This window comes from Rhinolophus ferrumequinum, chromosome 20, assembly GCF_004115265.2.
Source record: "Rhinolophus ferrumequinum isolate MPI-CBG mRhiFer1 chromosome 20, mRhiFer1_v1.p, whole genome shotgun sequence".
Classification (NCBI taxonomy): Eukaryota; Metazoa; Chordata; class Mammalia; order Chiroptera; family Rhinolophidae; genus Rhinolophus; species Rhinolophus ferrumequinum.
Window position 1 is genome coordinate 17,658,191 of NC_046303.1, and position 72,089 is coordinate 17,730,279.

Sequence of the window (72,089 nt, forward strand, 5' to 3'; positions counted from 1 at the left end):
CTGTTGTACACCTGAAACTAATATGTTCTATGTCAACTGTAATTGAAAAAAAAGCACAGTGTTGTCATTGCTGTCGTGGCTTTTCATTTGGCTTCTAGCTTGTAGTTCAAGTCAGTGCTTTGCCTTTGTTTTGCTTTTGGTAAGAGAGTTCCTCTGCCACTATTGTTGGCCTGTCCTAGGAGAGGCAGGAATTGATGTCACAGAGAAACACTGTTTTTGGACCCCATTATTCTTCAAAGGGCAGATAGAAGCCCAATGAGAAGCCACACAGATTAAGAATCCCACCTGCTAAAACATGGTAGCATCAGAGTACATATTATCTTAAGTCCTGTCTGGAACAAGCCTAGTCATAAATAAGTAAAAAAGAAAGGCTAGAAGACAGTATAAATTGGTCTTTTCCTGGCATGTTATGTGTGGGGAGACTGGGCCCCCAGGAGGCCGAGTGTAGAAAGCAGGTGGTGGAGAAGAGTCAGCGGAGCTGCACTGAAGGGTCAGGAGACAGGCTGGTGAAGCCATGAGGGTCCCGGAGAGCAGCAAGGGGCCGAATGGCTAAGCTGCTGGTCCTATACAACGGCAGCTGGTAGAGCAGGTTTGGCCTGCAGAGGTGAGGTTTCCACAGAGACGGCAGGGATGCAGTAGCAGTTGAAACGTAAGACTAGCTGGGTAAGCATGTGAAGGTGGACCAAGCTCAAAACTGTGGCTGGATTTAGCTCTGAGGTGGGGAGTGGGAAGTCTGGAGAGATGAACCAGGGCCTGACCTTAAACTTGTCACGGTAGGGGTGGGGAATACTTATGAAATACATATATGTATATTATGGGATATTTATGGAATGGCCAGTGTGTGGACAGAGGGAGCAGACACATACACGTAACAGTCCTATACATTATCTCATGAGGTATTTTGGGATAAGGAGTCATGCTTTATACCCCATCAGCTGTGCAGTGCTAAATACCGTATTTCCCCAAAAATAAGACCTAGCCGGACAGTCAGCTCTAATGTGTCTTTTGGAACAAAAATTAATATAAGACCAGGTCTTACATTATATAAGACCCGGTATTATATTATATTATGTTATATTATGTTATGTTATATTATGTTATATTACATTATATTACATTATATTATATTATAGACCCGGTCTTATATTACAGTATAATAAGATCGGGTCTTACTATATTACAGTATAATAAGAACCAGGTCTTACATTAATTTTTGCTCCAAAAGGTGCATTAGAGCTGATTGTCCAGCTAGGTCTTATTTTTCGGGGAAACACGGTATCCTGATTACTCAGAAGGCTGTCATATGAAGGAATGACATCCAAGGCACCTGGTGGCTACTTTGAATTGTCTCCCAGCAAGATCTGCCCTCTTTTTTGTTTTCCAGTCTTTGGCACATACTCCTATGCATTCTTTTCTTGATTTGTAGCAAGCTGAGGAGAAATGACAAAGTTCCTGTTTGTTCCATTCTTGATTGGAATTCAGGCATAGGTTAGAGCTTCTGTGATGACACGGGTTCCAGATATTTAGCAGAAGTGAAGCAACTGTTTCAACATGAGTTCCACAGGATTTAGTGGGGCATAGTGCCAAGAATTTATCTCCAAATAGCTGGTGAAACCAGTAAGCATTTTTGGTTACTGATGTTAAATTAGGAAACTCACATAAGCTAAGACTTATCACTATTGGCTTATCAAAATCATATTTTTAAAAATTCAAAGTATTGAAAAAATATTTTTATCAAAGCAAAGCTGAAGAAATATGTCTAAATGAATTTTTGTGATTCATGGTGTATTTCTAAACATATCATTTCTCTAATTTTAAAAGTGGTAGATGCTCATTGAAGAAAAAATTGGAAAACAAAAGTGCAAAAAGAATAAAGAAAATATCACCTGTAATCTAGTTAGAGATAACCACTCTTAACATTTTAGTGGCTTCTTTTTGGGTTTTAGTTTTTAATGCACATAGTGTATAATTTTTTATTTTTTAAAGATTTTATTGGGGCAGGGGAACAGGACTTTATTGGGGAACAGTGTGTACTTCCAGGACTTTTCCAAGTCAAGTTGTCCTTTCAATCCTAGTTGTGGAGGGCGCAGCTCAGCTCCAGGTCCAGTTGCCGTTGTTAGTTGCAGGGGGCGCTGCCCACCATCCCTTGCGGGAGTCGAACCGGCAACCTTGTGGTTGAGAGCCCACTGGCCCATGTGGGAATCGAACCGGCAGCCTTCGGTGTTAGGAGCACGGAGCTCCAACCGCCTGAGCCACTGGGCCGGCCCATGTAGTGTATAATTTTTAAAGTTGCATTTGTACTTTGTAATCAAATCCACAGCCTGGTTTTCGTTTTTACCAAAACTATATAGTGAGCATTTTCTAATGTCATTAAGATTATTTATCAGTATTTTTTTAATGGCTGCATAATCACTGTTTGAACGTATCAATATTTAATTTTTTATTTATCTCGAAATAACTTGTTTTACCAAAAGTTGCAAAAATAGTACCAAGATTTTCAATATATCTTTCCCCTAGCTTTTTCAAATGTTAGTATCTTACATAATAATATACAATGGTCAAACCGAGAGAATTATTATAAAGTACTCCTAACTAATCTCCAGACCTTATCCAAATTTCACCAATTGTTCTGCGAATGCCCAAATTTCACCAATTGTTCTGCGAAAGGATCATGCATTGCGTTTAGTTGTAGGGTCTCCTGGGTCTCTGCCAATTTGGGATAGTTCCTCCATCTTTCTTTGCCTTTCGTTACCCTGATTTACTTTATGGAATGTCCTTCCATTTGGGTTTGTCTGGTGTTTTCTCATGATTGAATTCAGGTGCTGCCTTTTTGGGCAGGAATACCCCAGAAGTGATGCTGTGTCCTCCTCAGCGCCTCAGTGCAGAAGGTGACGTACCATAGTTGATGAAGCTCTTCATCTGGAGTGGAACACTTCGGTAGTTTCTGATCTTCATACACAATTCTGCATCTCTGTATCTAATTATTTGCTAAATAGCATTTCTTAGAAACAGAACGATGAGTCAAAAAGCATAAGTATTTTTTTAGGACTTTGGATACCATATTATGAAATTGTTTTCCAGAAAGTCTTTATCCATTTATAATAACTGAATCCTTCCCTTTCTGTCCTTGCCAGGATTGAATGCTGTTAACAACAAAATAAAACAGAAAAAGCTGTTAATTTGAACATTGTTGAGGCTCAATTATACACACACACACACGCACACACACACACACACACCGGCAGTGCCAAAACAATGTATACAAGTGGACACTTTGGTCAACGTTGCTCAAGCAGTAGTTCTCCGTAATCAGAAGTGTCTGGATGCTGACGGACAGGTATGGGGCTTGGGTGTGATAGACCTTGGGTGTGATAGACCTCCCCTCACTGGAAGATTCTTTTCAGTTATAACAAACTTCATTCATCATGTCTTTTCATTTCAATGACATACTAAGGGGGTTACAAATGGACGGATGAATGTGCAAGAGGGCTAAGGTCTGACCATCTCAACCAGGCTTAAACAGGTCCTACCAGACAATTACACAAAGTCTTGTTAGTTTAACAGTTCTGATCTTCCTGAAAGCCAAATCTGAATAGAAGGAAACTGCTGTTTGTGATTAATGTTCTATTCTGGACTCTGTGTGTGTGTGTGTGTGTGTCCGTGTCCCCTCGTTCACATTCCATGTTGTCAGTAAGCCTGCCTATAGCAGCTCTTGTTCCCACTTCCAATTTAGTTGAATATTGGGGAACCAAATCAAATCCGAGAGATGTGTATAAAAAATAAGAGTAAGGAGTTCCAGAAGAACATAGGGGCTTTTCTTAGATCAAAGTGTATAAATGTCAGAACATAGACTTTGTGACATCTACTAGGTTAAACCATGTAAAATTGGCATTTGAAGGTCAAAAGGGTCAATGAGTGGCAGTTTTATCTGGTCAAACCTAATATTTTGATTTTCCACCCATGCGTGAGTGAGCTAGAGAGTGTTTCTCAAATTATTGGGGTGAAGGATTAGATTTTTAAAAAATTTCCAATCCATCATAGACTAATACTTTTGTAAAAGACGATAAAAATGGATTGCTAGAAAAATGAAATCAAGAGAAGACATACAAAATACAGGCCCATTTTTTAAATTAGGTTCACGGTCATAAAATTACATAAAAATAATCAGAATGACATCATACAAGAAAAAAGATACAATACTATACACAATGAGCTTGTACATATGCGTGATTAATATAGAAATTGCTGTACACTCAACCCTTTCGGCAAATATAACTAAAGTTATGAGGGAAATAATGGTTCCCTATATTAAATGCCTGTATGAGCACTTTGAATGTACACATGCTTATCATCATTAAAGTTTTTAATTGACAAGTCCAGGTTGGATTGCTAATAGTGTTACTTTCAGGAGATAACGTATATCTAAGTTGTGTCTATGTTTTGTTTTAATAGCATTCATAGTAGAGTATCTCAGAGGTATGTCGACCAAAAAGGTAGAAGAGATTTTAAAACAATTTTCACATACTCAGGATATTCCATTTTAACACAGTGAAGCAAGTGATACATTATTTTCAAAATGCATTTTAATTCTTTTATTGGTGATGTGTTCCAATAATTTACAGTGTAAAATTATTAAATATAAATCATATTTTGATGAAAGAAATAGTTTTGGGATCCATGAATTCTTATATATGAAATTTTTTGGATTGAAAATAATAAAGCTATCAAATTTATAAGGTGTTTGATAATATTTCACAGATGGAACACATCAAGATTATTACTCCCTTCATTGACAATTGTTAACTTGTAGAAACTCTGCTTTTTTTTTAGAACTTCCAACTTTCCTCTTGTCCTTTCATGCTGTGTGCCTTTGAAAAACATGTCACATTCCTTCTTTTCATAGAAGTGTTGAATGAAACTCATGAGCAATACTGAAGATGCCAGACAAAAAAGCAAATCTGGCTGTCTAACTCACAGCTGGAAAATGTGGCCAAATAGATTTTTCATCTTTCAGAAGCATTACGAATTTGTTCTTAGCTCAAACATTGTCCATGTTTTCCCTTCATAACTATTATACTTCTGTAGCAATAACAATTCTTTATAATCAGCTTTCATATTCTCACATAATAAAGGGATTAATATCGAGTTTAATGCATTAGGCTTTATACAATTCAAAATTTTCACTAGGTCACTAAGCACATTTAATTCTGCTGACGTTTTTCATAAGTTTTTTTTTTTTTTTTTTTTTTGGTAAAGGAAGCAATGCATTGTTACTCCTTAGCCTGAGTAACAACCCGGGAATACTTTTCCATCATTGCAGCTGCGCCATCAGAATATACTTCCCTGAAACTTAGACTCCAATCCACACTGTGGACACTGATCTTTCATAGTCTTATGTAGTTCACAGCTAGTTGTATTGGTTGGCAATGAAGCTGAGACAAATAATTCTTTTTTCATATCATATCATCATCATTACATTCAAATTGCTTGTGTATTAAAAGAGTTTAAGTGTTCTTATCACATGAAAATAAATACAGAGGGTGAGAGGACACTTTTGGAGGTGACGGGTACATTTATGGCATTGATTATGGTGATGGTTTCATGATGTAGACTTATGTTTAAACTCATCAAGTTATATAGTCCATTAAATGTGTTCCACTTAAAAAAAGACTTTACATGTTAGCTGCATCTGTGCATTCATCAATTTGCAACGAAGAATATTTTGCTAGCTTCATTTATTCATTAAGTTAATCTTTCATATCCTAAGTCATTTTCTGGAAACATCAATGTAGAGAAAGTGGTACCTGAGATACATTTTTTGCTGTACATTCATCAAGCAATTTGAAGCAAAAATCTTTGATTCAGTCTTTCATGTCCTTATTTAATGTCAATTGCGTATGGTTTGTTAGTTTCAGCAACATGAAGTGCTATTTTTTAAGAAGCTCTCAGAGCACAAATGTTTGTGTATGAAATATTAAACATTTGTCAACTTTTTAATCCAATATTTTTTCTTCCATATATTTTGTTTGTTTGTTTTGAACTTACTTTTTAATGCAAATACCATTTAAAATTAGGAATTTAGGTGGTTCCATTGTTTCACTAGCTATATGTTTCTACAAATAGCATGCTGTGGTTTTAGCACTTGACCATCACTTAGAGCTATAAAACCAAACAAACCTAGTATACGAGTAAGAGGTATCATATTCTGAGTAAAACTGGTACAAACTCTTTATCTTTCTTTTTTTAGAATCACTCCTGTTGTCATTATTTGATTAACTACTATTGCTACATTCAGAAAAACTATGTTTTTTTTGCAAAAATATCCTGTGAAGCTTGTTTAGCTACCAGAGTTTTTAAAAGGCTTGAGTAACATTTAAATAATTATAAAATAAGTTATGAACAATGCTTATTGTTTTCAGGGTTTTATACACTTTAGGGTTTTAATCGACAAACTAACCTGAAAATAAACAGTCCTGCTGCTCCCAAACTGTACGTAGCTCATGCTACAGGCTCCAAAGCTCGTGAGTTCGCAAATACTGACCGGTCTGTACCTTGCTCAAAGCAGCTACTCATCACGTGCTGGTTGAAGCAGCAATATCAAGTTGCTGTTTCCAAAGGTTTCCTCAGTCACCTTTGGTGTTTCTCTTACTGCAGCCCTGTAACCAGGACCTATGGCCGATCAGTTCAGAGACTCCCTGTGACTAGCACTGAGCCGATAGAAGCTCCAGACACGCAAGCAGACATGTACCAGCTCCCATCCGCCCGCTGCGTTGCAGCCTGCAGAGCGCTGCCGGATGCACTAGCTCATGGGCGGAACTCAAAATGGGTAAGGTTCTCATTCTGTGTCAAACCTCCCACAGTTAGGAAGTGGCAGTAGGGAATTGAAATCCCCAGTGCAATGTGCTCTCCCATCTACCATTCCCAAATACCTACATAAAGCCTAAGTGTATCCCTTACACGTTCTTGTTATTACTTCTTCCCAGTGATTTGCCGTGACAGCTCAGTTCTGGATGGGTAGGTAGTCTCTTTTGATTACTCGTTTTCTAAGTAGATTTGAGTGGATTTTGTGACCCTATAAAGTGTTCTAGCGTCCAATTTGTTCTCTAAATGTATTGTTACCCGAGGATACAATTACCCGAGGAAAGTAAATTCGCTGTCACTTTTGTAAAATGTCACTTTATAAAAAAATGAAATTTTAACTTTTTCTCAATGTACCTTAAATTAAATATATTCCACCCCCATCATTTGCATGAATGAAAAATGGGCCGTTAAAAACAAATATCCTAGGATGACAGTCTTTCCAGCTCCTTATAGATTCACTTGTTCATTTCTATGTTTGACCCCCACTAAAAGAGGTTGAAATCTAAAATGCCCACAGGGCCAGGCGGTAATGTAAGGAGGGAAGTAGGTGGGGTGGGACTGTGGTGAATTGCCCAGGGCCCTGTGGGAACCAGGGCAGCTGCGGGCTCTCGCCTTCAACCCCTCGGGCCCATGCACGACTGTGAGCCCAAGGCCACTAGATCTCTGATTTTCAAGAAAAATTGGAGATCAGGATTTTTAAAAAAATTTTAAAAGTTGGCAGCAAATTAAAATGTTTTGAAACACTGCAGCCCCGTGAAACCCAGCTGCGGGCAGACAGGGCTGCCTGCCAATCATTTGCTGCTGGCTCGTGCAGAGCTCACTGGTGTTCGCCTGAAGGTTCTCAGTTACTTGGGGTCATTACGAGGAAAGTGACATCATACGTTTAAGACAGATTTTCAATGCGAGGTGAAATAAAGTTTTCTGCTCAACTCTAACTTTGCCGTATAATGTAGTTAACAAAGCACCGTCATTCTGATCACTGTGGTTTCTCAGTGTGTGTAGTCTGTTACACATACATAACATAACATAAAAGTTACCACTTTAACCATTTTTAAATATACAGTTCCGTGGCGTTACGTATATATATATACGTATAACAATGTGCAGCCCTCCATTTTCTGGATCTTTTTCATAATCTCTAACAGAAACTTTGTACCCATTAAACAGTAGCTCTCCATTCTCTACCTCAGGCCCTGGTAAACTCTGTTCTGCTTTCTGTCTGTCCCAGTTTGTTATTCTAAGCACCTCGTATAAGTGGAATCATAACAATATTTGTCCTTTTTGTTTGGCTTATTTTACTCAGCGTGTTTTCAAGGTTTATCCATGTTGTAGCATGTGTCAGAACTTAATTTGTTTTCAAGGCTGAATAATATTTCATTGTGTGTGTGTGTGTGTGTGTACAGAGATAAACACCATATTTTGTTTATCAGTTCATCTGTTGGTGGACACTTGGGTTGTTTCCACCTTGTGGCTCTTGCGAATAATGCTGTGATGATCACGGCTGTACAAGTATCTCGACAAGAGTCCCTGCTTTCAATTATTTTGAGTGTATACCTAGGAGTGAAATTGCTGGATCATATGGTAATTCTATGTTTATCTTTTTGAAGAGCTGCCAAATTGTTTTCCACAGTGGCTGCACCATTTTACATTTCCACCAGCAATGCACAAGGGGTCCAGTTTCTCCACATCCTCACCAACACTGGTTATTTTCCTTTTCTTGGTAATAGCCCTCTTCGTGAATGTGACGTGGCATCTCATTGTGGTTTTGATTTGTATTTCCCTATTGGCTAGTGCTGTTGAGCATCTCTTCATGTGCTTGTAGGTCATTTGTACATCTTCTCTGGAGAAATGTCTAGTCCAGTCCTTTGCTCTTTTTTGAACTGAATTGCTTGTTTTGTTGCTGTTGAGTTTGTCGTCGTTTTTCGTGTTGTACCTTATTTGTGGTGCTGTAAGGTACATAGGTCCCTGAGGTACATAGGTGGCAGTTGGCAGCACCAAGATGCCTCTGGATCTTGGGGTGACTTGTGGAGGAGGAATGGGTGAGGGCTGTTTGAAAAGCTGGAGTCCCCTCCCCCTCCCTGCTGCTGAGCAACTGCCCTGCTACCCCAGCAGGAGTTGAAGGGTTAGAGGGCCGGTTTGCGGCAGGATCCTTCTATTGATGAGATCACAGTGACGATGATGTGTGGCTGAGACTGGCTAACGAGACAAGAGGTTTATTCCTAAGAAATGATTCCACTGAAGGCTGGTGCTGCACGCTCAGCACCTTAGCTTTCTGCTCCTCACACACTGACAAACAGAGAAGAGAAACCTGCCCGACTAAGGAGGAGTGAGTGCCCTGTCAATCCACACATGCTCCTGTGTGTGTGAAATATCTCTGGGAGGGTGTGTAAGAAGCTGGCAGCCGTGGATGGCTCTGGGTGGGGTGGATTCATGACGTGAGGCCTGATGAGGAGAGAGGTTCTTCATCCCTTACCCTTCTGTGCCTTGAATTTTGTACCTTATGCATCTGTTGCTTTTCAGAAAATGAATAAAAAAGAATATTTTCTTCCAGCCCTAAACTAATGCATACAGAAAAAATCTGATAATTTAGAACTATCACTTGTCGGGTGGCCCAATGTAAGCTTTCAATGCGTATTTTTTTGAATAAAAGAATAAAATAGAGAAAATATATCTACACCCACATGCCTCAGAGGTAACCATGGCAGGTGTTTAGCCATATACTTGGCGTATAGCCTCTTTTTGACTATTTTTTTTTCTCTACCTATAGGAGCATACACATTTTAAACAAAATAGCATCATGCAATGTACATTATTCTGCATTTTATTTCTTCACGTACTCTTATTTGGAACCTCTGGCCAAATGAGAATATAAAGGGCTATCCCACTCTGTAATGATAGCACAGGATTTCATTGAGTAGGTGGATTGCAGTTTATTTAATATTCCCTTAATTGGTAGCCATTTTTTGCTATTGTAAAGAATTTTACAATGAATGTCTTTCTCTATATCTTTCCAAGTGCTTGTAAATATTACTAGAGAATAACTTCATGGATTCATCAATCAAATGATGTGAGAGTTTAAATGTTGATAATTGCTACCAAATTGCTCTTTTAAAATGTTATATCATTTTTTTTGTTCTTGTTGCTGAAAAATGCCATTAAAGGCAAGTGAATTTCTTTCTGTTTTTAATTCCGTAAGTTTCTCTTTTTTTTCCCTTCCCCCCTTTTTTTCTTGAATGAATGTTGAATTTTGTCAAGTCTTTTCTAGAGTCTATCGAGATGATTATATAATGTTTCTTTAACCTATTAATGAAAGAAGAGTTATTGATGGGTTTCTTCTATTTCATTATCTTTGCATTCCTGGAGTAGATAGTACTTGTTTATAATGTGTTATTATTTTTAATAATCTAAATTCATTTTGCTAAGGTTTGATCTTTATTCTTATGTGAAAATGCCTTTTTCTTTTTTTAAATTTTAATTCCTAGCACTTGTAAATACTTGGTGGTATATTATATTCATTCGTTTACCTGTCTGAGCCTCTTTCCCCCAACATAATCTCCTTGGGGACAAGAACGTTTTGCATTTTTTTCTTTTTAATGTTGTCTTTGTCAGACTTTGCTATCAAGATTATTCTAGCTTCCATATTTGTCTGTTTTTTGAAATGACTTAGGAATTACTCATATGTGTTCTTTCAGTTTTAATAAAAGAATTTTGGCCTTAAAATTATCTATGTTTGCTGTTTTTAGAGACACATGTCTTTAATAACCATTCAAAGATTTTTGAGCTGTTCCTTTTCCTCCCTTCAAGTTATTTTTGGTAATATTTTATTTCCAGAACAGAATCCATTTTCTTGGTAAAAATATTATTGGCCTGAAGTTGTACATGACATGTTTTCTTACAGTTTTTAAATCTTTGAAACTAGAGTGATGTTCACTTTCTCAACATTAAGAGTGTGTGTGTGTGTGTGTGTGTGTGTGTGTGTGTGTGTGTTCTGTTTCTTGTTCTGTCTTGCCAGACACTTATTTACTCATTTATTGGTCGTTTTTACAGAACCAACCCTTGGAAGTATCAATCCTAGGGTTGTAGGGTTTAGAAAACCCTACAATTAATCATTTTTGATTAGTTAATTTATGATTTTAGAAAAATATTTTTTTCATATTATTTAAAATTTGTTTTTAGCTTCTTAAGTTGGATGTTTGTTTTTCATCTTTCTTTGAAATAAAGATATTCAGGTTGTGAATACTTCTTAGAATGCTCCCAAACCTCTCCACGGCTAAGTATTATTTCTCAGACCATGCCCTCTTAGCCCTTTTCAGTAGCTTCTGGCACAGCTGATAATGTCTTCCTTCTTGAAACATTTTCTTCTCTTGGCTTCTGAGAATATGGGCATCAGCATGTTTTCATACTGTCACACTGGCTGCTCCATCACAGTCACCTTTGCTGGTTCCTCCTTTTCTCCTCTCTAAGTATTAGAGAGCCCCAGGGAGCAGCCCTTGGTTCTTGTTGCTCATCTGTCTCTGTTGGTTATCTCTCTCAGCCTCATAGCTTTATTTATCATGTATGGGACTTACAATGCTCACATTTATTTCTTCAGTCTGGTCTTCTACACTGAACTACAGACTTACATATTAGTTAGATCCTCCACTGTCACCATGTGGCTATCTAAAGGGCATCTCAAATTTATCATGTTCAGAACTGAACTCATCTTTCCCCGAAAACTACTTCTCCTGTAGGCTTTCTATCTCATTCAATGGCAATGTCATCCTTCCAGTTGCTCCTGCCCAAAACTTTGGAGTCATCCTTGACTTCTCTGGTGATCCTACATCTTTTTGTCAGCAAATGCTGAAGGCTCTCCTCTAAGAATGTATCAAGAATCCAGCCACCTCTCTCCTTGTCCACGGCTATCACTATGGTTGAAGCCACCATCGTCATGTACTTGGTTTATTAGGTTATCCTCCACTCTGGTCTCCCTGCTTCCACCCTTCATACCCCTATCAATCCCCTCACAATTTATTCTTAACACAGGAGCTAGAGCTATCCTCTTAAAACATAAGTCAGATTTCTCTTCTTTGCTCAGAAACCTTGATGCTCTGTGACCCACCCCTGCTAAGGACCAGTTCTTGCCATGCATGTCTCTTGTGAATTAGAGAAAAGGCTCCCCTTTCTCCAGATGGATGCAACTCGCACTAGGACGCATGGCTTTGTGAGCAGATATGGGCTTGATTTTAGCATCTACTTAACTCCTTGGCCTGGTACCTTTGTATAGTGAACAACCTCTACAACCATATGTAGTGGTCATGCTCATCTCTCTTTCCTCCTCCCCATAAGACCTCATTTTGTACTATTCTCTTCCATTCTCTGCTCCAGCTCCTCTGGAATACTCTTCCCTCAGGTACCCGATTGCTTTTTCCTTTACCTCCTCCATGTTACTTTGTTGCTGATGCCTTCCTTGACCAGTCTCTTTAAAATTGTAGCCCTGCTCTGACTACTTCTACCTTTCTTTGCTGCTTTGTTTATTTCCATACCACTTACACCTTCTAAAATTCCATATAGTTTGCTCACTTATTTTATTTATGTTTAACTTTCCTTCCTTAAAGTTAAGCTCAATGAGGTTAGAGATTTTTGTCAAGTTTGCTCATTGTTTTGTCCTTAGCACCTGAAACAATGCCTAGCACATAGCAGGAACTCACTATATATATTTGTTACATGAATGTATGATTGACTCTGTCTGCATCTCATCAATTTTCATATATATTGTTACTTTTTAAATAGCCCCTAAATAAATTTCAAATTACAAGGGGCTAAAGATTAGTGAAATCAAACTGATATAAATAAAGAAACTGAATTAGAGACACCTGCTTACAAGGTGGCTAGAATGACATAGGCAGGGGTTTAGCTTGAGCTGAAGTATAAGTGGCCAGAGAAGACAAACCCATTGGATAAACTTAGGCACATGGGTGGAGAGACCAGGACTGACATTCCTGGATCTAAACAAAGGTGGTTCCTGGAGCTATTGTATGTACTTGTTATGCTCACGTATATTGCATTTCTGTGTTTTTAAGTTTCTGAGCCAGATGTAATGTAGCTTTGGAGATGAATGGTGCTGGGAGTGCAGGTAATCCTGGCTATTCTTGCTCCATTTCCTAGACACAGCAGCAGGAATGATTCAAGGCTTCCAGATGCTAGGTGACATTGAACATCCTGTGGCAAGTGCTCTTGCTGAGGTGGTTTCAGTTTGGGAAGATGCACTAAATTAATCTCTATATCTATCTAGATCTAGATTTTATAAAAATATAGTTTACATCATATGTTATAAAAATATAGTATATATATATATATCATTTATAATTTTATAAAATCACATAAAAGCTGTAGGATGGATTTGTGAGGTGAAAGGTGTGTCTTCACCTGAAATAAACAGAATGTTACGTCTTCACATCTGTTCACTGGATCTCCAGGTATTCTGAATGACAGAGCTATGAACCGGCTCACAGAAGACAGTTGTGAACATGTTGGTCCTGCTGAGCTGGCCACATAGGACATGGGGAGTTGGAAAAACTGGCAGAAACCTTTACATGTATAAACTTTGGTATCTTTTATAAGAGAACATAGGCCTTGCTAACGTTTTTTCTGAATAATAACATTGTTACAATTTTCTCATATCCAGAATGAAGATTTTGAATTTAAAGGACAAGAAAGGGATTTAGATGGGTTTTTAAGTGATAGGGAGGCATTTTCTCTGAAGGTAATTGTGATTCTTTCTCGGTCATCCTGGGGGCAGTTAATCCTATGGCAGGAAAAGATGTGACCGTGAAATTAGGACAGAGTCAGAATTGTAGCTTTGAGATTTACGAGAGAGAGAGAGAGAGAGAGAGAGAGAGAGAGAGAGAGACAGAGAGAGAGGTATGGATGTGGGCGGATTTATATACTCTAATCCCTTAATCCCTGGTCAGTGTACATTGGGGACTGCAGGATTTGGAGAGAACATTTCTTAAAACAAAAGATCTAAGTTTCTAAATGCTCAAATGCTGAATTACGGAGTATTACTCCATCAACTACTGAATTGCTATTAATACTTCTTATTTAGATAGGGTTAATTTGTGGGTTATGTGAATACATCAGTACAGTATAATATCTGAAAACTGAGTATTCAACTAGCTAATTAGGACCACTCCTTACTATATAGTATTTTATCTAGTCCACTCCTGTAATGAAAAGAAAATATTAACAGTAAAGATAGAATTGATATAAAGAAGCAAGTTGGATTGGGTGATTCACCTGGTTTCTGGGAATGTTTTCCCTGTGTAAATGAGAACATGGTCTGGACGCCAATGCCCACGTGCCTCTGAGTATTCAGGTGATCAGACACTAGTGCCGTTATCCAAGCTGTGTTATCAGGCCGTTACCCCTGAGGCCTGCTGTGCCGCTGACTTGCTTCTCTTCAGGGGAAAATGAGTTCATTATAAAGAGAACAGTATGTGTCATTACTGCTTCCAGGAATCTTAAGTGCTTGCCATGGCATCATTTTGAAAAAATAGACTAACTCAAGTATTCAGAAGTCAGATTCTGGGAGGCTTCTCCTGAAAATAGTTACAAGGCTGCATGAATTAAGATTCTTTAGGTTGTAAGTAACAAAACAGACTCTGGCAAGTTTAAGCAAAAAGGAAATGTATTGGACGGACACAGGATTATCTCATTCATCCAAGAAACTGAAGACCAGCCAAACGTGGGCAAGTAGAACCCTGCTACCAGTGTGTCTGCTGCAATAAACCCTTGTCTCAGTTTCATTTCTGGAGAACTGGGTCGGGCTGGCTTGAACCATGGTTTGAGTGTATCTTTGGACCAATCAGCTATAGCCAGGGGTACCGTCTTCTAGTCTAGACAATGCAGGTGAGCGCCCAACTCACTAGACCCTGGCAGCTCCTGGAGGTGAGGCAGGCAGGCCCCTACGAGGATCTAGCACAGGCTATTTTACCTTTATGCTATTTTCTTTTTCCTCTACCTTCAAAGACCTTGGTAAATTTTTTGTTCCAGTCTTTGCTCAGGGAAGTTCAATGAATCCTTGTCCCTACCCCTGGACACTTGGTCAATAATTTTCAACAAGTTTTGTCAGTATCAGCAATTCTACTTAGTCAATCCAGTAACAGCAGTCTTTGGGTAATTCCTCTTGTGATGTCTGTTCTTCATTATGTCTTTGCTGAAAAAATTTTTTTCCTTTCTTGCCATTTTATCAATTTTTATATATAGGTTCCACGTTGATTGCCATCTGATTATTACACATCTTTGAATGGGCTGACCACCGGATGAAGGGAATGGATGGGTTTGTGAACTGGGACAATCTGAACCCCGATTTGGGTTTATTGTCTCAAGCATCCTCTCATCAAATCTGTTATTGCCTTTGTCCTGGAGGAACATGGTCCCTCAGTTATCATCTCTCCCTCCTGACTATTTTCTTTCTTTTCTTTTTGAGAGGGACTGTTCAATAGGAAGGCATTCTTTTCTCTTTAAAAAAAAAATAATGAACTGTATAATTCATATAAAATAAATAAGATATATGGCTTATTAGTCTTTAAAGACTAATAACAAAAAGGACATCCATGTATCTATAGAATATTCCAGTATCTTAGAAATCCTCCATGTACCCTGTCCTGATCACACCGTTTTTCCTCTGGTGGTAACCATTTGCTGACTTCTGTGTTCATAATTTTCTCACACACAATTTAAAAAATCACCTATGTATAAATGCATGCATAAACATACATAAAAAATATGAGTGCAGTTCAAATCTAGCTGAATAAGGAAAGAGCTATATTGCCATTGTTAGAAGAAAGCTTCTGGGAGAAAATTCACTGGATGTTTTGTGGACATGGTTTACAGGATATCTTTCTGGAGAAGTCTGTGGGCAAAGCCTTGAATGAATCCTGGGAAAGTCAAAACATCAGCAGGTCAAGAATTTTGGCTAGGGATATCTCGAGGAAAACTAGGTGGAAGGATTCTGTGTTTTCTGTTCTCAGCTCACCATAACCAACCCCAGCACTCAAGGGTAGATAAAAAATAATGGTTCTCAGAGAATGGTTCCTTGGCCAGCAGCACCAGTATCTGGGAAATTGTAAGAAATTCCCAGGTCCCAGTCCAGATCTACTAAATAGGATCTCTGGGGTCGGGGCCCAACAGTCTGTGTTTAAACAAGCCCTACAGTGATTTTAATACATGCTAAAGACTGAGATACATTGGATAGAACCATACACTCTACATGTCTTCAGTTGATCCAGGATATAGGGCTAGAAGAAGAAAGAAGGAGCTTAATTAATAAGCATATGCTCAAGATAAACTAAGTGTAGATAATACTATGAGCCCGGCTCAGTAGGCATTCCGTCCTCCATTAAAAAGGCAGAGCATGGCAGCAGGTATCCAAAGGGTGACAGCTCTTCATCATGGCTGTTTTGGTGACACTTTCAATCTGCTTCAATCTGGACTATTGTCATCTGAACTCCGTGCACAGTTATCAACCCAAGATCTTCCTTCATCATTCCACCTTGAGTTTATCTTCAATCTGTCTTCTTTCTCCTCCATGTCTTTTCTTTTCTTGGTTTATGCTCTTATTTTGGTGAAGTTCAACATTCAGTAGTTTCTTTTAAAAGATTGTGTGGGATGTAAATTTTTGCAGTGCTGGAGTATCTAAAAATATCTTCATTCTTTCTTCATACTTGATTAATTGTTTGGCTGAATTTAGAGGAATGTTGAAGACATTGCTTCATTGCTTCTTGTTCTTCAATCTTACTTCTAGTGTTGTTTTTGAGAAAACTAAAGCCATCTGTTTCCTGTTTTATTGTATGTGACCTGTTTTTTCCTTTTTGAAGCATGCAGGATCTTCTCAGGATCTTCTGTTTGTCCCCAGAGTTCTGAAATTTCACAACGATATTGACATGATGTGGGTTTTTTTTTCTTTTATATGGGATTAAAAAACAAAATTCATTGTGCTATGCTTTCACTGGCCATTCCAAATTGGAAATGTGCATCTTTTCATTCTGGAAAATTTTCTTGAATTATTTTGTTGACTTTCATTTGGCCATTTTCTCTGTCTTCTCTTTCTATAATTCCTGTTTATTTGTTTGTTTTGGATGTTACATCTCCTAGGTTGGTTGTCTTTTAAAATTTTTATGTTTTGGCTCCTTTTATTTCATGGGGTGGTCTCTTTTTTATAGCCTTCCATTTTTGTTTCATGGATGCTATGTTCTCTCTTACCTCTCTGAGGATATTAATAATATTTTTGAAGTTTTCTTCACTGAATAGTATGTGTTTCCTCCAAACTGACTTTTTTTTTGTTTTGTTTTTTGTTTTTGGTTTCCTTAGATGTGTGACTTGGTTGTTTGCTCATATTAAAGAGTTAAGAACTAAAAAGCTTATTGGAAGCTTGAGCATGTGTATGCATGGTTTGTGACTCTTGAACTTCACAAAGTAATGGATGAACCATTTGGAGAGCTCCTGATATTAGTATTTTTGCATCTTTACTCTTATCAAGTTCTCCAGAGATGACTCTTCCATTATCCTGCCTGGCTCCCAGAAATCTGGAACCTGAGTGGAGGATAAGAGCTAAAGTAGTTAACATTCAGTTTCTCAGACTTTGTTCATCCACACTTCCTTATTGGCAACCCCCTACACCCCCAGTTTCCTAGGCCGGGTTGACAATGTGTATGGTTTCTCCTTCAGCCCTTTTTCTCTGCCATTAAGTGGACTTGAACTGGGCCTATCTGTAGCCTTAGGGGCATTTCTGCTATAACACCATTTATACATTACTGAAAAAACTCATATTCTGCAAAATCATGCTTCTGGGGAAAATAGGGTTAGGAGAACACTACTTAAAATTTTATAATTTTATAATCAGTGGAACACAATATCACTTCTAATAAAAAAACAAAAACCAATAGCACAATTAAATCTCATGTGCATTTGCATCCAGCATGAGATAGTAGATCCTTTGCAGCCTTAAACTGAGACGTAGATCCTTGAGAGTATTTACTTCTAACAGAGATTAGCATCAAAATAAAAACCTAATCTGACCCAGATGTAAGTATCTCTTTAGTAATTAAAAAAAACACACACACACACACAGGGGAAATGCTTTTGCAGTTCTGACATCTACACTCTCAGTTCCCTCAAATAATTAATGTAGTAGAAAACGTTGAGGTTGTTGAAGTCACTAAACCAGCCAATACTTATTGTAAAGGATTTTGGCCTTTTTTTCTTTTCCTTTTTTTAGAATTTTATATACTGTCAAGGTTTTCACTTTAATTGTGAGAATCTTGCCCATGGTGGCTTCAAAGTGCCTGGAAGAGATCATATATAAACCTATACAATTTCTTCATTATAACAGCCCTCCAATTACAAATTGTGTTAGAATTAGTTCTCAATAAAGAAACACATGACCTATCTGAACAGACTATATACCTCACTTCTGTGGGCCATTTCCACCCCCAGGACTTGTTACTCTAATCTAAAGATCCTGGATAGACCCCTCAGAAGCTGATGATTCCTTTATGAATGTTATTTGCATATATCCCTGTGGGGAAATGGAAAGCTGGCAACCGTGAGAGATGGCTGACTGTCATGGACTCTGCATAATGTAGATGTGGCCTTGCAAATCTGATTTGGGGTTAAGTACTTGATATTAGTACACATTCCCTTAAAAGGAAGCATATGTCCTCACAGGAAGATGCAACAGACATACTTTCCCCTATTCTTCCCAACTAACTATAACTAAAACCCTGGATATTGTATATAAAAGAAACATAAGACTCTAGAGAGAAGAGGCAGATCAGCTAGGAAACTCAGGACTTGAGGAATGACACGGTGGTGAGTTTTTTGGGTGTTCTTTTTCCTCATGTATTTAAGAAATGATACTAGAGAAGACAGCAACTCAGAAAATGCCAAAGGGTTCAGATAAAACTCCCAAGAAAATCCTGATCTCTCTAGCCAAAGGACAGTCTCACAATGCTGAAGGGACAGTCTCACAATGATGAAAACTTTTAGATAATAACCACTAGACTCCAGCTAAATATCACAGAAAAAAACCCATGGCCCCACTACCCCTCCTCCAGCTGAGACCAAGTAAAGAGCCTAGACTTCTACCCTCATGAAGCTATAATGAGGCACCCCAACACCCCCAGTGGGTGGTATCAAAGACGGTTAAGTGAAGAGGTGGAACTTTCAATCCTGCCAGGCAATAATGAACCACTACCTCACCACATGCCCAGCCCTTGTGGTGTCAGTGAGTTGCAAGCAGAGCCTGAACTTCTACTTCTGCCTGATGGCCCTTCCCCTCCCCACTAGGATGATGTCAGAGGGGCCTAGAGGAGAGGTAGAACTTTCACCAACGCTCAGTGGTAACAAGGCCACCTATTTCCTGCACCAAGTCAGTGGGGTCTCAATGGGGAGCAGTAATGAGGCGCCGCTCTCCAGCCAGCGTGGTATCAGTGGAGGCCTAGTGGGAGACTCCCATCCTCCCTAGTAGTAACAAGAAGCCTCTCCCACCCTGAGTGTCAACCGCGGACAAATGGAAGACCTGACTTCTTTTCCCATCTGAAAACTAAAGATAAAGGAAAATTCTTGAAAGCAGCTAAAGAGAAATGATACATTACCTCTTACCTATGGGGGAAAAAAACCAAAACTGAATATGAATGACAGATTTCTCATCAGAAACCACAGAGGCCAGAAGGGAGGGACACATTTTTCAAGTGCTAATGGAAATGAACTCTCAACCTAGAATTCTATATCCAGTGAAAATATCCTTCAGGAATGAAAAGGAAATCAAAACATTCTCAGATGATGGAAAACCAAGAAAATTTATTGCCAACAGAACTATCTTAAAAGAATGACTAAAGAAAGTTCTTTAAACAAAACAGGAATGGTAAAAGAAGGAAACTTGGAACATCAAGAAAAAAGAAAGAACACAGAAAGAGCAAAATAATGAGTGAATACAATAGACTGTCCTTCTACTCTTGAGTTTTTTAAATTATGTGTGATTACTGAAGCAAAAAAATTAATGGTCTAATATTTTCAGTGCATGGAGAGGAAATATGACAATGATATTATGAATGGGAGAGAGTAAAAGAATGTAAAAAGAGATAACGTTTTTATACTTTACTCGAACTGACTCCAGTGGACTCTGATAAGTTATATATATATATATATATATATATATATATATATATATATATATATATATATACACACACACACATATAATATGTATATATATGGTAATGAATGCCTAGAGAAAACACTCAAAGAGCTCTAAAACACTAAAAAACTACAAAAAGAAACACTTAAAAACATTATAGCAAAATCAAAATGGAATTCAAAAAAAAATGTTCAAGGAACCTACTGGAAGGCAGGAAAAAAAACAGAAGCAAAAGTACAGAGGGATCAAACATAAAAAAGCAAAATGGCAGATCTAAGGCTTATATCAACAATTACATTAAATATAAATTAATAAATAATATAATATAAATTAATAAATAAATAATATAAAACCAATTAACAGACAGAGATTGGCACAGTGGATTTTAAGAAGTGACCCAACTATATATTGTACAAGAAACTCAGTTCAAATAAAATGATATATGTGCATCTAAAGTAAAAGGATAGAAAAATATATACTATGCAAAGATTAAACAAAAGAAAGCAGAAGTGGCTGTATTAATAGATAAAGTAGACTTAGAGAAAAGAAAATTTGGGTAATTTTTTTTAGGAATTTTGGTAATTTGGGTAAAGGGACACTAGATAATGATCCCAAGGAAATATAGCAATCCTAAGTGTGTGTTTGTCATGTAACAAAACTTAAAATATACATGAAGCAAAAACTGATAGAATTGAAAAGGAAAATAAACAAGTCCACAGTTCTAGTTTTGACGGTTTCAACACCTCTCTCTCAACAATCAGTAGAAAAATTAGACAGAAAATCATCAGAAATATAGAAGAGCTCAACAGCACCTATTGATAACAACAGGGTCTAATGGACATGTAAACACTTGATCTAACAACAACAATATATATTCTTTTCAAGAACCCATGGTACATATACCAAGATAGACCATATCCAGGGCCATAAAAAAAATTTCAACAAGTTTGAAAGAATTGAAATCATATGGAGTATGTTCTCTGACCACAATAGAATCAAGCTAGAAATGGGTATCAGAAAGATAATAAAAATATCTCCAAAAACTGGGAAATTAAACAACAAACTTCTAAATAATCCATGGGGCAAAGAAGTTTGATGTGAAATTAAAAAAAAAAAAAACCACAAAAAAAAATACCATTGAACTGAAATGAAAATACAGCATTTGAAACTTTGTGAGATGAAGCTAAAGCAGTACCGAAAGGGAAATTTATAGCATTGAGTGTTTACATTAAAAGGAATTATACAGATTGTGTAAATTCTTCCTGAATGATGATACAAAAGGCATTAGTAGATCAAGCAATGAGCTTTTCTAGATCCTGGGAGACCCTACCCTGTATGGACAATGTTATCAACAGGCGTATGACTTGATTAAAGACCTGGACATCAAGGGAAGCTGTGCTCCTAGGATATTCTGCATCTGCTCCTGTCTTACATGACTATTTTGCTTTTGCATGATTCTTATCCTTGGTCAAAAATAAATTGGGAGGTACATTAGTTAGTTAGAACATAGGGTAAGCTGCTGTAACAAAGATATCCCCAAATATAGTTGCTTAAATAAGATAAAAGTACATTTCTTTATCATCTAAAAGTTACGTGATAGTTGTTGGTCCAGGTTGGTGAGTCTGTTCAGCTACATGAGATCATTTAGTGATTGAGATTCCTTTCATCTCTTTGCTCCATTAATCTCTAGGGTAGGGCTGTCCAGTATAAATTAATGCAGTGATGGAAATGTATCTGCACTGTCTAATACGATAGCCAGTAGCACATGTGAAATTGGGAGACTTAATTTTTAATTTTATATAATTTAATAAATTTAAATTTAAAATTAAACACACAAGTGGCCACTGTGTACCACATTAGACATTGCAGCTATGGATATTGCTCTAGTTTGCCTGATTGAAGCTGATTCACCACCACATTTTTATTCTAATCCACAGAAATATGAAAGACTAGAACTATAGGGCAAGTTATCTTTTAGGGCAAGTGAAAGTAAAATGACGTCCGTTTTACTCATGTCTCATTGGTGAAAACTTAGCCACTGTGTCAGGGGTCCCCAACACCACCCTCAGATTCAGTGATTTACTAGGAGGGCTCACAAGAAGAGGATATATGAGTCACAGTCTATGGTTTATTACAGCAAAAGGATACAGAACAAACTCAGCAAAGGGAAAGACATATGGGCTGAATTCGGGAGGAAATCATGCAGGAGCTTCCACAAGTCCTCCCCCGGTGAAGTCACACAGGATGCTCTTAATTCCTACAAGAATGAGTTGTGACAACTCATGTCTACCATGGAAGTTCAGTGGCAACTCAGTGCCCATAGTTTTTATTGGGGCACCCTCTACTTCCCACGTATTAAAATTTCAGGTTCTCAGAAGGAAAGCAGGTGGTTTGTATAAACCATATTGTCTGTACAAACAGTTTAGGCACTCTTAGCATTTGGGGAAAGTTCTATATTGGTATTGAGAACTGTTTACCGTGCAAGTTCTCAGGTGCCAGTCAAGGGACATGCTTGTAAGCAGGGTTTTTAAGGATAGTAGTCTTAGGCCTGCTATGTTCTTTGTTTTTTGTTTTTCTGTTTTTTTTTTTTTTTCCAGCACAGCCATACCTCCGTGCAAAAGAGAATGGTAAATACAGCCTTCAGATGGGTAGCCACAAGTCTAATTCAAACTCGAGTTATTGTGGAAGAAGTGGAGAATGGATTTGAAAGGATAACTAGCAGTCTGCTTTGGAATTTGCACACTTTATGACTTTCTCAAATTTCTTACACTCTGCTCCTTTGGTTAATAGATACGCCTCAGAAATAATATGTGCACTGAACTGTGCTTGGTACACAACAAGTGCTCAATAACAGTTATTATCATCATTATTATTATGAGTCTATTCTTAGACCAGGTGTGTTTGTTTATCTCTTTCTTCCCATTCTTAACTCACCAGAAACTCAGAATTTTTATCAGGAGTGGAATCTGGACTGCTGCCTCACTACAGCTTTCTCTCTTGCAGAGTTTTGGGTCATTTTCATAGTGTAACCGAAGTGCCCCCAAGTCCCTAGTCTTTGGAGGTAGCCCTTCCTTCCCTTTAGTATCCAAATATAATAACCAGTGTCTTTATTCCAAGCCGACTATAGGAAATTGTAACTTTTCCCGAATCTGCCTGAGTATTCTTGATTTTCTTGGGAGGGGTCTTACATGTCCTGATTGTTCCCGTCACTTCTCTCTTTGAACTCTTACCTTTGATTTCTTTTTGATCTCTTCCCTGAATCTTCCTGTGTTTTCAACCTTGCATTGCCCATTTTGCCCCAAAAGATGGACATGAGCCTCCCTTCATTCTTTACAGCTAGGTTAACACAAGGCTGCCCTATATCTGCTTTAGGTTGGTGAATAAAGCTCATGGAAGTTTTATGAGTAAGACAGAAGATAAATTAAAATTTGCTACTGGACATCACAGTGTCTGAAGTTCCTAAGTCACAGCAGCCTCAGGGGCTCCTTGTCGTCATCTTTCTTTTCTTGCCTCTTATCTCTCTGGCACTATCTACCCTTTCGCTGGAAATGGCTACAGAAAACTGGATCTCTTCTACAGACTTCCTCCTTACCCCATGCCACCAGAAGAAACTGAAAAGTCCCTGAACATTGAAAAAACAAAGGCCAGCAAACAATAAAAACCCAAATCAAAAACTCTTTCCAAGAAAGTTGCTCTTTATCTTTCTGTTATATTAATGATTTTATTTAATCCATCCTTAGGCTCTTTCGCTCCTTGGATCCTGCTGCTTCAGCTTCATTTCTACTGCTTCCCTCTTGGTGCTTCCGCAATTTAGGATTCTTCCAAGTCTTCCAGCATGTTCTCTCCTGCCTCTGAGCCTGTGCACATGCTGTGCTTACCGCTTGGAACACCTCCCCTGCCTCTCTTACTGGCTCAATCCTATACATTCTCTTGATATAAGCTTAAATGGCATTTCTGCTGGGAAGCCTTTCCTGAACCCTCAGCTTCGGATCAGGCTCTTCTACTGTGTGCTGCTGTAACAGTAGTAATACTTTCCTGTGGCTGCTATAAAAACATTACAACAAACCAGGGGGCTTGAAACAACAGAAATGTGTTCTCTTACAGTTCTGGAGGCCATATATCTGAAATCAAAGTGTGAGCAGGGCCGGGCTCTTTCTGAAGACTGTGTGGGAGAATCCTTCCTTGCCTCTTCCTGCTTTCTGGTGGTTGTCTGCAGTCATTGGTGTTCCCTGGTTTGTAAACACATGTCTCCACTCCCTGCCTTCCTCTTCACAGACTTCTCCCCTGTGTATCTCTTCTCTTCTTATAAGGACCACCCTGGCGACCGCATCTTATCTTGATTACATCTGCAAAGGTCACAGTCACAGGTACAGGGTGTTAGGACTTCCACATATCTTGTTAGGGGGTACAATTCAACTTGTAATATTAGTAGCACATGTATTTAGCATACAGCATAGTAGTTATTTCTTTAAAAATTTTTCCCACGATTGTAAGCTCCTTGTAAGACAGACAGAGCAGAGACCTGTCTGTCTTATTATATTATATATATCCCCAGGGCCCAGCAGAGAATCTGGCACATTGCAGATGTTCGGAGAATATTTGAATTAATGAATAAATGAATATTGTCAAATTCAAAATTTTCTGTGCTTTATTCCTCTGTCCAAGCCCTCCTTTTTCCCTCTCTCAAAGCCTCAGTACCCTCTGAAATTCCTGAATCACCTTGTCACCAATCACCAAATCCTATTTAACTAGCTCCAAGCTATCTTTCGTTGATGGCTACCAGCGCTTACTCTTCTCTAGCAATCACCACCATTCTCATTCAGAACGCTGTCATCTAGAATATAGTCAATAATGTTGCAACTACTATGGATGGCGCCAGGTGGGTACTAGACTAGTCAGGGGGATCACTGCATAAATTGTATAAATGTCTAACCACTATGCCATACACGTGAAACTAACATAAAATAATATTAGTGTCAACTATAACTGAAAAAATAAATAATTTTAAAAAGTGACCATCGGATATGCTGCCACGGATTAAAACAACAACAACACTGTCCTCTCGCCCCTGGGCTACAACGAAGGCCTCTGGAATGTTCCTCCAATGTTCTCTTCCAGCTCCTTTCCTATTCATTCTCCATACTGTAACTTGAGTGATCATATTAAAATGTAAATCTCATATGTCATTCTATTACTTAAAATCTGTCAATGCCTTCTCCCCACATATGGGATAAATCCCCACATTTTGAATATGGCTTCTGACGCTGTCCGTGGTCTGAGGGTCTCAGGTTCCCTCTCCACCTCGTTACGCACTGGACACAATGTAGCTTTCATTGTCTCAACCATAGCATGCCCTTCATTAATTCAGGCCTTTACACGTGCTGTTCCCTCTGTCTGCGACGCTCTCCCCACCCATCTTGGCCTGGCTAATTCCTTCATATCTTTCACATCTCAGCCAAAACCTCTCGTTTTCAATTAAGCCCCTTACACTACCCTCCTTGGGCTCAGTTAGGTCCCCAGTAGTACCCTTAGAATAGGTTCTCAGTGAACCGAACATTTGTCTTTTGTAAACCTTGTCACACTTACATTCTTTGTTCACTGTCTGTCTTCCATGTCACAGTGTAAACCACATGAGGGCAGGGGTTGTGTCTGGCTGCTTCACCTCTGCGTCCCCAGCCTTACCTGACCTATGAACTCTGACAATTAAGTTCACAAACTTGTTGCAACGATGTTGCTAACCTATTTTTGATCTCAGAGGGATTATTCATTATTAATTTGCACCAAGTGGACAAGCAGTTAACCAAGTTTACTATTCGGAAGTGCTGAAAGGCTGTGTGAAAAAGTTAGACGACCTGAACTTTTCACCAACAATTCATGGCTCTTGCATCACAACAATGCACCAGCTCACATGGCACTGTCTGTGAGGGAGTTTTTAGCCAGTAAACATATAACTGTACTGGAACACCTTCCCTACTCACCTGATCTGGTCCTCAATGACTTCTTACTTTAGCTGAAGATAAATGAAATATTGAAAGGAAGATATTTTGATGCCATTCAGGACATCAAGGGTAATAGAACAAGAGTTCTGATGGCCATTCCAGGAAAAGGATTACAAAACTGCTTTGAAGGGTGGACTAGGTGCTGGCGTTGGTGCATAGCTTCCTAAGGGGAGTACTTCAAAGGTGACCATAGTGATATTCAGCAATGAGGTATGTGGCACTTTTTCTAGGATGAGTTCACGCACTTAATTGTCGACTCGTATATGGTGCTCTACACATTTTTGTTTGGAGAATGAATGTACAGAGACTGCTATTTCTCTTTGCTCTTTGATTTGGCCCTAATTTTGGGAAGCCCACTGTGATGCATGGTCTCTAGAAATCAAAGCATGTGACTCTTTCTTTCTTCGCTCCTCTCAGTTTTTGACCTCTGTGGACTTTCCCATGCTTAGTAGAGCCTCTCCCCCGGAGGAAGCTCCCCTGGTGGTTAGGGTGGGGAAAGCTTTATCAGAAGACAGAACTTTTATGTTGCTGGGGTCGAAAAGGGGAAATCTTTACCAAATTCCCAATATTGTGTTTAGGTGGGATGGAGAGGCCCGGCCATGTGCAGTTCCGCAGATTGCTTCTCTCACCACCACTCTCGACAGGCGCAAGAGGGAGAGGGTGAATGTGTATTACTGGTGGGAAAAGAAATGGAGATAGATATGCACGCATCGACTATTCATTGCTTCCTCTAGGAGTTTTTAGAATGTTTCTATTGAACTCTTGCTATTTTTCCTTAAGATGAAGATTCACAGTATTTCTAATTCCCCACTCACAGACCAACACCATTTGTCCCCAAGAATTGAAGTATCTTATATCCTATCCTCTATGTGTGGTTTCTTCATTCAAAATATGTTTATCGAGACCTCGTGTGTTCAGTTTCTGGGCCATGGGCTTAGGATGCAAAGTAGGTACAATAGAGTTTGCTTTCTTGAGGAACACACAGGCTAGCTGGGGGAAAAAATCCATCAATTTGAAGATGCGACACAGTGTGGTAGGTGCTGTGACAGACAGCTCCGTGCAGGGTTTGAAAAACCCAGAGGAAGAAGGCAGAACTTCGAGTGATTATTTAGCAGCTGGCACATTGCTATCTTACACAAGTGGTTGTATCATCTTAAAGGCTTTTGGTTGCACCTTTAAATGTCTTCCCTGTATTAACATGTTCTGGGATTTTCTATATTACCTTTCAGTTTCCTGAGAGGCAATGGGACCTGAAGGTTAAAAGTGGGTCTGGAAGCAGGTGGACCTGGGTTTCAAATCTGGGCCTGGGCCTTATCTCCCACTGGGTGACTTAGGGAAATCACGCTCACATCCACTAAAGAGTGTGCAAGTGCTGGGGTAAAATAAGGCGGCTGTGACTCTTTAGCCTGGTGTCTGGCATGCCGGAGGTGCTCGGGGATATCTTTCTGCAGGTGATTGTAGCTTGATGTGCTGGTGGTAATGACACAACTTTTTATATTAAGCTTCACAGGACATACAGAGGCTTAGTTACTGATTTTTTTTTTAAAAAGGCATTTACTGGTATTTAAACATTATATAAATACAATATAAATATCTTTTAAGAATATGTATAAGTTAGCAATTTATTTGAGGTAAGCCTACACATTCCAAGAAATGACCTGGCTCTGAAATGAGGATATTTAAGCTGTAAAGCCATTTTATGTTTTTTTTTTTCCCCAAAACGAATACATAAAATATTTCAAGTGGCACTTCATAAAAATATAAATATCACTTATATAAATTAACTCAATATCACAAATTTAAATATCAATAAGTTAAAAATAATTAAAATAGTGTCCTAACGCTCATACTTCTAGTTCTTCATAGAGAACAATATAAGTCATGTGCCCAGTGGACAGGTTTCTGGCCAGAGGAAGGAATGTCCGTAAAACACAAGGCTCTTAGACGCCCAGGCTACATTATGCGCACAGCCCTCTGGGTGAACTGCAGGAAATCCTCAAGGCTTCGCAGGATGAGGTGAGTTGTGGTGTTTTCCAGCCACTCGCTCTGCGACCGCATCTTAGCCAGCAGGCTGGAGTTTGTGATTGGGTCAGGGGTGGTTACTTCATCTGGATTCTTTACCTGAAGGGAAAAGAAAGCGAAAAGAATTGTTTAAATATTGAACGAATCCTTTTCAGTGGAGGGATGCTCTGAGCCGTGGGAAGATGTTCAAGTTTGGGGTGATAGGAGACGAATTGGGGTCACCTGCCCTGAGTCACCCAGGTAGGGGGAGGGGCTTCTTCTCTGAGCCCACCCTGTGCGGAGCCCTTTCATTGCAACTGAGTTCGAAGCACCCCTTTGCTGCTCTCCTGCACACCATAAGCATCCAGAGGGCAGCCACAGTGTCCTGTTTGCCCTCTGTTGTCCTAAACAGTGCCTGGTTCACAGTTGGAATTCAACAGGTAAATGAAGAACCTATAGTTAAGTCATTTTCATGGGTTCTTGAGTGGCTTCTAACACTTCTCTGGTTTCGCTCTCAGCCATCCATTCAGCATGGGTTGAGAGCCCACTGATCTAGTGGTGCGGGAGGCCAGGGAAAAACCTTTCCATAGACCCGCTGACACGGGGCTAAGGAATTGTGGGCGGCCTTGCACCTCCAAGTGTGGTCCTGAGGCGGCAGCACTGGCACTGCCTGGAGCTTGTTAGAAATGAGTCTCAGGTCTCACCCCAGACCTGCTGACTTAGACGCTTCACCAGAACAAGCTCCCCTGGGGATTCGTGTGCACCGTCAAATGGGAGACCCCCTGGTTAAGGCAAATAGCTAACAAGGGAGAGGCAGGATGGGCACCCATGTGCTTCTCCACCCAGGGCCCTTCTCGTTGTGTTTGTTTGGCTCCTCCACATATTGTGCCATCAAGCCTCCAGTATGTGGCATTTGAATGGCCGGCTCGTAGTACCAAAGCCCTTGGTACCTGCTCTTCCAAGCTTTAGCCTTTTCTCTGCATTAACTCTTCTGGCAACAAGTCAGGAAAAAGAGTTGAAACTACCATAAAGACGAGAATGTCACTTGGCAATAATTTAACTACTTTTTGTGCTCTCTGTTCTTGTTATTATGGGTCACTGAACAGGGTTGGATGTACCCATCCACAGAATTTTTTTTTCTTATTTTTGAAGCTGTTAGAAGTTGAAGTTAAAATCCACCTCATTAAACATAGCTTTAAATATAATTATTGATGTCTTTTGCAGAAGAAAGCCAAAAAAAAAAAAAAAAGTTTTAACTATCAGGAACTATTTCTCAGATCCTTTCCTTTCCACATGGCCATCTCTTGAATTGGCTTTGCATTCCCGAGTTGTCTGGGCTGCTTTCTTGGAGCCTGTCTTCCCCACACAAGTGGGGGATGAGGAGACACTCACCCTTTGCTTCAGGATCAGGACCAGGGCTTTGGTTCTCATCTGCATTGCCTTGGCGTTCTCCTCAAACTTGTTCTGGAGGTACTCCAGGTATATCTGAAACTCCAGAAGACCGGTGGTGATTCTCATCAGGCAAGTCTCCTGAGAGGACAGACGGTGGGACAATTGGGTATTGTTAGGAAGACAGAATTGATCTGAAGAGTTAAAATCACTATAAGTCAATAACGTCTTCTTCCTCCTCCTTCGGAAGTTCAAGTTTCAGGCATCATATTTTGAGGCACCAGACAGCAGCATAGCTGCCCCATTTTAAGTATCTGGACAATCAGAGACACCACTTAATCAATTTTACCCAAAGCCCAACAGATGCTAGAATTTAGTAAGGGGGTCCTTCTCTGATTCTCCCTTTAATACTCTTCCCTCTGGCTGTACTCCTGCCCTTGTCAGTGTTGGGCTGAAACAACCAGAAGTCAGTGCAGGTTATCTCATTGTCTGGAAGGAGAAGGGTATAGAGAATGACCTCAGCAGGGAGGGCAGGCCTGGATCCTGCGAAAGGCAGCCAGGGTGGAGAAAGGTCCCTGGACTGGTTCATCCACCTCACGCAGGATGAACTAGCTAAACCTGCTGGGTTTCTAACATTTGTGAAAATCCCAACGCAGGTGGTCTATCTCTGACCATGCCATTCAAAAATAAGTTGTCTTTACAAAGATTTCAGCTGGACTCCCCATGAAAGTTACATGATGTTCTTTACCTTTATCCCCTTCTTTGGTGCCTGCCTGGTCTTGATGTGTATTGACAATGCACCCAAGACCCAGAACTCTTGACTAAGGAAGAGCTAAAAGTGGATGTGATGCTTTCATACCTGATTGAACCCAGACTGGAAGCATCCATCTTTTTCTGACATTTTTGGAAGGTTCAGGTTGTCTTCTGTCAGTGCCTCCCTGCTGTTTTTACATGTGTCATCGTTGCCACACATCTGGAAAGAAATAGCAGAACTGTTATTCTCTAAGTGCCTCTACAACAGACACCACTAGAGGGCCTACTCATGTTCTACCATGGCCAGGAAATTCTCTAAGCAACATGAAGTCATAACCCATCAGCATCCAGGCAAGCAAGGTCTAGTGGAGGTGGGCACCCTTGGGTTCAATTCCCGGCTCACCTGTGATTTCAGGCTTGTTACCTATCCCGAGCCTCAGTGTCCCTATGTCTCCAAATTGAGGATAATGAAACACCTCCCTTATAAGTTTGTTGTGAGGGTGAGATGTAATATTTATATAAAGTGCCCAGCACATAGTAGGTACTTAATAAATGACAGCAATGGTATTGATAGCTGGGTGAATATAAGTCGAGCCATGGAATTTTCCAGCTGGAAGGACCTGTGAGATCATCTAGTCCAATCCCATAATTTTACACATGGGGCCCAGATGTGGTAGGAAATTAGCCAAAGCTCCCAAAGCCTGTTCAGAAGAACCGGAACTAGATTCGGGGCTCCCAATCCCCTTCTATTCTTTCCTTTCTACTACCCAGAGCCAAACTACCTTACATTTAAAGCTCGGCAGCTGCTGTAACCTGCCTATAATTTTGCCACTTCGGTGGGCTATCGGGTTTGCAAACAGCTAAAAGAGGCAGAATATAAGCTGGAATGACTTTGAGGAATCCCTAACTACCAAGCTTGTCTAACCTAAAAGTACCGCGACTGTCCGGAGAAGCGCAACGTTCATTTCAGGAGGCACTTTTTTAATCCTCCCCAAATCCAAGGGACACACAAAAAGATTACTGGACCTTAGTTGCTGGTTAGGGAAAAGGGAGTCCCAGGAGAAAGTGACCCTCTGCTCCTGCCAAGTACAGAATTGGGAATGGGCCAGGGGCCGTGGATGCCAGCCTCATTCTGTGTTTTCCAGGAGGGAGAGGAGCTCCCTGAGACCAGCAGCAGAGGAGAAATACAGAACACAGTTTGTCTCTTTGACTTCAAATCTAAACTTGCCCCCAAACCCAATAAAGACATCCCAGTGCAAGAGCCCCTGTCCCCATTCAAAGGCAAGACGAGAAATGCCCACATGGGCCTTTCATCACCGTCCGTCGAGCTTACCCACCTTCTCTCTCACTTCAGAGATTTCGTAGAAGATGGACTTAATGAGGTTTTCACTTTGGTTTGTAGAGGTGAGTGGTGGTCTGTTTGAGGTGGTGTCATCTTTGGAATCTTCTCCCCGGGGAACTGGCGTAGGGAAAGCAGTAGCCGTCACCAGGAGTAGCCCCAGGGAGAAGGCAACTGGACTGAAGGTGCCTGTGCCGGAGGGAAGGGAGAGCAGCAGTGAGCAGACTGCACAGCTGGGGGAGCTGTGCTTCTGGCTGCTGGCCGCCCGCCAGCCTCACTGCGGGCCAGCACACACCCCCTCGCAGCCGGGCGCGGCAGCCAGGCCGGTCAGGGCTAGGGATTTCCGTCACTTACTTGTGGAGAGGGAGTTCATAGCTGGGTTCCTGGAGGGAGATGCAGCTCTCTTTCCTTCCTGGTGGGCTCGAGGGCAGAATGAGCCTCAGACATCTCCACTCTCATATTTATTGGGGGTTGACACTCTAATATTGAGACTCATGGGAAAATCCCACATTTGATAAATCTTTGTTGGAGGGTGGGGGTGGGGCCAGAGTGGGTAGGGCTGATTGGAAACCTTATTAAGATTGTGCAATGTGACGTCCTTGAGCATCACAGGAATCACAACCAGGGGGAAAAGTGCTGTTTAGGTCATTACTAAGGAGCCCTCAGAAGCAGGATCACGCTTCCTCTACTTTCTTTTTCTTTTCTGTTCTTTCCTTTTCTTTTTTTAGTGACTCAGCACTTTGGCATGTGTTGAGAAGGCAAGTAAAGCTGAAGTCATCCAGAAAGTTTTGTAAGGGTGGTAGGTAGGGTGGTAGAGAAGCTAAGGCTGACTATGATTTTTTAAAAATACTTTAATTACCAGATCAACAGCCTAGGATTTAGTTTTTTCCAGCTTATTCATATTTGTAAAATCCTAAGAGGTTCTCACCGAATAGTCCATCCGCCTGCGGTTACACAGAAGATAATACTCTGCGCCACCCACAGTGCTTTTCTTTCCTGGCTTTTGCCATGACCAGCTGTTGCAGAAATGCCGGCCTGCCCCCACACCTCATGCAGTTATCCCTAGGAGTCTCCAGGTGCAGTGTGTGGGGCCCACATGAATGAGCCCTTCTTGCCACCTCATGGCATTTGCCAATTTCATCCTCACCTGCTCCAGCTCACTGCAGCTGGGTCAGCTACAGCCTTGCTCTCTGTCTAGTGGCCTCTCGGGGACCCTGCTGGTGAAGACTTTGATCTCTGTGCCAAGGAGGTTGTCTTGGGCAACTGGGGCTATCCCCACTGCTGACAATGGGGTGATCCAGCTCTCCGAGGAGCCACCAAGGAGCCTGGGCGGGTGCTGAGGAGGCTTCAGTCACTGATGCTCGGTTGGTTGAGGGCAAAAGTGGGGAGGGAGCGTACTACTCACCTCTTTGATGGGATGTCAAAGGAGGAACTTGTGGCATTTTCTGGCGCTTGTGTTCATAGCTCCCTCCTGCTGTATGATTTGATCTGAGTCCACAGGCGGCTAGGAAGAAATCTACTAACACAGACGGCTGCTTTAGGTTCTGAATTACAGTTCCACTCCAGTGCCCCAGCCTTTCTTATTGGGTCAAGCTTGAACAGGCTCCCTCAGACCTTACAGTGACGTCTCTTGCAGGAAGGTCCTTGGTCTCATACAAATAGGCTCATGACAAGTCTGCCCCACCAGTCTTCAAAGACGCCCAGACAGCTCAGAAGACTGGCTCCAGGCTGATACGAGGACCTTTGTAGACTACCCAAAATTCCCAGAAAATTATTTACAAAACACAGCGTTATCACGAAAACGGCTTCTTTGCTTTGCAAAGAGGATCTCGTTAAGATTGCTATTCTGCTAGGGTATTTAAAATATGAATCGATTTACTCAAGTTTTGTTTTGCACACAACACTTTAGGACCCGCCTGTTGGAGAAAGTGAGGTCATCCATTCTTTCATTGGCTTTCTGAACAGAGGCAGGTCCTGCGGTGATGGCAGTGGGAGTTTTTTTAGTTCGAAAATGAAAATGGGAGAGGATGGTTGAATGGTTTCATTTTTTAGTGGTTTTAGGTCTTGAGCAACTCAGATACCTCCAGCCAAGTCACCTCTCTCTTGCACCCAATGAAGCCACCCATCCTGGCTCCCCTGTGGGCCTCTGTAGAGTGGGTTTGCTTTTTTTCACGTCTGTTCTTTAGAAAATTTCAAATACTTAGTGACTCGACGACAGCATACAGATTTTTCTTTTCAATGAAAAGTTTGGAAAATAGGAAGTGTGTGTACGTGGTAAAATGTTCAAACAGGACACCAGGGTATACAGGGAAAAGTAAAGGCTCCTTCCCTTCCTGCTTGTGTCTCCAGAGGTAGCGTCTGACCCACTATTCTCAACTAAATCCTCTGTCACCCTAATGTGGGTTAGGCTTTCTTGGCTACCCAGGTGCTCACCTCTGTATTTTCATTATTGTGTACACACACACACACACACACACACACACACACACACACACTGTCATTTCCCATTGTCTGGATGTCACCTAGGCAGTTCTCTATGGGAGGGCACAGGCTCTCGAGTCACACAGCTTGGGTTTAAAGCCCAGCTCTGCCACGTGCAGTTGGACCCTGGCTAAGTGACCCCAAGGATTTGTGCCCTTTTGTTCATCTATACAACTGGGGTAATAACAGTTCTTCCCAGGTCTCTGTTGTGCAGATTGAATGAGCCAACGTGTGAAAAGTCTCTGGTGCCTGGGGACCCCTCAGTGAACACTTGCCCTTTGTCACGTTCCTGGGCTCTGGGTCTGTGCCTTGGGAGGACTCCTCCAGTGGAGCTCCATAAGCCCACGTGGCGTCTTGCCTCTGAGGAAACTAGGAATGAACCAGACCATGAAGCTAGTGGTCAGCTGGTCTCCCAGTCATTCTTCCTCTGAAGAAATGAGATTCTATGCTTTGTTGAAAATGCTTTATGGCAAAAGTGGAAATGAAGGGGAAAAAAGTGACTTCCTTTCTGTTTCGAGAACATTAAGATCCCAAACCTGGTCTCTCAGTTTAAATAATGAGCCCAGCTTGTGTGTTGTCCCTGCACCATTTCCAAGACTTTCTGCAAAGTGTTTTTATAACAGAAACCTGCAGCCTTCCCGGTCCATGAGGGTCATCATTATTCAAAATCTTGAAAGTGGCCCTCGAGGTTGAGGAGACCTGACTCAATCCCAGATCTTGTGCTTCTGGCAGCCAGAAAAGGGCGAGCAGCGTGTGGCTGGGAATGCATGTGGGGGGGGGGGGGGCGTTGGGGACACTGTCTGCCACCTTGTGTATTGCTAACATCTAGGGGCTTTGGCAGTGCCAGTGCCTTGGGCTGGCATTTGCTTGTGGGAGGAATGGGCTCTCCTTTGCTCCAAAGTGTTAATGCAACATCCATAACTCCACCATGATAACTCCTTCCTTTGGATGTCAATGGATTTTCCACTTGGAGAGCTCAGCCCTCACATTTAATATGTACACACGACCAGGAAAGGTGCCAGGCTGTCAGCATGTACTAACTAATCACCTCAGTGGCCACATTTGAAGTGACTGCCAGCTGAGACGCAAAGAGGCAAGACAAATGGGAATGTATGGGGAGGAAGAAGGGAAACCAAGGAAGCTTTTCTTCCTTTACCACTGTACGTAGGGCTGGCTGGTCCTGCCTATGCACTCAGAGTTACTGCTCATGATTGCTTTCCTATGTGTTGGTGGAGTCCAGTTCGGAGCGTCCATCAGTGCATTCAAGGTGAAGGGGAAGAAATAACTTTCATTTGGTCTTAAGCTCTCAGGAGAAGAGGTGTTCCCCACATCTCGCAGGTTAAAATGTGCCGTGGTGCTCTCTGTCTTTACTTGGGGGGATTGAGGATGGCTGGGTCCGTGATTTAGCAGGAGGGAGTATCCCAAGGGAAAAAACAAAAAGAGAAGTCTCTGGGTACTAGGGAACTTGAAGTTGCTGTCAGAATGTGGTTTCACTTGTCACTAAGTCAACTAAGTCATAAGAAGTTTACAAAGTTAAACAGTGGGTTATTTAACGGCCCCTTCCGGTACCGAGTCTCCCTGAGCAAATACCAGGCCTGTAAGGCTCTGGGAAATGTTTCTGCTTTGGGAAAAGTGGTGGTGCGTCTTGGAGAGAAAATCTGAGGGACTTGTGGTTTGTCTACTTGGAGGGCAGCCAGGCTTGGAGACCAAAGCTCTGGACAGTTCCCAGCAGGTCCCAGTCTTGGTTCTGGCCCTCTCAACCTCGGCTTTGATGTCCTATTGTAGCGCCTGGTAACTTCTTGGTCTGGCCTCAGCTTTGCTGAAGGTGAAGGGTGCTGGGGCTGGAACTAGCTCTCCCTAGGCTAAGAAAGGGGCACGTCTGTCCTGCTGGGTTTCTGATTCAAAACTGCGGGGATGTCATCTCTCTGTGCCCTCAGCAGAGTTACCTTCCCCTGCTGAAGTGGAAAACCCCAGGCATCTTGGGAGGGAAGTGCCCTCTCCTGGGACAACAGTGTAGACTCCCCCTGCCTTGGGAACTGCCCCCCTCCTCGTGTCCCCTTTTCTCTGGTCTCCAGGCTTGGAAAAATGTGCCCAGATCTCCAGATGTTAATAAGCCAGTTGCTTAGAAGCTGGTTTGGTCATGAGGACCTTGCTGACTCTGAAGGAGCCCCACTGGCCCTGTGCCCCAAGGTTGGGGAGGTCCCTCAGGCTGAGTTTCAGTGTTTTATCTCTTCTTTGTCTGTGGGATGGACCTTCTATGTTGGTGGCTGCTGGTTCTGCTTTACAATTTGGAAACTTCAACTTGTCTGCAAAGAGCATTGAGTTAATTTATTCTCACGAGTCATTTGAACAATCTTTGGTTTCTCCAAAGGTCGCAGCTCTCTCGAGTTCAGTGTCATAGGCAGAAACTAAGCATGCAAACACATTGGCTGGTTCCTTCTACTCTTTCCCCTCAAAATTAAGGTACTAGGAACCTATTTGAAAGCATCACATGTAATGGTAAGACCAGGGGATTCTGATGGCCTGGCTGTGATGTATTTCACCTCCCTTCCCTGCCCTTTTGGCTACTTATTTACTATAAAAAGAGAGTGTCTCTGTCTTTTTGAACTAAGCTTCTGTATGTTCTCCTTAGCAAGCTGAATCCATGAAAGTAGGGAAGGTCTCTTTAGTCTTCATGGTGGGATAATTCCCATAATACTCTTTGGACATGCTGAGCACTCTGTAATTCTGAGACATTCAGGTTTATTATTCCTAAAGAAGGGTCCACCTGGACTGGTTAAAAATATCACAGAAGAGGAGATCCAAGGTGGCTGAGTAGACAAACTCTCTGCTTGCCTTTTTCCGTGAACACATTAAAATTACAACTAAATTATAGAATAATCAACCTGGAGAACCATCTGCAGTCTAGCTGAGCAGAAGTCTTATAACTAAGGATATGAATAAAAAGCCACATCGAGACTGGTAGGAGGGCTGGAGACACGGAACGGGCTGGCCCGAAACCTCTGTGTGACAGTTGAGAATCAGGAAGGATATTCCGCCATGGAGGTAGCCCTGGAAGAACAAGGGATACCAGCTCTACACCAGGCTCCCCAACCCAGATTACCAGTGCCAGAAAGAAGATACCCCACCACATCTGGCTGTGAAAAACAGTGGAGATTCTGACCATCCAGGTGGGATAGAAGGCTGTGGGAAACCCAGGCATCCTCTTAAAGGCCTGTGCACATACTCACTTGCTCACAGGCACTCACCTTAGGTTCTGGCAGAGGGACAGTGACTTGGGGCATTGGAGACTTACAGAGAGAGACTGAGCCATGTGGCTATGGGACAATTTTCTCTGTGTGGATTTCTCTTCCTGTGCAGCTGGCAGGTAGGTGCCATCTTTCCTGTGTTGGGCCCTTTCCCACATGGCCAAATCTGAATCTGAATTGGTCTGGTGAGCTTTGCTTGCTCCACCCTGGTGACTCACTGGGACCCCACGCTACCCAACTCCCCCGCCAGAGGCACTTTTTTTTTGGAGAGTGGCCAGCCCTGCTTGCATTACTCCTTTTCCTCTCAGATTTTTGGGCCCCAGTAGGTGATGACTGGCCTCTGTGTGCTCTGACGCTATTGCTGAGTAGCTCCAGGCTCAGCACTGGCACCAAACCAGAATCTACATTAACCTTGGTGAAAATAACTCTTCCCACTCTAGTGACACCCTGAGACCCTGCTTCACCCAACTCACCTACCATACAAAGTTTTATCAGCAGCTGAGCCTTACAGGAACTGGCAGGTGGCAACGGGCCTCAGGGTGTCCTGGCCTTTTGCAGAGCTAGCCTAGGCCTCGTACTGGTAGCAGCCATCCTTGGTTTGCAGCGTGGCCTCTCCCACATGCCTCCAGGTTTAGCTCAAGCAGTGAACAACTGCAGATCACTTTGTAGCTCCTGCCAGGTAGTTCCAGTTGGTCACAGGCAGTGGGTGACCCAGGCCTGCACTGGAACCCCTCTCAAGAGGCCTCAGAACCAACATACCTAGAGGTCGGCATCACCCAATTAAGCCTCACAAGCATCAGAGCCCATTGGAGTGAATCCTGCTCAGTGGGGTAAGCCCCCCACAAAGTAGTCTGTAGGCTGTGGATATGGCTAAACCCCACAGCCAGTCAGCCTGAGGGTCAATTACACCCACTGATATGCCAATAGCAGTCAAGTCTCAACTATAATAGGAGGGCACACACAACCCACACAAGGGACACTCTTTGAGCACCCAAAGCAGGAGAGTGTGCCAGAACCCCGCAGGACACCTACTACATAAGACCACCTGACCAAGACTGGCAGACATAGCAGATCTACCTAATACATAGAAACAAGCACAGAGAGGCAGCCAAAATGAGAAAACAGAAAAATGCATCTCAAATGAAATAACAGGAGAAAACCCCAGAAAAAGAACTACACAACATGGAAGCAAGCGTCCTACAAGAGACAGAGTTCAAAACACTGACTACAGGGGTGCTCAAGGATCTTAGTGAGAACTTCAACAAAGAGATAGGAATCACAAAAAAGGACATAGAAGCCATAAGAAAGAACCAGTCAGAAGTGAGGAATAGAAAAACCTAAATGAAAATGCACTAGAAGGAATGAATCACCAGCAGACTAGATGAGTCAGAGGACTGAATCAGTGATTTGGAAGACAAGGCAGTATAAAATACCCAATCAGAACAGCAAAAAGAACAAGGAATAAAAAAAAAAAAAGAGGACAGTTTAAGAGACCTCTGGGACAACATCAATCATAACAAATTTCACATCATGGGGGAAGAGAGAAAGCAAGGGATTGGAAACCTGTTTGAAGAAATAATGATTAAAAACTTTGCTAACCTGGAGAAGGAAATAGAGAGTCCAGGAAACACAGAGAGTCTCGAACAAGATGAACCCAAACAGGCCCACACCAAGACACATTATATTAATAATTAAAATGGCAAAGGTTAAAGACAAAGAGAGAAGCCTAAAAGTAGCAAGAGCAAGGCAAGTAGTAACTTATAAGGGAGCTCCCAGGACTGTCAGCTGATTTCTCAACAGAAACTGCAAGCCAGAAGGGATTGGCATGAAATATTCAAAGTGATGAAAAACAAGGACCTATAACCAAGACTACTCTTCCCAGCAAGGCTATTATTTAAAATAGAAGGACAGATAAAGAGCTTCCCAGATAAGAAAAAGCTAAGGGAGTTCGTCACCACCAAACCAGTATTACAAGGAATGTTAGAGAGATTTCTTTAAGATGAAAAAAAAAAATCAAAAGTATGAATAATAAAATGGCGATAGCTACATATCTATCCATCAATAATCACTTTCAACGTAAATGGATTAAATGCTCCAATCAAAAGACATAGGAGGCTGAATGGATAAGAAAACAAGATCTTTACATATGCTGCCTACAAGAGACTCACTTTTGATTGAAAGACACACCCAGACTGAAAGTAAAGGGAAAGAAAAGGATATTTCATGAAAATGGAAACAAACAAACAAAAATCTGGAGTAGCAATACTTATACCAGACAAAATAGACTTTAAAACAAAGGTAATAACAAGAGACAAAGAAGGACCTAGTAATCCCACTTCTGGCTAGTTATATGAAGAAACTCAAAATGCTATAGCCATGGAAGGGAATGGGTTTTTGCCATCTGTGTCTGCATGGATGGACCTGGAGAGTATTGTACAAGAGTGCAGGATGTTAGAGAAGACAGATGCAATGTGATTTTGCTTATATGCAAATCTAAAGAACAAAATAAATAAACAAAACAGAAACAGACTCATAGATACAGAAAACGTCATGATGGTTGCCAGATGGGATGGGGTTTGGGGGGTGGGTGGAAAAGAAGAAGGGACTAAGAAGTACAAATTAGTGGTTACAAAGGGGATCTATGGTATAGCATAAGGAATATAGTCAATAATATTGTAGTAACTATGTATGGTGTCAGATGGGTACTAGATGTATTAGGGTGATAGATGGGAGGGGGTTAGGGGACAGGTAGAAAATGGTGAAGGAATTAAGAAGTACAAATTTGGGTCTTGTACTTCTCTCCTGAGAACCACCGCACAGGTCGGGCCCACCTAGTTCACAGGATAATATCCCACAGCAGAACTCAGAGTCAGTGATGGCTAAGCCCTAGGTGGTTGCATGTAGAAGCTGTCTGTGAACACCCTGAATTTTACCTATCAGGTTATTCTAATTATACAGAATCCTATAAGGATGGTTGTGAAGATTATCCCATTCTCTCAAATATGTTCAGGACTTCTTGAATCATCTTACAGAGCCTCCTGGCAGTTTTGAAACTGAAATTAAACAGTTTGCAGAGGTCCTGGATGGCTGGGTTACAACAGATGATGCTTTGCAAGAACTTGTGGAACTCGTCTATCAACAGTCCACATGTGTTCCAAACTTCTCTTACATGGGATCTCACGTATGTAATTAATTACTTGTCCAATTATCTGAAAATTTGCCCAGAGTGGTAACTTCTGCCAATTAATTGCTACTTCAAAGACATATCTTTAGTAGATGAAGTTATGATCAAACTGGAAAAGGGGTTGAAGTGACTCAACATGAAGTTAAAGATCAAGCTGCAAAAGGGGATGAAGTGGCTCAAAAACAACTCCATGCGTTTGTACTCTTTCTGGGAGAACTTTATCTTAACGTGGACCAAAGGAACAAATGGACAGATTACAAGAGCAGATATTCTTCAGGTTGGTCTTTGGGAGTTGCTGAATACCCTCTTTTCTAATCCTATGGATGACAACTTATTAATAATTTGTGCAGTAAAATTACTGAAGTTGACAGGGTCAGCTTAGGAAGACTCCTGGAAGGAAAAAGGAAAGACTGACATGGAAAAAATTATTCAGAGAATTAAAAATGTTGTCCTAGATGCAAATTGCAGCAGAGATGTCTTATAAAACAGGTGCTTTTGAAGCTTGTAGAACTCCATTCAAGTAACTGGAGTAGAGCCCATGTAAGCTCAGCATACAGAGAAACAACCTGAAAATGATCCTAACTATTTTATGAATGAACCAACATTTTATACATCTGCTGGTGTTCCTTTCACTGCAGCTGATGCAGAATACCAAGAGAAATGTCAAGAGTTACTTGAAAGAGAACACTTTTTTTCCAGATTATGAAGAAAATGAAACAGGGGTTGATGATCCATACTTGGATGATTGATATTAATGATGAGATGGACTCAGAGATACAAGAAGCTAATGGAATGTGTTGTTTGGAGTCAGAGCACAAGTGAAAACAGTAAAACTACATTTCAACATAATCAGTTTTATAAAGCAGTTTAGGTTATGGTGATTTAGCAGAACACAGAAAGCAAGAAATTGTGTCACACTTATACCAAATTAAGGATGTTGAGTTATGTTACTAGTGTATACAACTTTAATTTTAACATTGTCTGCCAAAATAAACTTTATTCCCTATAACTTAATACATATATAATATCATATATCATATATAATCATATAATATATATCTATATATAATGGTTTATTATGTACAGTTAATTCCACTGTTTGGCTGCAATAAAAATAGATTTTGAAATAAAAACAAGAAGTACAAATTTGTAGTTACAAAATAGTCATGGGGATGTAAAGTAAAGTATAAAGAATATAGTCCATGATACGGTAATAACTATGTATAATGCCAGGTGGGTACTAAACTTAGTCAGGGGGATCACTTCTTAAAGTATATAAATGTCTGACCACTATGCTACACACCTGAAATTAACATAAAATAATATTGGATGTCAACTGTAATTGAAAAAATTTTTAAAAGGGGGAAAAAGTGAAGGGGAATAAGAGGTCCAAATTTCCAGGTATAAAACAAATAAGTTTTGGGGATGTAATGTACAGCACAGGGAATATAGATGATAATATTGTCACAGGATGGTACAGTGTCACATGGTGGCTGGACTTATCATGGTGATCACTTCTTTAGGTATAAAAATGTTGGATAACTATGGTATACACCTGAAACTAAAATAATATTTTATATTAGTTGTACTTTTAATAAAAATCTTTAAAAATTTTATAAAATAGACATGAAAAAACTTACAGAAGAGTTCAGGTCCAGGTAAGCAGGTCAAAGAATCACGGGCGATGTGTTCAAGCTGTTAAGGTTTTCGTACTTGTGTATGGGGGTGAGTGTGTGCAGCACAGAGAGTCCTTGATCTATAGACGATAGTCAAGGCTCCAGGGGTGCTGCCCTCACTGTGTGGCCTTAGAAGCCTGGGTACCCAGGAAGCCCGACTGCTGGTCTGCCATGACTTTGGTCCACCAGACATGTGGCTCCTCCTGTGCTGTGGGGTCCCCAAAGTGGTGTGTGTCTGAGTGGCAGTTTTGTGATCGCCATGGGCTCTGTGGTATGGTAGCCCTATATCTCCTCTCCTGGAGGCCATGTTTCGTATGTGCTGCTTTCCTGGCGGTGAGCGGTGGTGACAGCAGGGAAGACATACCTGCTACACTAGTCAGCTTGGCAAGTGATCAGGATGGATGGAAATGGTTTCCTCCATTCTGGCATTCGAAATTGTATTTTGGTGATACTTTTTTGGGACGTGATGAACTTTTAAAAGGGGAGACTACATTTCTAAAGCTTTGTTTGTAGCCTTGGTGCCTAAGCAATTGCCGCTATTTGCTTCAGATTTTCTCATCCTCTTCGGACAATCAACAAAGGCTGAAATATAATATATACTCCTTTCTCTGTGTTAAGTTTGTGGCCCCAGTAAAGCTATTGGGGCAAATCAGGTGTCAGAAGAGACTTGGGTTCTGGGTTTATTCCATCTGATATTGTGTGGCTACTCTGTTGGCCAGGATTGGAAAGACACCTCTGGCCTTCTGGACGTGTCTTAGATTGAAGGATTCAGAAGAAGGCTGGGGATTTTTGCTGCCAGCAAAACCTTTTGGCCAAATATAAGGTTTCCCTGAATTAGGCTGTTCTTTCGTTGCATTGTTGAAGTCTTGGTTTCTTGTGTTTTGGGAGTGTCATTGTTGGCAGATAGGAACTTTGAGATGGTGACTAACTGGAAGATGTGGGGCAAAGTCCTCCCCATCTCAGGGCTCCAGGAGAGAGCTGCTCTCTAAAGTCCCTCCTTTCTCCAGCATTCTGTGATTCTGGAGCCATGCTTAATCATCCTCTACCCTTAATGGAGCTATAGGAGACTCAAAATTGAGAAATAGTTCTTGAAAGTCCAAAAGTCTGATGCCGTCTTCTAGTTCACACCCAAAGACCTGTAGTGGCTGGTGGGGTGCCAACCATTTTGACATGCTCAGGCTCTTGGTGACATCAGGTAGACAAAACTGATTTGGAAGATGCCAAAGCCCAAACGTATCAATGCAAGGAGGTAGCAGATTTCTTAGATACTATAACAAGAAGAAGCAGATCAATATTCAAAATTCTAATTGTTTTTAACTTAACAAAGAATTACACAAGTAATTATACAGGTTCAACGTAGAAAAATTGAGAAAATAGAGATGGGCAAAAAGGGAAAAAAAATGGAAAAAATAATCTTATCACCCGGGTGTAATCACTGTTTTCATTATGTTGCAATCATTCTTGTCATTTTTCCTTGTAGCTATACATATATAAATCTATGAGAAATGGAAAAATTCCATACACAGTGTTTTATAACCTGCTTTTTAAATACCTCTTTGTATGCATAACCTTCTGAGTAATTCTCAGAGTGGGAGTCATGTGACTGATGACCACAGATGTACCAGTCAGAGCTGAGAAGGGAAATGTCAAATGAATTGTAAGACCAGTTCACATCACAAGGCACGGAGAAGAAAAGAGTCCATGTCTTAATGGGGATAAGATGCACTTAAAACAATCATTGGGTTTCCCAAGGGAGTTAACTTAGTTGTTCATGAAGTGGTGTAATCTCTAAATCAGTAAGTCATGCTGATTTTTTGGCATCATGAAAGTGAAATTTGCAGTTTGACTGAAGCTTGCTTTTCAGCTGGTTCTGGTGACAACATCATCAAGCCCTGGTGGTGGGCATCAGTACTGCTCATTGCCCTTTGGTGTCAGGATGCATGGGGCATTGTCATGGGTGATGGCATCACCGTCTCTCCTCATCTTGTAGCTCATTTCCTCTGGTGCCTTGAGATTCCTCATCGGAGTCTGTGCTACAAACAAAGCAAACAAAACAAAACAAAACAAAAACATTTCTGTCCTTCCCTTCTCCAGTTCCAATCATGTCTCTCTCAATTCATCTCTCACCTGTTGGGACTGTGTTGCTTGTGCAAGGAAACTGCGTCTCCTCTGGGTGCTAAAGTTAGACCCACCGCCAAGCAGACACCCTCCCTTGGGGATGGCCGAGGGAGGTGACTGGGTAAGAGGTAGACAGCCAAGGCCTCTCTTCAGGGCTCTGAGATGCTGGAATGGGCTAAATACTGGGTATTTCAGAGTCCCCCTCCCTCACCCTGATCTCTTTAAAAATCCAATCCCAGGCACCTATTTGGGAGAGTTTGGACATAGAGGGAGATGTCCTAGGAGGACCCCTGACCCTTGGAGTCCATAACCACAGTATAGTTTTCCTTCTAAGGTATTTTGAGTCATCGAGGGTTGACATGTTGGATCAATCAGGTATTTGTTGAATGCCAGGTGCTGGGCTCCATGCTTTCCATACGTTAATTCATTTAAATCCCACTCTATGGCAGTGTTATTATTAGCTTCACTTCATGGATGAAGAGACTGAAGTTCAGAGAGGTTAAATGACTTACCTAAGATCATACAGGCTCCCAGAATCATAAAGAAGCTTGTTGGTATTTGAGAGGAGAGGTATTTGAGAGTTGGTATTTGAGAGGTAAAATAGATTAGACAAGGTAGGAGTGTTTACACTATGGAAATGGGCAAATGCTACAAACCAGGGCCCTCAGAAGCTAGTTGTTAAAGCATCTTCCCGCACACTAGTGGCCTCAATGGAACAGAGGGATATTTTGAAGGCAAAAATTAATGCAATCCAGAGATTGGCTATTATCTGGGTACCACTTAGGGAGTGTAGGAAGAGTATATAGCAAAGTCATTATTTGATCTTACAAATAGTTGTAAGATAATTGGCCATAAAGCTTTCAAAGGAATTGGTTTTCTTTTTTCAGGAAAGAAATGATCTGGTCAAATCATGCTGCTCCTATGTCTCAAAATGAAGGCTGTTATTTGTACAAACACAGGCTACCAGCTGAGTTTGGATGTGCGCAGGACAGAATTTGTGTTCTACAGAATTAGATGCCCTTGGGTTTGCCCAGCCAGGTACCAGCGCCTGCCTGGGTGGATAGGGCAGAGGCTGGGCCCAACTCTTGAGCCACAGCATAGATAGGGATGGAAGACTGGTCCAGTGAGAGAATTAGGTGCAGCAAGACAGCAGCCCACAAGCCTAGGGATTTCTACGTTGTCACTGTCCCATCCCAACCACAGCTGAAGCATTCTTAGGGTCCCAAAGGATTGCTTCTTAGATCCTAAGTTTAGCTCTTAACTGTATCAGGTTCACGGGAAAGCACTTCTACTGTTATTCTTGGCTTTGCATCTTATTGTACTGTATCCCCCTTATGATTCATCTCTGCTGAAGTTCTGTTGCACATTTCTAGGACATCGCATTAGGAAAACAAACAGTGCCGTTAAATCCAACCCCTGCCTCCTGCTAACGGTACCCGTCTGATGACAGGAACCTGGTTGATACTGGACTGTGTCATGGTCAAACTTCAGAATATTGAGTAAAATATAAAACTCCCTACATAAACTTGGTTCCATTACATGGCACCGCTCCCAGGCAGATCACATGAGGCTCTGTGCTACAATTGTTTTCCTCTTTAAAGGATGTAAGCCTTTTCATAACAATGTCAGTGCAGGGTAGAATGACATTTTGCGGATGCCATGACGTCTCTGTGTTCTGAACTTCCATCCCAACTCAGACCTATGCCTCGACCCTCCGGGAAGCCTTTGCTGAACCATTTCCAGGAATGTGAGGGCTGTCCTCCAGGCTGTCCTGCAGTATCACATGCTGTACTAATCAGTTTCCAGGCAGTGTTGTGATGGCACTGCCTCTGGAGCCAAACTGCCGGGGTTCCAACTTCTGTCCTGTAAACTACAAGCTGTGGTCTGCTGAGAACTTACTGAAGTCATTGTTTTTTCATTTGTAAAATGGGAGGTAGCAGTTGTACCTTACATCATACAGTTGTTAGAACCTATGTGAAGTGCTTAGCACCCTGTCTGGCATATAATAGGGGCCCAAGAAACATTCGTGTTGCTCTCTCTGTAGTTGGCTGAGAGTTTCTTGAGGGCTCCATCTTTCAATGTCAATGAATAGCACAGTTTTGAGCACTTGCTAGGAGGTCGGGGCTGAGGAATGAGTGAAAGGTGGGGTCTTCTTTCAACGGATTTGTTGAAAATAATCACCAACAGTTTAGAAAAAAGAAATAATATAATTCACACAAAAAATTTCTTGTATATGTGCTTTAAAAAAAGTCATATAAAATATTAAGCTCACTGGCTTTTCAAATTAGAAACAGACTGTAATACTTTATTCTACAATCCAAAATAGATACGTGTATATGTGTATTCCATATTGCAAGCTGTACAGTTCACTACAAGAAGCATGGATGTTAGAGACAGACTTGGTTTAAATGCCAGCCCCATCACTTAATCACCACTATGGCTTTGGGTCAGGCGCTTCAATCTCCTGTGCCTGAGTTTCCTCATTTGTAAATTGTGGAAAAGAAAACTTCCCTTCTGTGGGTGGTTGTAAGAATTAAATGAAGTCACAACCATGAAGCACAGTTATCGGTATAGTTTAGGTACTGAATTGTCAGCAGATGCTTTTTTTTGGTTTGTTTAGTTGTCATATTAGACAGATGTGGGGCAAAGGAAAAAAGGGAAGAGAAGGGACATAGAAAAGGATCAACGCAGACAAAGTAGGAAGGGGAAAGACAGCTGAAAAAATATAACGGCCACACACAAAAATAAAGACAAAGTGGCTTATAGATTTTATTTTGTTTTAAAATATTTTAATTTATTTACTTGCTTGTATAGGTAACACATACCCTGGCACAAAATTCGAGAGGCACCAACGGGTACCCAGTGAGGCCACTTCCATCCCTGACTGAGCCAACCAGTTTACCTCTTTCGGGGCAATCACTTCTACTAGTTTTTATCTTGTGGTTTCTTCTAGAAATACTCCATACACTGATAAGCAAAATATTCATATTGCTCATGATTTAATTTTATTCTTCTACATAAGTGGTGGTGCACTCATTATACTGTTGTGTACCTTGCTTTCTTTATTGAATGTATTTTAGTAATCATTCCTTTTCGGGAGATACAGGGCTGCCTTTTTTCTCTTAGCCCTTGTATTACCTTTATTTAACCAGTCCCCCATTGATGGAATTTTAGGTTGTTTCCAATCTCTTGTTATTACAGATAAACACTACAGTGAATAATTTGGTCCATGTTGTGATTTCACATGTGAGAGAGTGTCAGTGGGATAGTTTCCTAGAAATGGAGGTACGTACTCAAAGATATGGGCAATTTGATAGAGACAGATAGAGATTGGCACCAATATCATACTTCCTCTGGCAAGATGTGAGAGAACACCTATTCATACTCTCATCGGCACGTGATAGTATCAGTCTTGGTCTTTGCTGAACTGGTGAGGGAAAAGTATCTCGGTATAGTTTTAAGTTGCATCTCTTTTAGTATAAGTTAAGATGGACCACCTGGCCAGATATTTGAAAACCATTTTTATTTCATTTTTGGCTCGACTCTATGTTCATATCCTTTCTCTGATTTTCTGTTGGTTATTGATCCTTTTCATATTGATCTCATACACTCCGAAAGGTAAACTTTAGTTTTTCACGTGTATTTTTAGTTTATTATTCATCTTTCTATTAGCTTATACTGTTTTGTTTTGCCAGGCAGAAAGTTTAGATTTCCATGAAGCTGACTTTATATCCTTTCTTTTATGGCTCTGGATTTTTGTGACATACTTTAAAAAGCTTAGTCTACTCTGATATGATCAGAATATTCTAAGTTTTCCTCGAGTATCTTTAAATAGTAGGTTTTCAAAGTTTTGAGTGAATACAGACTATGTTTGTCACATGACAAGATGAACTATTAGTGTCTACACCCTAATGTAAATACAGGTACATAGAAAAAAATGTAGGTATCTCTGGAAGGTGGACTAAGTGGTACTTTGTTCCCTCTTTGTATTTTTCTTTGTTTTCCAGGTTTTCTGCATTGATCATGCATTACTTTGATACTTAGAACGATATTAATTAAATGAAAATTTACTTTTACCTCCTTTAACCTTCTTTTAAGATATCCTGTGGATCTGTCAGAATGCTGGTCATGCTGCCTATTTTGCTTTGGAAACAATCTGTCTCACTTTCTCCCTGGGACAGCTTTGGCCCGGTCCTGTAGACTTCCTTGTTGCTAAATCCGATGGAAGCATTTTAGCCCTAATCTTACTTTCCCCACTGGCATATCGGAAGCTCCTGACCATGCCTTCCTGCTTGGTCTCTGTCTGTTCTCCCTCCCTGCTGTTCCTTCCTCCTTTCTCCTTGCGGCTGCTTCTCTGTCCGTTGTCCTAGCTGATCCCTGAGATTACAACATTTGGGAGGGCTCACATGTACCCTAGAACCTCTAAGTACTCTGTATATATTATCTCGTGAAGTCCTTACCACAATTTTCTAGGGGAGCTATGGTTATTAACTTTTTTTTTCAGATGAGAAAATGGAGAACTAAAAATGTTAAGTAACAAGCCCAAGAGCACCCAGCTGGAAAAAGGGTAGAGCCAAGACTGGACCCCAGGGACTCTGTGCTGTTAACCACCCCTCTAAGCTGCGTATCTAACGGAGCTCACTAAACTGTCCCAGGTACTCTTTCCTCTTTGCCTTCTGTGACCAGCTCATCCTTGTGAGTGAGGCTTCGCTTACCCTTTCATACAAATGACTCCCGAGTTTATGTTTCGGCTCCAATCTGCCCCTGTATTCTGGATAGTCTAGATATTTTCACTATTTGCTGGACATTTTCACTTTAGCAGTCCCACAGACACCTTAAGTTCAGCATGCCAGTATCTCCAAATATTGTGTATCTGGAAAGATGGGTGATGTTATTTTTCATAGCACCCCGTTGGAAAAGGCTGGCAAATCAGAACAGGTTTTCTATATCTGAGGTGCGTGCTTTTAATTAATTTAGATTCAATTCATCAGCACCTACTATAAGCCTTGGCTCCAGCCCTCGAAGAACTTCCAATGATTCAGCTTGATTTGCATGTCCTTGGTCTTTTAAGGCTAATATATATTTGTGGAGGATTGGTTGCCTTTTCCCCATAGCCTAAAGTAATTTGCTTATCCTGGTGGGAAGGCCCATTCATTTCCTAAAAGTGAACAGGGCTTCCTATCGTGGCGTAATTAGCACTGAGGCCTGGATCTGTTGAAATCCCCTGAGAGTCTGAGTCCAATCCACTGGAATTAGTAATCAGAGAGAACTCAAGGTAGAGCATTTGCTTTAAAAACAATCACATTCCAGTGGCAAGAGGAAACTTCAACCAGAAGAGGAATCATCTGGCTGAAAGATTGGTTTTTATGCCTTGGCAATCACTATAGGAAGAGCATTACCAATTCCACTTCTCCAAGACACTGTTTTTGTTTCCATTTCTCTATTCATTTAAAAATGATCGTTAAGAGTAATACATGCTGATTGTTGCGATGGCAAGACGGCCAGTCCCTTGCGATGAGCACTGCTAACAGCTGCCTTACCTTCCACACTCTGCTGGAGGCTCACGTGAATGGATACAAGCAGCCACTCTGATTACACAGACAGGGTTGTGTTATGTGTTTGTTTTCTTAAAGTAATGCACTCATACAATGAGCACTACCCTGCAACTTGTTTTTCTCACTCAACTCTAGATCGTGAATACCCCATCCAGGTCAGCTAACATAGCTTTTATTCTTTTGTAACAATATGTCATATAGCACGTTCCATGATTGATTCAACTCGTTTCCTCTTGAGGAACATCCAGGTTGTTTTCCGTTTCCTTGCTCGACAGGCAAGGCTTCAGGAGACACCCTTGTACCTACATTCTTACATAATTGAGCTTTTATTTCTCTAGAGTCCTGAACGTAAGATTGCCGAGCTACAGGGTTGGCTAGTTTCTAAAACTACATGAATATATGAGCAGGGGAAGAGAAAGGGAAGTGGTGTACTTCTGTCTGCCAGGTACCACAGTAGGTACTTTCCATAAGTTGTTTAGTTTCATCTTGATCTCCTGCCTCGACCGTGTTTCCCCACAAATAAGACCTAACCAGAAAAGAAGCCCTAGCATGATTTGTCAGGATGACATCCCCTGAACATAAGCCCTAATGCGTCTTTTGGAGCAAAAATCAACATAAGACCCGGTCTTGTTTTCGGGGAAACACGGTAGTCCTGCCCCCATCCCTCCTCTGCGTAACCACAGATGAGCTGCCACTTCTCTGCTAGAAGTCCCGCATGGTCCCCGTCTCCTCCAGGAGTAGGACCAAGCTGCTAAGGTGCCCCCCGGGGGCCCTCCACAGTGTGGCTTTGTATCCCTCCCCAGTCTCTCTTGCCCCCGTGCCACTCGCTCTGCCTTCCAGCACACACCAACTATTTGTAGTTACCCCCTGAGCAGGCCGCTGCAGCCCTCGAGGCCTTTGCTCTGCCTCCTCTCTGTTCTGATGGTCCTCCCTTCCCCTTCCCCTGGCTCCTCACACTCATCCTTTAGCACGCCGTCAATCTCTGACTCTTGCAGAATGCCCTTTGTAGGTTGCTTTCTGAATTCGGGAGGCCAGATCACGCTGGAGTGACTTACAGCCCTCAGATATCAATGGCTTCACACCAGTTTATGGTTTGGTCAGTCAAAGTCTGCCTGCTGTCTGGGCTATTCTCTTGGGCAGCTTCCCTCAGTGACCTGCCTAAAGAAGCTGAGGGAGGCTTCCCTATCTTGTAATTGTACCATCCACAACTCTTGGCTTCTCTGGTCGATGTGGCAGGAGAAGAAAATACTGGGAGTACCATGCTGGTAGTTAAATGTAGTGGCCCAGCGGTGACCATGTCATACCCATTCTTCGCCTACTGGCCAGCCCTGTTACACAGCCCTGCCTAACTGCAAGGGGGCAGATGTGTAATCCTCTCATTAGGCTGAAAGGAAAGGACAATTGGACCCACGTAAGTGCTAGAAGGTGAGATGCCACCACTCACTATATGTCTGTCGGAATTATTATGTGGCATTAGAATGATGGTTTGCTTATGTGTCTCCCCTGCTAGAGTGGGCACTTCTGGAAAGTAGAGGACTTTCTCTTGTTCATCTTTATATGCCTGGCATCTGGCACAGTGTCTGGCACATAGGAAATAGCCAAGAAACATTTGTGGAACACATTCATTCATACAAATCAATACTCTACATTTAATAGATGGGACACGTAAGTTCAGAGAGGTCAATTAACTCACCTATCATCACACAGCTAGGAGGTAGCCAGCCAAGCCAGATTCAAACCCAAGATTCCAAAACTCATGCTTTTAGGAAAGAGTCTGGAAGTTGCCTCCCAGGTCTGATTTGGGACAAATAGCAGTTCACCCATTGGGGATGAATTCAATCTTAGAGCCGTAAGAATCCTAACAGCTTCTTTAGTACACCAAATCTGGGAAGCCCAGGGGTGTATCTACCAGGGGACCTCCCTTTTGTTCTGAGATCCAGTATTAAAAAGTTAAGCAGACCTTTATGACCCAAGATTCTCCAAGGCATGGACTTAAAACAAGGCAAGAAAGCCAATTGCCAGCCAAGCCGAAAGATATTTGGGTCACTATCAGAATGTGCCTCTGTTCTCACTTAATATACTGGAATTTAAATAAAACCCTAGTTACATACAATCTGTTTGTCTACAGACTGCTGTAGAATTGGGCTTTGAAATTGAGTTTGGGCACCAGCTCTGCCGCATCCCAGACCATTGCTGGACCCCCGAGTCTCCCTTTCCTTATCCTATAAAATAACACTGTAACAATACTCGCCTCACTATAATTCTGAGTAGACCACAAAGTGCTAACTTTGTGCTCCATTGACTCAAAACTCCAATAGAACTTCAGGTAAGTACGCTATCGTATTAGGGTTTTCCAGAGAAATAGAACCAATGGGATGGAAATATATAGATATAGATATTGATTTAATAAAGAATTGGCTCACATGACTATGGAGGGTGAGAAATTTCAAGATCTGCAGCCGGCAAGCTAGAGACCTAGGAACATTGGTGGTGCAGTTGTCATTCCTTCCAGTCTGAGTCCAAAGGCTTGAGAACCAGGATGGCACAAGTTTTAGTCTGAGGGCAGGAGACGATCAATGTTTCAGCTCAAGCTTTCAGGGAAGGAGGGAGGGAGGAACTGAGAGAGGGAGAGGGAAAGGGAGAGAGAGATGGAATTCTGCCTTAGTCTTTCTGTTGTATTCAAGTCTTGAATGGATTAGATGAGGCCCATCCACTTTGGGGAGGGCCATCTGCTTTACTCCATCTGCAAATTCAAATGCTCATCTCATTCAGAAACACCCTCACGGACACACCCAGAATAATGGTTAAACTATCTGGGGACCACATGGCCCAGTCAAGTTGGTATATAAAATTTACCATCACACCTAACCTTCCTTATATGCCCTCATAATGTGTACGATTTGCTAATCTACAGAACTCTTATGCTTGCATTCCTTTTACGTTGCTATTTTGTGTTTAAAAAAAAAAATTAAAAGGCAAAATACTGGAAGTGGAGTAATTTTACCTGCTAAAAACATTTTTTCAATGAAAATTATTTGCTGAGTCCAATGAGAATTCAGTTTAAAATAATCCCGACCACTGTTCATGTTTTCCCTTACTCCGACTTTTTTTTTTAACTTAGAAAAAATAAGCTTTGGTTTTTAGAGCAGTTTTAGATTGACAGCCAAACTGAGTGGAGGGAACAGAGATTTCCCGTATAACCGCCCCCTTTCCCCTTTCCCCTTCCCACCCGCCGTCCGGAACCTCCCCCGTTATCAACATCCAGCACCAGAATGATACATCTGTTACAATCAATAACCTGCACTGACACATCATTACCACCCAAAGTCCATGGTTTACATCAGGGTTTACTCTTGGTGCTAAATATCCCATGGTTTTTGACAAATGTATAATGACATGTATCCACCATTATAGTACACGCAGTCGTTTCACTGCCCTAAAGATCCTCTGTGCTCTGCCTATTCATCCCTTCCTTCCTCCATCCTCTGGCAGCCACGGATCCTTTTACTGTTTCCACAGTTTTGTCTTTTCCAGAACGTCATATTATTGGAATCACACAATATGTAGCTTTTCTCGATTGGCTTCTTTCACTTAGTAATATGCATTTAAGTTTCCTCTGTGTCTCTTCATGGTTGAGAGCTCATTCCTGATTCATTTTTATCATAGTATTTAGTATTTAGCTCTAGCTGAGATACATTATCTATTTGCAAACATACTCATTGTCCACCTTTCCCACTAGAATCAAAGCTTTCAGAAGGCAGGGACTTTGTCTTTATTTACCACTGTATCCCAGTTCCTATAAAAGCATCCGGTACATAATACACTCTCAAAAAAGTACTTATTGAATGAATTAATGAACAGATGAATCTTTTATAACTGTAAGCCTCTAATTTAGGGAATTGTTGCTGATATGTGTGATGCAAGACTTAATCTGATCCTTCTGGTTTAATGAGATTCAAGTGTGATTACTCTTAAAGAGTTTGGGCCCTCCTTTGGATTGAATATGGGACTGGAGAGCTCATCTGTGATCAATAAAATAGAAGAAATGATTGGTTGCCAGCAAAGTACTATTTTAATTTTTTTTGCAGAAGTAGAGTATAAATGGGAGGTGGACATTTTCTGATGATAGCTATTTGAAATGGTTAAAAAAAATTTTTATTATAAAAGCGATAAAGTTTCCTTCCCTGAACACCCACTAACCCCCTAATCCTATTCCCCAAAGGTAGCCTCTTGAAGAGCTCTGGAAGTTTTGTGCAATATATAATAGTTTTTGTGTATTGGGTCACAAATTAACTCACTCCCTACACTTGGGTGTACAAAATTTAGCAACTCTGTTTTGCTCTAAGTGATAGATTATATTTTTTCCTTCACAACTCCTTCCCCACCAGGCAGCAAGGAAGCCTAATTGTGCCAGTTAACAGGAACTCACTGTCTTCTGCTTTAAATAGCCTCCTTTCACTTTGACACAGCTCCTTTCAAGAAAATACTCGCTGGGCCCTTTTTCCCCCTTATCTCATGCAACATGCAGGGAACAATATGAGGCAGTATCTTCCCAGCTTGTCAAATGGAAAAGGAGCAAGAGTCCCTCTACTTTCAAGTTTCCACTTAACCTAATACTCACCCTCTGGGATTTTGGCTCGGGAGGCAGGATTTCCATAATATACCTGTCTGACCCTCTGCCCTCCCCACCTCCATCTCTCTCCTTACACAGCCCACTGATCCTCAAGCTTTTATTTTACATCTCCTTCCAGCCTGCTAGAGACTTCTCCTACGGCATATCCTCTTCCAGCCCACGTCTAGTGCTATGCCTTTGTCTAGGGTAAGTGGAGAATTCAGGGATAGAACTAAGCTTGCTGATAAGGGAACAAACATACACTAGGAAATACTTCAAAACTGATACCTGTTATAGGTATACATGTTTTATTTAGTTTAACTAATCAAAGGTGAGGTCAAGCTACTCTATTTCTTCTGTTTCAATTTAGTCTTTCTTGAAGATCTTTACACACAAATGGCACCCAAAGTCACACCTATGCTGGTTCATCTGGGCTGGAAAGCAGAGTGCAGGCTTTATTTTTTCCCAAAAGGAACTTCACGTTGAATTTCACCAAGAACAAGTATGTAACCAACACCTGCCTTTAAATTTTTTCAAGCTAAACATTTTCTCTTCAGTATTCTATGCTACAGAACTTGGAAAGAGTCAAAGTCTTTTTTCTAAGGAAATAGGTGGCACGTCCTGAGGAGTTGCTCCCTGCACACAGCAGGCTCAAGTGCCAGCTCATTTAAATCTCCACGGCCCACTGTTCACAGGGCCCGCCACTGGTGGCATTAGCCAGGTCAGTGGTTATGCCCTTGGACCTGGGAGCTCTCCTTCTCAGAATGTGTCCTAAGGAAATGATGGCCACTTTGAAGGAGGTGTCAGCTCACTCTGGTCATCAGCCCTCCTCACCCACAGGGACAAGTCCCCAGCACCTCTATCCAGTGTGACCCACCATTGGCCACTGTTGACTGGACAAAGCATAAATTCCCAACTCAAGAAGAGCCAATCAGTCTTTCTCTCTCTCACACACACACACACACACACACACACACACACACATCTACCTTATTCTTTTTTAAGAGCTATGAAATATTCCATAAAAAGTAATATAGTTTATTTAGTCAGTCTCCTACTGAAGGACGTTTAGGTCCTTTCCAGTCATTTTCTATGTAAACAATATTGTAGGAAACATTATTTAGTTTTGGTTTTCTTGCATATTTGTTTGAGTACATCCTTTGGCTATATCTCTAACAATGGAATTGCTTTAGCAGCTAGTGTGTGCATTTAAGATTGTCTAAAAAAGTTCTAGCACTTTACAGTCTCATCCATTGATATGAAACTCACAGATTTTCCTTAAAATAACATCTTGTATAACCATCATGATGTTTATAAACAATATCAAAATGGCAGAACTATTGCTGACTTGAAATTAACAGGAGAAACGTGCTTTAACAACTTCCAGGACTGTTAATATTGTGAAATAATTCCTCTTACAGATAAGGATCACTGGCTTCCAAAGAAGCCTCTTCTTTTCTCTCATCATCATATTCTTTCCCTCAACTTGCCTACATTTTTTTAAGTCAATTACATTTCAATGTTTGATTTTTTTTTTCAGTTTATATCTGTGAGGCAATTTTATGGTCAAAAGTAATTTATCTAGTACCCTTTTATGAAGTTTTACTAGCAAATCATTACATTGCTTTTTCCTTAATCCAGGCCTCTAAAAATAACCTATAAATGTATTTATGTACAATTTGATTGCTTGTGTTTCTTAAAGAAACAGTTTGTTAGACTATGGGAATTGATTCAAATTTTGATGCAAAATCGTTTTTGAGATGGTGTTGTAACAGATAGTGAAAACAGGTAAGGAATTCCAGAAAAAAAAAAGCTGGATGGAGGATTTGTGCTAAATTATCACTGGATTAGAATGAGTTTAATATTAGCTAAAACGGTTTGGAGTTGTTTGGATGATTAAGAAATTTCCATTTTTATATCGAAAGAACTTGTAGTAAAATATCCAATAGCACTAGGTTTGTGACGTAGAATTTTGTGAGTTTTGGTGGATCCAACCTCCCAACCCCACCTCCCCCACTTTCTAATGGTGAGTTATCACTAACAGTTTCCATATATTTGTGTATTATGCCAGACACATAATCAAGTTTATTTAATTTGGGAGGAAAATGTGTTTGCTTTAAAAGAAATGGAAAAGACAAGATTTATAAGATAAATATCTGAAGGCAGTACACTCTGGCCAACTGTTATCAGTTGGTATTTCTGTAAGTCCAGAATCCTTTAAACCTGATTTACCAGACTTGGGAACTTTCAACATGGTCTAATTACTTGCTCAAAGACATAGATGTGAATATTTTAGGCAACCTTCTAAACGTTTTTTACCATGGATGAAACTATGACTTAAAGAATAATACAGATTATTATTCTTAAAGAATAGACGGATTAATTGGAAATAAGAGTGTTTGAAATACAACTTGGACCATTTTGCATACACTCATCTCACTTGACATTGTAGTTATATAATACGTACTTTGAGTATAACATCAAGTTTTAACAAATATTTAATGACAGAAATCACATCACTAAGATACTAAAAGGCTCATTTTCATATTTCATATTAAGTAGTTGCAATGGCTTAAAAATGATGATTTAAAATGTTGCTTATAATACAGTTTTGCCTGCTAAATTCTCCACATTTTGTAATTTGTTTCATTTCTTTGGGTGTAAAGCATTTTTGCTCAGTATTATGATATTGTATGTTTCATCCTGGATGTACAGTAATATTTTAGTCCATCACCCAGCTTTGGCTGCTGAAATCATACAGTCATGAAGACTTGCGTTTTTTTCTGTTAGAGTGCTTTTTAATTCTGTACCATCTTAAGTACTGTAGAAAATGTCACTTCTTCCTTTAAGGCTGTTTCACAATATATATAAGGAATGGAATTGTGTTTTTAAAGAAAAGCATTCAAGTATGACAATAATAGTATCTATGTTTCACCATCCAAAGTGCTGTTTAGTAGTTGAAACTTAAACTATTTAATGTCATTTAATAAAGTGACCAAAATGAAAAAAAAAAAAAAGAGCTTCTATAACTATGCCAGTGATGAAGAGAGTATGAGAATGCATTTGGAAGAAAGAGAGGAAAACACAGGAAGGAAGAGATGCGTCATTTGGTACGTAGGGGTGTTACGTGGGGGATTGGTTCATGGATGTTGGGAACCATGTAGACCTGGGTGGGAATTCTAGCTCTGCCATTTACCAGCTGTGTGCCTCAGCTTCTCCATTTGTATTTGTTGTGGAGATCAAATCAGATAATAAAGGTAAAATATTTAATATTCAATAAATGCTTACTCTCAGTACTATTGTTATGTACCTGCTACTATGCTAGGTGTTTAACATGGACTAGATACTGAAGGGAATGCAAAAGGAGGTACTAGACTTTATTCCAGACTAGTTGGAAAAACACAACAAGCCTACTGGAAACCATCAGGAAACAACAAAGATCTTTAAAAGCTCGAAGTGCCCTAGAAATTCAGATCAACCTTGGAGTTTAATTATGTGGAAAATTAAAAAAAAAAAAATCAGTTCCAACAAAATAATTTCTTCCTGGGAGTTTGATGCTTTTGAAGAGCTCTCTTTAATTTCACATGATTTTTTTTTGAAAACATCTCATAAATCGTATGACAGTTTGATGTGTCAAGCTCAATTTTCAGAAGTTCAATTACATGTTTGTTGTGGTTTCTGTAGAGTCAACATCCTGAAATGCTTTCAAAAATCCTATTGGTATCTGGATTGAGAAATAGTTTCAGGGTAGAGCTGAGGTAGATTTGATTCTTGCAATGGGTTTTAGAGGGAAATTTTAGGCTTCTTTTAAGGATTATTTTGTGAAATGTCAAAGTCCTGTGTGTGTCTCTGGTTGAGGCTGTGGTGGTGCCTTCCCTGGGTCAATAGAGGAAATGACGAAATAATGAAACTGAATTGTAGCACCATCCAACCAGGAGGCGCAAGGGCAGCTCCAGCGTTTCCCCAAAGCTGGCCCTATTACATCATGACATATCACTGGTGACATTGTGGAACCACTCGCTGCCTGGGGCCTTCTCCCTCCTCTCCTCTCCTCATCTTTACAGTTTTAGGGTACGTCAGACCTGGATCTGAGCCTTCGTTCTTCTGGCTCTTATTACCTATGTGACCTTAGGGAACTCTTTTCAGTCTATGCTTTTTCATCATCCAGTGGAGAGAAATGTTCATAAATGAGCATTTCAATAAGCACTTCAGGAGATTCTGATATGGGAAGAAGGGGAACTGAAATCTGGAGAGGTAGCTTGACGTGGCTAAGACCACGTCTAGTAGTTTGCCACAACTACTCAGTGGCAAAGTCCAAAATTGATCCAGAAGTTTCCTGACTCCTCTCCAGCATTCGGTCCATAAAAGCAGTGGCCTACTGGGGAGGCGGGGGGTTGGGGGAGGCATCCTCGTGTTATCTCCTACCATAAAGCAGCTCAAACATTCCTCCTCAGAAAGACAGACCCTAGACAGACCCACCCATTCAGCTCCAGGGCACACCACCTTACCTGCTTCTCCCTCATCGCAGCTGATCCAGCGCTACTCCCTTCTTCCTCAAGCTCCGAGTAGAAACCTAGGAGTCACTGCAGATACCTTCCTCTCCCTCACCTCCTAGGTAATGTTCAGGAAGTCTTGCCAATTTCCCCTTGTCAATAATTTTCAGCTTTATTTCCTTCCATCTGTCTCCACTGCTACCACCCTGCCCAAGTTTTCATCATGTCTCACCTGGACCATCACTTTCCATGTGGTCTCAGCCTACACTTTTCACAGTGTGATTCTGCCTCCTCTCTACCACCTGGTTTAGAAACCTTCCATGAGTCTCTGTGATTGCTAGTCTGGACGTAACAGGATGTCACCTCCAGCACGCTGCAAAGTCTGGCTCTTTCGTCTTATACCATTCCTTTCTTCTCTGTGCTCTTTCTTCAAGTTCTCTGAATAGAGCAGCTCTTTTTCCTGGAAACTTTTTTTTTTCTTAATTCCGTCTCCTGGGACTAGTTTTCTTTGTGTCAAACAAGAGATAGAACCTGTAGGGGAAAAGTGTTTGCATCAAGGTGCAAACTGCACAGGGGTACAAAAATATGGGACACTTTAGAATGTGCGTGTCCTCCCTGTGCCTGGGCCACGCTGATCGTGTCTGTATCGTCTTAATTGTAGTATATGTGCTGCCAAATCAAGCACTTTCCTGCAACACTCTTTTCTCTTCTTCCTTTGCTCAGTCAAATCCTATTCACCCTTCAGATCTTAGCTCAAGGCTTAGTTTTCTAAGAAAATCTTTCCTAACTGCTTCCAGTTTGTCAAGCTCCCGTTACAGGCACTCCTAGAACCATTTTTTCCACATGTATATCAGTCTGTAATTCACACGCTCATTTGTATAACTGCTTGATTGATTTCAGTCTTTCCCAACCTATTGTATGTCCCATGAAAGCAGGTAACATGACTGATTTTGCTCACTATCGTTTCTCCAGTATCCAGCATATACTTGAATAAAAATTTGTTTAAGGCATGAATGAAGCTTATATTCAATTCTTCCTTAAGTCTCCCCCTTCATCTATCTCATCTGGTTCCAATCACCCAAGGCCCATCTCTCATATATTGATACTTAGTTGGGCACATGTATATACGTGTGCCTTTTATGTTCTCTTTATCATAAGGTCACTTTCATGTTCCATCTTGGCCACCTTCAAAGATACTTTCTAATCTGAATGTCTCAGCTAGGAAATAGAAGGGGCCTCGTGATTGTAGGGAAGGGAAGTACTTAGTAAATTACCCTTCCTCTCTCTCTTTGACTGAACTGCTGGGGAAACCCCTTGGACCATGAAAGCCAGGGACAGAGTCAGGCTGAAGGCCACAGACTATCATGGTTTCCATCGAGGCTTGAAGCCTAGATAATTCAGGAGAAGAAGATGGAAATTCATAGCTATCATAGTCCATTGAATTCCTTGGCCTGTGGGAATGAAAGTATTAAAGGTGCTCTCTCAGATCTTTTGGTTAATAACCTCAGGGATTTCATTCCTTAGAAATCATTGCAAATTGCTTTAAACTATAACCTAGACAGGATCTAAGATTGATAGACGGGCGTGCTCTGTGGTGTAGGGCACCTCTCTAAGTACATGTTTAACAGGCCAAATAAACTATTGGCCGGAGGCAGAGATGGGGTAGGGAGGCTCTGAGGTGTTTCCTCGGGCATGTGGGAGTGTCCCCACAAACCAGAAAGTTGGCATTTTGAAAGTAGGGACTATCCAAGGTAAAGCTTGCAATGTCTTTGAACTTAGTGCACTAGTAAATGTAAGCAATTCTTTTATTACTGAAGAGAGCAAACAGGCACTTACATTGTAGTTGGGGGGAGAAATAACATGCACAGCTCACCTTTTCTCCAAGGCATAGGCACATTGACATCTGCTATTGGTTTATTAGGACACTCTAGTGGTCTGTCCCACTTTTATAAAACGGGACTTTTCTTTTTAAATGCAATCCTATGTAGAAGGATCTATAACATGCTTCAAGTGTTGGCAAAGAGGAAGTTTTTCTGAGCAATTTTGTTGTGTCACCACTGAATTCCTGCCTGGGCTACAAGAGTTTGTCGAGAAATAGTTCTCCATGGTAACCTTTGTCACACTTTTATTCTTCTTTTGTGGATCTTACTACAATGTGTTATGACTTGTTCTTTATATGTGTATGTGTTTTTCAAAAACAGAATCGTGTCATTCGTACTTAACTACAAGCTCTATGGGAGCAGGAATCTCTGTTTTGATGACTTCTGAGGACCCAGAACCGTCTCTGGTATAGGGTAGGTGATTCATAACCATTTATAAGTATCAAGTCACGTAGTCCTCCCAGGAACCTACAAGGCAGATATTATTACCATGATTATTTTATCAGTGAGGAAGCTGAGGCACAGAGAGGTTAAGTAATTTGCTAGTCGGTAGTAGAGTGCGGAGTGGAATCAGTCTGGATGGGTTAATCCTTATGATCTTCTGCCTCAAATAAATGCTTATTAAAGGGATGAAGTCTCCATGGGAGCAGACTTGGAGCAGCTTTGGCTTATGAGATACATGAATCACTCAGACACACATGTTCAGGGTTGCAGTTAGCTGGAAAGCCCTAACTAGTGTGCTCCTGAGCTGGGGGGGGGGGGGGGGGGGGGGAGAGGGGGACAGGTGAGGGCGTGGTGAACGGAGTGGGCAAGTGTGATCAGAAAGTACTCCAGGAGCCAAGGTGGTGTGGCCTGTTCTGTTGTAGAATACTTCTCTTTTTCTGGATTGGAAATCAACATCTAGGTTGTTTCTGTACTTGAAAGCAGAATGGCTTAAGTGGGGGGAGTATTTTCCAAGATTTCTAAAGTCAGGCTTAGAGCTTGTGTGCTTTCTAGCTACATAACTGGTCTGATACCATTGACCAGCTAGAGAAGTAATGGGTTCTGGGAGGTTAGTGCTGGCCTGTGAGATGCCTTTTTCTTAAAGATTATTTTTTGCAGCTAGGTCTCTAAAATGTATTTATTATTATTATTATTAGTTTCAGGTGTACAAAATAATGTAATAATTAGACATTTATACCCCTCGCAAAGTGATAATCCCCTCTCCCCCAATCTACTACCCCTCTGACATCGTATATAGCTGTTACAGATCCACTGACTCTATTCCCTAGGCTGTACTCCACATCCTGTGACTATATATATGTTAAATTATAGTTGACATTCATTACTATTCAGCTTCAGGTGTACACTGAAGTGGTCAGGCATCTACACCGTCCATGAAGTGGTCTCCCTAATAAGACAAGTATCCATCGGATACCCTACAAAATCTTTACATTATTGGTTATATTCTTCAAACTGTCTTTCGTATCTCCGTGGCAATCTTGTGGTTACCAATTGTGCTTTTTAATCCCCTCACCTTCTCCCTCATGCCCACCCCCCCAACTCCCATCTAGCAACCCTCAGTTTTTTCTCTATATCTCTGAGATTATTTCTGATTCGTTTGTTCATTTATTCTATACTTTAGATTCCACATATAAGTGAGATCATATGGTATTTGTCTTTCTCCGTCTGACTTATTTCACTTAGCATAATGTTCTCCAGGTCCATCCGTATCGTTGCAAATGGTGAGATTTCATTCTTCTTTAAAATGTATTTTTAAGCTAGTTCTTTACAAATTATTTGTGCTTATGGTTAGAAAGAAAGGAAGGAAGGAAGGAAGGAAGGAAGGAAAGAAGGAAGGAAGGAAGGAAGGAAGGAAGGAAGGAAGGAAGGAAGGAAGGAAGGAAGAAGGAAAGAGAGAAAGAAAGAAACCCGTATAGGACACAAAGTAAAAAGTGTGAGTACTCTCATCCAGATGCTTTTTTATATATCGCTCAGCTTATAAATAGTCTCATCTTTGTTTCCCCACCCACATGGGAAGATACTATATTACGTGTTCTGAATTTTTTTAAAAAATAGATGCATTTTGGGGACTTCTGGGTTAATATAGCAGATTACACAAATATTTTTTTTTTGGCCTTTCAAACCTCCACTAAAACTACAGAAAGATTTCCTTTGAAGACAAAACTTTATAAGGACGGAGCACATAGGAGTCAAAAACCCTTAACCTTTTGGAAGCAGGTGGCAGAGTAACAACTGGTATAGTAGACGCAGGGCAGCTAAACCTTAAACTGGCCAAGGACAAAGCTGAGAGCCACCTGCTCTAAATCAGGATGTCCAAAGACTCTGCAGCTGACAGTTGGAACCACGTGTATGCGGATGGTGGGGAGGGGAGAGTAAGGGATGTGGCAATCCGGGTGTCTGTGCTAGGAATGCAAGGCACAGAACCTGTATGAAAAGAGGGGTTATATGCACGACAATGCACATGTATACTGAAGATTCCCCCACCCCGACCCCAGTTTAGATCTCTGAACTTAGCAGTCAGTCTTCAATCTCCAGGGAGGGGCTAGAAGAGTATACCCTAGAGAATCTGAGCTGTGCATGCGGAAACACATGAAGATATGGACATTGTATTGCCCAGATAATTCTACAGTAAAGCTCAAAGTCAGTGAACCCAATCCTCCAGCTTAAAGCTTGCATACAGCCCTTTCCTTTTCTTTTAAACATGAGCAGGTGACCAGCTATGTGAGGACAGCATCAAACATGAGAAAGTCCAAAATAAACAGAAAAGCAACTTGGAAGAAACAGATTATGCCATTAGAAGAAAACAAGACATTAATATCCTCAGGGAGAAGATTTCTTCCATGAAAGAAGAATAGAATGCTATAAAAAGTAATGCTTGGAAACAAAAATAATCCTTGGATATTGGCAACATATCAGAAGTGAAAAACTCAAAAGAAGGGTTGTGTAAAAAGTTGAGGGAATACCCAGACAGTAGAGCAAAAAAGAAACAGTTGAAAATAGGAAAACAAAAAGAAGAAAATGTGACGATGAGTCCAGGAGATCCAGCAACCCAACAGTAAAAGTCCCAGAAAGAGAGAGAACACAGAGAACATGGAGGAGAGAACATTTTTCAGAACCGAAGGACATGAATTTTGCCATTAAAGGGGCCCAAGGATTGCCCAGCACAGTGGGTGAAAAAATACCTCCAGCATAATTGTGAAATTTCATTTCCTTGAGAATAAGGAAGATTCTACAAGAAGACAGAGAGAAAAAAACAGGTCACATGCAAGAGATCAGCAATCAAAAGGGCTTTGAGCTTTGCCACAGCAGCAGTGGAAGCCAGAAGACTGAGGATAGTATTTTAAAAAGTACGAAGGATGCTTATTTCCAATCTAGATTTCTATAGCAAGCCAAACTATGAATCAAGTGAGAAGGTTGGGAAAAAAGATACATTCAAACAGGCAAATCTTAAACATTGCAAAATGTCCTCTTTCTCAGGAAGCTCCTGGAAGATACAAAAGAGTGAATAAGCCAAGAAAGAGGAAGGCATGGAATAGAGACAATCCATCACTTCAGAGAAGGGAAGGGAATCTCCTGGAGAGTGTGAAGGGAGATCCCAGGATGACAACTGGGCTTCAGATGCTGAGAGCGATTAGTGCACATTGGAACAGCATGACTCAGGAGGTGGGTTGAGAGTTGTCATTGCCAAGCCTTTTGCCATTGTACCAGTCTTATTTTTTAAAAAAATTAGCGTGGTAAAAACACTCAAAATTTATCATCTTAACCATTTTTTTAAAATAAATTTTATTGGGGAATATTGGGAAACTGTGTTTTTCCAGGGTCCATCAGCTCCAAGTCAAGTTGTTGTCCTTCAATCTAGTTGTGGCGGGCGCAGCTCTGCTCCAGGTCCCGTCGCTGTTTTCAATCTTTAGTTGCAGGGGCACAGCCCACCATCCCATGCGGAATTAAACCGGCAACCTTGTTAAGATCTCACACCCTAACCAACTGAGCCATCAGGCCACCTCTCATCGTAACCATTTTTAAGTATACAGTTAGAAGTGTTAAGTATTTCACATTGTTGTGAAATAGATCTCCAGGACTTTTTCATCTTGCAAAACTAAAAGTCTATCCCCATGAAACAGCTCCCCATTCCCCCTCATCCCACCTTTCTGTTTCTATAAGTTAGACTACTTTAGATAACTCATATCAGTGGAATCATACAGTATTTGCCTTTTTGACTGGCTTATGTGTGACTGGCTTATGTCCTGAAGGTTCATCCATGTTGCAGCATGTGACAGGGTTTCCTTCCTGTTCAAGGCTGAATAATATTTCATTGTATGTACATACCATGTTTGGTTTATCCATTTATCCGTTGATGGACATTTGGGTTCCTCCCACCTCTGGGCTTTTGTGAATCATGCTGTTATAAACACAGGTGTACAAATATCTCCTTGAGACTCTGCTTTCAATTCTTTTGGATATATTGTCAGAATATCCAGGGATTAATGGATTATATAGTAGTTCTATTTTTAATTTTTAAAGGAACTGCCATACAATTGCGCCACTTTACAATCCCCCAACTATGCACAAAGTTTCTAATTTCTCCACTCCATTCTAACATTTGTGATTTTCTGGGCTATTGTTATTTTTTTGAATAGTAGTCATCATAACGGGATAGCTCATTGTGGTTTTCATTTGCATTTCTCTGATGATTAGTGATGTTGAACATCTTTTTATATGCTTGTTTGCCACTTGTATATCATCTTTGGAAAATGTCTATTCATGTCCTTTTTCCATGTATATGGTGTATATATAAGGGTCCGACTTTACTCTTTTGCAAGTGGATATCCAGTTTTCCCAACATCATTTATGGAAGAGACTGCCCTTTCCTTTTTGAGTTGTCTTGGCACCCTTGGCGAAGATTATCTGACCTTATAATAAGAGTTTATTTCTGGGTTTGCTATTTTATTCCTTTGATCGATATGTCTGTCTTTATGCCAGCCTCATATTGTTTTGATTACTGTAGCTTTATAACATAATCTTTAATCAGAAAGTGTGAGGCCTCCAAATTTGTTTTTCTTTTTCAAAATTGTTGTGGCTATTCAGAGTCCCTTGAGAGTCCATATGAATTTTAGGATGAATTTTTCTATTTCTACAAACAATGCTATTGAGATTTTATAGGGATTGCATTGAATCTGTAGATTGCTTTGGGTAGTCTGCAAAATGTACCTGTCTTTTCAACTGTGTAAAACTACAAGAAGATGAATTTGACCAAAATGAGGTATAAGGCAAGAATGTGGAAGTTGGTAGGCCACTGGGATGGGATTGACCCATGGAACTCTGTACTGAAAGGCCATTGGGCAGTGTGGAAGAGTTAGTATAACATTTATAAAGATATTTAAGCTAATAAAAAACAAGATGATTATTAAATTTAGGGAAAAAAACAAGAAGGGAAGCATTATCACAGCACATCACAGTGCTTGGCTGTAATTAACATTTGCAGGGGTATATAATGTAAATATTGAATATTTAGTTAATCAAAAAGTATAATGTATGTGAAGCTGTGAAAGAAAGCACAGTGTTAGAAGAGCTAAACCTTCATTTTCCCATAATTAGAACTCGGCAAGGAGTCAAAAGACACAGTATTGTTTGTTTAGAGCCATGCTATCCAATATGATAGTCCCTAGCCAAATGTGGCTATTGAGCCCTGGAAATATGACTGGTCCAAATTGAGATATGCTGTTAGTGTGAGCTATCCACTGAATTAGGAAGACTTAGTACAAAAAGGGAATGTAAAATATCTCATTAAAATTTTTAATTGGTTTTAATTGATTACGTGTTGCAATGACAATATTTTGAATATGTTGGGTTAAATAAAAGATATTAAAATTATTTTCACTTTTTTATTTTACCCTTTTTTAATATGGCTACTAGGGACTTTAAAATTACATATGTAGTTTTCATTATATTTTTATTGGACATCACTGGTTTTGAAATAAGGTGATGTATAAATGCAAAAGAAATAGCTAAGATAGTGAGAAGTGGTTGTCTCTGGGAAATGAACTGGGAGACTGGGGAGGGGTGGAACAGGGAATGACTGTATTTTGTTTTGAGCCTTTTAATATCATTTGACTTTTAAAATAAGTGCATATAAAGTTTCCTCTGTTCCTATAGATTTATCTGTTCTTTTAGGAACTGCATGATATGCCACTATATGAAATTACCACAATTGTTATAATTAGTCCCATTTTTTTTAATGAATACTTAAGTTGTTTCCATTTTTTCAATTATTTTTTTAATATTTCAAGTATCACTTTAATGAATATCTCTGAAGCTAGATCTTTGCCATATTATATCTGCAAGGCAAATATCTAGAAGTGGGCTTCTGGGACAAAGGATATGTGTACTTAAAGTTTTGATAAACCTATCCAAATTTCTCTTCTGAGAAATCACAGTAGTTTACACTCCCATCCACAATACCAGCCTCTCCATGCATTGATCAAAATGAAAATGATCAAATATACGTTAGCCATCGCTCTTTGCTTAGTATGTGTGTTGTTGAACATCATGTGTATGCTTTATTGCCGCTGTTCACTCTGTGTTTATGTCTTTTGCTCGCTTTTGTCTTGGGTTACTGTCTTTTTCCTAAATTATTTATAAGAGTGGATAAAAACTTTCTTGATGGATTCTGAGGGCTGCTGTAGATGGGAAAGATGTTTGTCCTCCTAAAATAAGACCAATCTTATTTGATGAGGGAACAGGTGAGAATGTCTATATCGGCCACAGTTCATATTTGGCAAAGAAAAGTCATTTAAATAAGTAGACCACACGTGTCCCAGGACCAAAACCAACGAACCAACATGCTAAAATTATGGTTAATTATTAGGATAATGAAAATTGTTTTGAGGAGGAGAGTAATTTTGTGGTAAGAAATCGATTATTTTTAGTTTTTAGACCTGTGCTACCTCTTTCCTGACCTTTTTGTCTAATTAACATGATTCTAAGTTTTCATAATTTGTCTTCAACCCTAACTTTACAAAAGTACTATGTCATCCAGTCTGAACATTTACACACACACACACACACACACACACACCACTTATATTAAAAAAAAAAAAAAAAAAGCAAACCCTGTGTTTTCCCCTCCACGTTACTCTTTCCGTTTACTCCCCAGCAGGCAGAGTTCAGGGCAGCAGCTGCTGGGAAGACAGGGATTGGACACTTGAAGATATGCATGGTTTATTGAGTTAAAGTAAAAGGATGCAGGCAGTTGGGAATAGTCATCATTCTGCTAGGGGAAAGAGTTGTTTCTGGTATCGCAGCGGCCAGGGATAACTCACCTAAATAACTTCTCTTTCTGCCAATTTAGTAGTAAAATGAAGAAAAACGTGGGATGGAGAAATATGTGACGGTGCAAATCAACACAGAGAAGTAACAGCTTAGAATCTAAAAACAAGTATCTCTCCACTGTTTGTAGAAACACAGGACCCAAAAGCCCCAGATAATGTCAGAGAGTAAATGTCATGATCACTCGGGAGGTTTCTCGTCAGCCACCACAGGCAGTGGGCTTGCGTTCTTTTGCTATTAAATATCTCTGTGGAAGGGCGGGCTCCAGGACCATCCTCAGAAAACCACTCAAGTGTCGAACCCTCCCGTAAGTCAGAAGGCTCTTGCCTCGCTTAGTTAAGATCATTTCCTCTTCTATCCTTTTTATGAAATATGAAAAGAGACCAGACTAGTAGTCAGAACCTAATAATCTTGCGCAGGCTTCTTGCATCACTTCTATCCTGGCATCTTCAAACCAAAAGAATCCTCCTTTTCGATGCATTCTTTTTCTCTATATCCTTGAATAATTTCAAAATTCCTTTCTGATGTATCTCTCCATATGACACTGAAATTATTCTTTAGTGTTGAAATTTGCAACTGAGCATTTATTTTAATGTAACTGGTGGTAGAAATGGAAAGTGACGATGTTTGGTCATTGCTGGAAGACTACACTTTTTTCTCTCCTGTTTCCAACCTCCAACCTCCAGCTCCAGCCATCAGTAACAACAACCTGTTTCCAGCACTTATGCTATGAACACAACAAAATGTGTGAGTGCTGGCATTGTGCCAGAAGCTTTTTTATATGAAACACTAGAGAACAGAGGAATCCATTGTTACAACAGCATTCTGTGAAGGTTTGTCAATCCAGGTACGAGAATTTCCATGTTAATCTGCCAGGGCTCATCCAGACACGTGGAGGAATCTCTACCTCTATCCTCTGGAGATAAACAAAAGGTCACTGAGATTAATAGAGCATATACCATGGAATTAGAGCTCGATATAATTGACTATGCAGTTAATTCCAGCTTAATTTTGTATAACACATTATTAATGATTTGCGGTCGGGTCCAGATACCAACTTCCTGTTCCTTTTACCTAAAGCATTAGGGAATCAAGTCCTTACCCAAGGAAGGTTATGAGAATTGCCTTCCTCCCATTCTGGCTTAGCTCTCTCGTCTATGTTTTTGTGCAATGTTAGTCAGGGTGGGGGTGGGGGTGGCTGAGATCTTGAATGAAGAAGAATCTGATTCTCATCCTCTTTCTTTGGGCTCTGTCAAAGTTCTTTCTAGAGTTTTTGCCAAGAAGATTAGCCTCCCATCGAAGGAGTGAGCGGTATGCCTGTGTCTTGTCACTTGTTACTGAGAAATACTTCTCTTTATATGTAATCTTGTTCTGCTGTTCTCTTTTCCTCTGGTGATCTGACACTGTGTTCTGTTCATTCCCTTTGGCTGGAAAAATTACTTCCTGCTTTATTTTCCTTTTTTCTTAAGAATGAGTGTTGTCCTCCCTATTTACACAACATGTACAATAGAGAAAATTTGGAAAACACCAAAAAGCACAAGGGAAAAACTATTCATAATTCTACTACCCAGAAGTCAACACTGTTAATGTTTTAGAATATATATATATATATGTATATATACATATATACATATATACATATATGTATATGTGCATTTTAACTTTTACTAAAGACTTATTGCACTGTGCTTTCTGAGTTACAGCATTTTAAAATTTGGCAATATGTTATATTCATCTTCCCATATTGTTCAAGTCAAAATATATTTTACAACATTTTTTAATTAATAGATTTTATTAGTTCATTTATAGGCACACAGATGAATTATTTCCATTTTTTTCTATCATATAATACTGCAGTGAACACGGTTGCACAGACATCTTTGCACTCATTTTACATTTTCTTTAGAATAAAATCCTGGAAGTGAAATTGTACGGTCAAAGGACATGTACATTTTAAAGCTTTTGATAAACATTGACGTGTTGCCCTTTATAAGGCTGGGACCAGTTTGCTCTCCCACCAGCAGTGTATGGAATTATCCATTTCTCAAGTCTGTGGTCAACAGCAGGCACTTAATTTTTTAATTTTTTCAATTTGATAAGTAGAAAATGGTATCTCAGTGGTTAATAATATGGCATTTCTTTGATTATGCGTCTGAATATATTTACATGTGTTTCATGGTCAGATATGCGTACTTTTTTTGTGATTTGTTTCTTTAGGTCCTTGGTCCTTTGTTTTGTTCTTATTTTTCTTATTTCTTTGTGTGGGGTATATAAACTCCACTAACTCACTGGCAGAGTGGTTATTAGATTGGAGCCAGACTGCCTGTGCCCAAACCCCACTCTACCCCTTACTGGCTGTGTAACTGTGGGTACGTTCGTTCTTCACAACCCCCAACTGTGGGTACGTTCGTGGGTACTCTCTGTGCTTCAATTTTCTCATCTATAAAATGAAGAATCCTGCCACCTCAGAAGGTTGTTGTGTGGCACTATCTGGCACGTACTAGTAGTTAAATAAGTGTGAATTATTATAAATACTTAAGATACTCTCTACATAGTACGGATGTTAAACTTTTATTATATATGTTACAAATACTTTTCTCTATTTTTCTTAATTTTGTATATGGCATTTAACCTACAAATTCTGTAAATCAAACTTATTTATTTTTTTTTCTTCAATGGTTTCTACTATGGTATAATGCACATAAAGTCCTTTTTTATTCCAGGATTATGTAAATATCACCATGTTTTCATCCAGGGTTTTGTTTGCTTTCTCATTTGTTTATTTCATTAAAAATTTTTAATTATTTAACCTACATGGAATTAGTTTTAGTAAATAGAGTGAAGCAAGATACCAATTTTATTGCTTTTTAAAATCCCAATACCATTTATGGAATACTCTCTCCTCTTCCTATTTATTTATATGGTGACACTTATGTATATTTGTTAGTTTCTGGACTTTCCACTTCATTTCACATAACAAAATATTTTATTATATTTTTCCTTTTGGATTGATTCCTGTGTATCTTGTGTTTTTGTTGTGCTTTGGGAATAGAATATTTTTCCATTATATATAAAATATGCTGTTATTAAAATTTGCATCATATGGAGAAAACTCTTTTTGAATATTTTTAACTGGTTGTTTTACCAAACTGTCCTGTTTATCCTAATAGATGTTGTTACTTGATATGATATTTACTAGTAATCATATCATTCAAGTAATATTTTTGTGGCTTCTTCTGTGACACATATACTTATTTTATTTATTTATAAATAAATAAATTTTATTTATTTATTTATTTATTTATCTACTGAAACTTCTAGAATGTTCAGTGCTTGAAGTAGTTCTAATTATTCTTGTCTCCATTTTGTTGGTGATTTTGGCTGTTGATTAGAAGTAGCAATGCCCTGTTTGGAGTTAAAACTAAGAACAGATTTTTCACTGAGCAAAGTCACAAAGGCCATCACATGTGTGATAAAATCATTCCACACCCCTTGTGCTTGTAATCATTGAAGGGTGGGACTGTTTACCATTTTGTGCCCATCATGACTTAATCTGCATGTATGACATGATTTAATTCTTCTAACAGCCCTATGAAGTAGACATTGTTATCCCTGTTGTCAGATGAGGAAGCCAAAATTCAGAAGAATATGAGTTGATCAATCCCATGTCACCACATGACAACAGTGACATTGGAGCTAATTCTACTTGTTTTTTCCCCCCAGTGTTTTTGCAAAATGATGGAACTAGTGGGAGTTACAAATTTCATTATTCTGTGAAACCCAAAAGGAATATAAAGAAACTCAGTAGCTCTCAAATTTGAATGTTCATAAGAATCACCTGAATGCCTTTAAAAGTACAGATTCTTGGGCCCTATTTTCAGAAATTCCAGTTCCTAGGGGCCAGCTGGGATGGGGCCCAGGGAGTTGCAGTTCTGAAGAGGAGGTCCACAAATACCCCTTTAAGAAACAACATTTTAACTATCTAACTAGGGAT

General features: G+C 40.4%; 1 protein-coding gene, 1 non-coding gene and 1 pseudogene across 2 annotated transcripts; 1 reads left to right on the forward strand and 2 right to left on the reverse strand.

Annotated features, from left to right (window-relative positions):
* Positions 1-27,571: 27,571 nt before the first annotated feature.
* On the reverse strand, positions 27,572-31,948 carry IL6 (interleukin 6). Its single transcript, XM_033088673.1, has 5 exons — positions 31,874-31,948; positions 31,518-31,708; positions 30,287-30,400; positions 29,431-29,568; positions 27,572-28,158 (listed from the first exon to the last, which is right to left on the reverse strand). The coding sequence occupies exons 1-5, from the start codon at positions 31,890-31,892 to the stop codon at positions 27,991-27,993; spliced, it is 630 nt and encodes a 209-aa protein (XP_032944564.1). The 5' UTR covers positions 31,893-31,948; the 3' UTR covers positions 27,572-27,990.
* A 692-nt stretch (positions 31,949-32,640) lies between these two features.
* LOC117012199 (polyadenylate-binding protein-interacting protein 1-like) lies at positions 32,641-41,263 on the forward strand (annotated as a pseudogene).
* Positions 41,264-59,465: 18,202 nt separating this feature from the next.
* On the reverse strand, positions 59,466-59,571 carry LOC117012588 (U6 spliceosomal RNA). The gene has a single exon (XR_004421195.1). It is a non-coding gene; the product is annotated as a U6 spliceosomal RNA (small nuclear RNA).
* Between the last annotated feature and the right edge of the window lie 12,518 nt (positions 59,572-72,089).

What these genes read in the sequence shown, in the direction of transcription:
- IL6 (XM_033088673.1), bottom strand. An exon ending in TCTCTGAAGTGAGAGAGAAG is followed by an intron (nt 30,401 to 31,517) that starts GTGGGTAAGCTC and finishes ATTTCTTTCCAG; the next exon opens with ATGTGTGGCAACGATGACAC. An exon ending in TCCAGTCTGGGTTCAATCAG is followed by an intron (nt 29,569 to 30,286) that starts GTATGAAAGCAT and finishes CTGTCCTCTCAG; the next exon opens with GAGACTTGCCTGATGAGAAT.